General features: G+C 41.9%; 1 protein-coding gene across 2 annotated transcripts; it reads right to left on the bottom strand.

Annotated features, from left to right (window-relative positions):
• Positions 1 to 14666: 14666 nt before the first annotated feature.
• Utp14a (UTP14A small subunit processome component) lies at positions 14667 to 37053 on the bottom strand. 2 transcript variants are annotated; one of them, XM_070039746.1, is made up of 15 exons: positions 36967 to 37053; positions 35887 to 35962; positions 35085 to 35155; positions 34152 to 34216; positions 31849 to 31991; positions 30790 to 30945; positions 23881 to 24000; positions 23688 to 23782; positions 22975 to 23098; positions 22813 to 22890; positions 21334 to 21733; positions 17859 to 18265; positions 16699 to 16892; positions 16479 to 16578; positions 14667 to 15080 (listed from the first exon to the last, which is right to left on the bottom strand). In XM_070039746.1, exons 1-15 carry the CDS (start codon positions 37014 to 37016, stop codon positions 14814 to 14816), a joined length of 2346 nt encoding a protein of 781 aa, XP_069895847.1. In that variant the 5' UTR covers positions 37017 to 37053; the 3' UTR covers positions 14667 to 14813. The 2 variants fall into 2 exon arrangements, with proteins under 2 accessions (XP_069895847.1, XP_069895846.1); XM_070039745.1 differs by having other exon boundaries at positions 17859 to 18283.
• Between the last annotated feature and the right edge of the window lie 31924 nt (positions 37054 to 68977).

Below are 68977 nucleotides of genomic sequence, written 5' to 3' on the forward strand. Positions count from 1 at the left end.
CTCAGTAGTTAGGATTACAGGTGTGAGCCACTGGTGCCCAGCTGTATTTTATTTAACATGGGGGGGAAAAAGATTTTACTTTGTCTTTTGTACTATTTTAGTTTGTATCTTGGTCATGCCTTAATTTTAACTCATGCGTATAATCCTAGCTACTCAGGAGGCTGAGACCTGAAGATCATGGTTCAAAGCCAACCCAGGCAGAAAAGTCCCCATGAGACTCATCTCCAATTAACCACTCAAAAATTGGAAGTGGTGCTGTAGCTCAACTGGTAGAGCACTAGCCTTGAGCACAAGGAGCTCAGGGACAGCACCCAGGCCCTGAGTTCAAGCCCCACAACCAAAAAAATTTTTTTAATTGTTATTGTAAAGGTGATGTACAGAGGGGTTACACTTACATAAGTCAGGTCCATGCCTGTAATCTTAACTACTCAGGAGGCTGAAGTCTGAGGATCATGATGTGAAGCCATCTGGGGCAGGAAAATCCATGAGAATGTTATCTCCAATTAACCACCAAAGAGCCAGAAGTAGAGCTGTGGCTCAAATGGTAGATCACTAGATTTGAGCTAAAATGCTCAGGGACAGCACCCAAGCCCTAAATTTCAGCCCCAGTATATGTGTGTGCACGCATGTGCATGCTTGTATGTGTGCATGCATACACACAAAGCTTTATGTTTAGAAACTTAAAATATAGTTGAGGGTATAACTCAGTGGGATAGTGTGTGTTTAGCATGGATGTGGCCATAGGTTCAACCCTCAGCCCACTCCTCCCAAAAAAATGCCCTATTCCATTGACAGAAGGAAATGAGTGAGAATGTAGGTGAAACAGGATTGGGGTTCATTTAACTGTTTTATATTTGTACATGTTTGAAATTTTCCATCCATGTGTACCTTGATTCTGTGGTTCCTAAAATCAGATACGCACAAAGGATTTTAATAAGAAATTATATTTGTAATACAGGGACAAAGGTAAACAATTTAAATACTCAACAAAAGATTGGGTAAATAAATTATGGCACATTCATTGAATGGAACACAGTGAGTCTTTTTAAAATCATGTTTTCAAAGGATATTAACATTGAAAGTGCAAGGCATTTTATATGAAAAATGCAGGTTATAAAACAGTTGTATGCAGCATGATTCCATTTATATTTAAAGTATATAATAAATACAAGTAAAATATTGGAATGTTAACGGTGGTGAACTATATGTGGTAGGATTACAAGTGATTTTTATGATCTTTATAGTTTCCTGTATTTTCAAATTTTTAACAATGAAAATGATACTTTTTATAACATTTTAAATGAAATAGTCTTTTATTTTATTTTTGATAGTTTTATTTTCTTTTATATTGTTTTATTAATTGGCAGTATTGGGATTTGAACTCAGAGCCTCATACTTACTAGCCAAGCACTGTACCTCTGAGCCACACCTTCTAACAATGGTTTTAGTTTTATTCTACAAATGGTTTTATTTTTCTCTCTTTTTATTTTTTGCCAGTCCTGGGGCTGGAACTCAGTACCTGGGCACTGTCCCTGAGCTCCTTTTGCTTGAGGCTAGCACTCTACCACTTGAGCCACAGCACCACTTCTGACTTTTTCTGTTCATGTGGTACTAAGGAATTGAAACCAGGGCTTCATGCATGCTAGCCAAGCACTCTACCACTAAGCCACATTGCCAGCCTGCCCTTTTGTTTTTATTTTAAATTTTTTGCTTTTAAGATATAAGCTTTTTAACTTTGTACGGACTGCTCTGGAAATTATGATCTTCCTGCCTCTGCCTCTTGGGTAGCTAGAATTACAACTGGTTGCAATCACACCCAGCCAGTTTTTTTTTTATCATATCACATAGTATTAATGTTTCAGAACTAGATAGGATAATAGAGATGACCATTGATTCTCCCATAATTTAGATGAGGATACTGAATATGGGAGAGGGAAAGTGACTTGCTTAAATGCTACACCAAAAAACCCAGTGTCAGAGTCAGAGTTAGAAAATAACCCTCCTCAGGCCAACTCCATATGACTGTGCCATAGTGCAAAGGATCCCAGTTAAAGTTCAACCCAGTTCCTAGCTGGGCACTGGTGGCTGACACCTGTTATCCTAGGTACTCAGGAGACTGAGATCTGGAGGGCTGTGATCCAAGGCCAGCCCAGTCAGAAAAGTTTCCTAGACACTATCTCCAAAATGACCATCAAGATTTGGGGAGAGGAAGGGAAAGCACAGAAATGGTGGGACAAAGGGTGTACGAATTCAGCAGTGATACTCACTAGACACTATATTGGAAATTAACTTTACAATTTGAGGGGGGAGAGTGGAGCCGGTAGGGAAAAACTGGGAAAAAAAGAAGAGGTGACACTGTTCCAAAAGAAATGTACTCAATCCCTGACTTATGTAACTGTAACCCCTCTGTACATCACCTTTACATTAAACAGCAAAATCAATCCAAAACAACAAGCCAAAGCAGGACTGGAGGCATTGCTCAAGTGCTAGTGCGCTAGCCTAATGAGTATGAGGCCCTGAGTTCACACCACAATGTTGCCCCAAACAAATAATAACAATACCTCCCCCTGCCCCCAGTTCCTGACAGGGAACATGACCGAGTTTGATTTTGACACGCTGGGGATGGAATCCCCAGCCTCATTCATGCTAAGCAAGGCTTTGGTACTGAGCCACATCTCCATACACATACACTCCAACTCTTCCATCTGGCCAGATTGTTGCACAATGAACCTCCTTTCTGCCCCCTTACCCCTATCATACAAATCTGCATGGTTGAAAATGAATATGGGTGAATTGATACAAGCTGTTCCCTTTGAAGGTCAAGGGTGGCACTTTCTTACAGCCTTGCCAGGCAGGTATCGGGGTGTGTGTGTGTGTGTGTGTGTGTGTGTGTGTGTGTGTGTGTGTGTGTGTGTGTGTGTGTGTGTGTGTGTATGTGCGTGTGTGTATATGTGCGTGTGTGTATATGTGCGTGTGTGTGTATGTGCGTGTGCGTGCACGCACATGTGGGCCAGCACTGGGGCTTGAACTCAATGCCTGGGTGCTGATACTCTACCACTTGAGTCATCCTACCTGGGCTAACTTTGAGCTGTGATCCTCAGATCTCAGCCTCTTAAGTAGCTTGGCTTACAGGCGCAAACCACTGATACCCAACAAGGCATTTATCTTTTAAATAGAAGGGCAATGGCAAATCCAGAGCTCCAAGGGCCTATTTCAGAGCTTGAATCCGAACATGGGAGTGGAATTTATTTAGAGAAAAATTTCTCCTGTCAACCCATGTGGATATTGAGAGTTGTCAGCCTGCTAGATCAGAAAGGCAGGCCTGGACGACTTTTCCTACATCCCCTAAGTTAGGTGAAGAGAAGGAGTAGCCCAACTCTGGGCAGGTTCTTCAAAGAACCTTTGAGAAGCAGGGGTGGGTCACAAGGGTGGGGACTGTTGCAAGAGCTGCTGGATGGATGCCCAATGAAATCCAGGGAAAAGGTGTAGCCCATGAGAATGTCTGGCTTAAAGGAATTGGAATGATGGAAAGAAATGAGCCATCCTATCTTCACTCTCACTCTGTCAGAGCTCCTCAATGCTGGGAACCCCAGGGGAGGTGACTGGGACTCCCCAGGGATAAAGAGATGCCCCCCAAACTGAAATGGAAGTCCCTTACTGCCTCACTTCCCCCATCTGTACAATGGAGCCACAATCACTTTCCTGTTCTTGAGTCCTGTAGGAGGAAGTGGAATGAGAGTACATGAGACAGAATTGGGCACACATGCTTTAAGTGTATCTAGTTTCAGCCCCAGCAAGGAGGTAAGATAGCACTAAGAGAGTTACAGTATAGTTTTGGCTCCTTTACTAGCAGGTACCGTAAGGCTTAGCATTCCTTCTAGGTCTTTTAAATGGCTAGGAAATTGCTTCCCACTATACCCAGCTTAAACTTCAGGGGTGGTAAGAGGAGAGGGGCTTACCTTTTGCCTCTCTCTTCTGTGGCCTGGTGGTAGTGGTAGGGCCTTATCCCTATTCACTGTTCAGAGATTAAAGAAATTCCTGTATTCCAGAATTTTGTCAAGGAGAAAAGGTGTCTCTATGTCAGAGTCTGTAGGACACTGTCATTCAACATATCTTTATTCAAAGTTCCTACAATCTGGAAAATTGGCTCCATTTTCTAGCTGTCACTGTATATAAGGATGTGGGTAGCTTTTCGGGGGTGGAGAAGGTGTGTGGGGAAAGGGGAGGTGGAGTAGATAAAGGGAAGCAAGTTAGTGGGTAATGTTGCAGGTATTAGCATGTTTCCCCTATCACAAATGCTTACTAAAAGACCCACCCCCAAAAGCCCAACGTAGCTTTAGGGTGAATTTTCTATGATTTTTAAGTTTTTTCCCTAAGCCTCAACCCCTTGTCTACTTGAGAAAATGAAAGACAAGAATGAAAACCGAAGAATGCCAGGTAAACGTAAGAATTTTCTTTTTACCTCATGGTTGCTTGGAGGCTGAGATAGGAGAATCCAGAGTTGGAGGCTAGCCTGTGCTACATGATTGTCTCCAGAAAAACACACAAACTAGATTTAAAAAGTTGAGCAGTGGTCAGACTCAGGGAAGGCTTCTGGAAATTGGAGAGACTTGCACTTTGACTTGGAGATTTAGATATGCAGTAGTAGGTGAATGACACCTCAAACTATTGGAATACCATGAATCCATGGAGGTAAAAGATAGTGGTACGAAAACAAAAAAACAAAAACCAGGGCTTGGAAGGTGGCTCAGTGGTAGAGCGCTTGCCTTGCATGCATGAGGCCCTGAGTTCGATTCCTCAGCACCACATAAGCAGAAAAAAAAGCCGCAAGTGGCACTGTGGCTCAAGTGGTAGAGCGCTAGCCTTGAGCTGAAGAGCTGAGGGACAGTGCCCAGGCCCAGAGTTCAGGCCCCACTACCGGACCCCCCCAAAAAAAAAACAAAACAAAACACAACAAAAACAAAAACAAACGCCACACAAAAAATCCAAAGGCTTCAAAAAGCAAGGCAGAGAATAGTCAGCATGGCTGAAAAGGTGGGTGCTCGTTGCAAGGTAATTATAGAATTTGGAAGAGAATGTACTATATGGTGTCTTTGCATCCCTTTTGAGAACTACAGGCTCCAGGAGACTATTGGGAGGGGTCCCTCTTCAGACCTAGTGCCCAGCCCTCTGTCCCTCTCCACACTTTTTTTGCCAGTCCTGAGGCTTGAACTCAGGGTCTGGGCACTGCCCTTGAGCTTCTTTTGCTTAAGGTTAGCACTCTACCAGTTGAACCACAGCACCACTTCTGGCTTTTTCTGTTTATGTGGTACTGAGGAATGGAACGCAAAGCTTTATGCATGGTAGGCAAACACTCTACCACTAAGCCACATTCCCAGCCCCCTCTCCACACTTTGTAGAGATGACTCAGGTGATGAACCTGCAGGTAATCATACTGGAAAAATGCAGGTCACTGCACAAGTGCACATGCATGTGTATGTATGTAAACTATATTGCCAAGCCCATGCACAAAGTGTGGCTTGTACACTGTAAAATGGGAGCAGAGCAGGCAGCAGTGTATTTGGCACTTTCAGAAACAGGCTGAAGGAAATAGCGAGAACACCACAGAACTTAGATTCACATTCCAGCTTTGCTAGTGCCTTATCTTCTCCTCCCTAGGCCCATTTTCTCATCTATAAAGTGGGTATAATAACACTGCCTATCACATAACTTCTGGTGTGGGGTGGTCAAATGCCAAGCACCTGGCTCATAATATATCCTGGAGTATGTCCTGGAGTATGGACAACTTTTTACATTGGTTTTCCACTCATCCATTCCATGTCACCCCTAGAAGTCTGCCTGACTGCCCTCCACTTCCCCTCCAGTCTTGGCTTCTTTGTTCAAAACAGAGCTAGGCACTGTTTGTGTGGAAGGGAGGACACAAACATGAAGCATAAACAAATGCGGCCAAATCTTCACAGCTGTGGAATCTAGGTGATGGGGGTTCCTGGTACCATCCACTTGTTTGTGTCTGTTTGACATAAACTGCAAAAAGCAGTAGAATCATTCATTGGTCTCAACAAGGTTATATGGAGGGAAGGTTAAAAAATGGTTGAGAGCTCAAGTCATTGCATTTAAATCCTACCGATTCTTTCCTAGCTGTCCATTTTCTCATCTGATAAACAGGTAGAAAAATACTACAGAGTGCTTAGTAGTGGGTGGCTTCTTTGAAGTAACATAGGTACATCTTCTTAGCATGATTCTTGGCCCAGAGGGAGTGGTGTAAAAGCTGATGGTGGTGTACAAGCTCCACAAAGAAATTTCATCATTTTTATACAGTTGTGTAAAGCCAGTTACATTGTTCTGATACTTCCCGATCAAGATTTTTTCCATACCTGGGCATTCAATGCTGAGATGAATGGCTTAACATTACTATCGGCTCATATTCCACAGAGAAATGTTGCATCTTTTGTCACTGTCCTTCAGTATTTGCCATTTCAGTTTGCCCATCAACTGTATGTAATCATTTTTGTACTGCACTCTAAAAAGCAACTGGAGAGACATAGTTCTCTTTTTAAAAAATATTTACATAAACATCTAAATTTTCATGTTTAATCTGTTATCTCACTAAAATCTTTAGAACTCATTTTGTAGAAAACCAAATATCTTCTCTCAGTTGTTAAAAATGAGAAAATTGATCATCTATGACATAAATATAGCATTTTCTTTTATCTTCACTGGAGATGTAGTATAACTATCTTCTGTAACACTCATGTATATTAGGTATCTTCTAGTTCACTTCTGAATCACTTGGTAATAAAATATAATTTTCTGTGCTCATCTTAGGATTTGAACTTAGGGCCTGGGTGCTGTCCCTGAGCTTTTCTGGGCAAGGCTAACACTCTAACACTGGAGCCATAGCTCCACTTCTGGGTTATGTAATTAATTGGAGATAAGACTCTCATTGACTTTGCTTCTGGATATGGCTTCGAACCACAAATCCTCAGCCTCCTGACTAGCTAGGATTACAGGCGTGAGCCACCAGCACCTGGCTAAAATACTAAAATTTTAATTAGAAAAAGTTACATCTACTGCATAAGAAACAATTTTTGTGTTAGGTGGAATGTGCAAGGAGGTGCTGAAAGGGGATACACATGCTGTAAACCCAAAGGGGGTGGGAAGCAGACTTACCTGGAGACTGTTGGCAACCTCCTGAAGACCAGACCAGCTGAGCTGGTCCTTGAAGGAGAAATTGGATTTCAGGCAAGGTGGTGGGTCTAGTTGTCATGGTCCTGGCCTGGAATACATTTGCAACAGTATAAATTCAAACTAAATATGGGCACAAGGAACTGTAGTTCAACTGAATGGGGCAAGAAGAAGCACACACTAACCCCTTGGCTCCTATTGAGGGCCAGGTGAATTTCTGTTGACTAGTTCAGTGAAGAACCCAGGAGGGGGCCTATTTTTGGGCTCGGTTGAGAGGAGGGACAGAAGGAGAATGGAATTTGAAAACTCATCTGATTGCTGGGGTAGCAGTACTCCAGATGTAGAACTGGGGAGGAGAACATTTGTTGGTATTGGTGGGAATCTGCTCAGGACATTAATTCAGGGCAGAATTTACAGGAGGCAAAACTGATCAGAAAAGACAGTGAAGAATGAAACTTCTTTTGCCTTCCTTGTGCCATTTTAACTGGTGAAAAGACCAGAAATCAGTCAGATGCTAGTGGCTCACGTCTGTAATTCTAGCTACTCAGGAGGTTGAGATCTGAGGAAAGCCTTTTGAATTCAGTCCAGGCAGGAAATTCTATTCTCCAATCAACTACCAAAAAAAAAAAGTCATAAGTAGAGAAGTGGCTCAAGTAGTAGAGTGCTAGCCTTGATTTAAAAAAGCTAAGAGACAGTGTCCAGGCTCTGAGTTCAAGTGCCTGGACTGGCACACACACACACGTGCATGTGCATGAAAACACACACACACACACACACACACAAACACACACACAACAACAACAACACCCCAACCCCACCCCAGCAAAACCAAAAGGACAGAAGTAAATCCCTTGAAACCTCTTTGCATTCCTTTCTGGGCACTTTCAGGATTTTTTTTTCAAGTTTAAGTCTTGGGAAGAGGATGGCAGTTTAAGCAACTATCAGCTTAACTCTTTAGCTGCAAAGAACTCCTCCAAAATTTACCAACCTTCCAGGTAGAGAGCAAGCCTCCTAGAACAGAAAGGAACGTAACAGCAATGTGCAGGAAGGAACATAAGAAGTGCTGACAAGGCCGGGCTCAAACCTGTAATCCTAGCTACTCAGGAGGCTGAGATCTGAGGATCGCAGTTCAAAGCCAGCCTGGGCAGGAAAGTCCCTGAGACTCTTATCTCCAATTAACCACCAGAAAACCAGAAGTGGTGCTGTGGCTCAAGTGGTAGAGCACTTGCCTTGAGCTGAAGAGCTGAAGGACAGCGCCCAGGCCCAGAGTTCATGCCCCACAACCACAAAAAAAAAAAAAAGTGCTGGCAAATAAAGAGGGAGAATCTCTTTGGAAGACAGGCCTTTTAAGCAGGGAACTGGGAGGGCAATGAGCATCAAGGGCCAACTATTTCTTCATTTAGGTCACAGTTATTCCTTCTAGGGGTCCTTTCCCCAATATTCTGATCCCTCTCAATACTGTGATCACACACAATAGTAACAAAGTAACCAAGAAGAGTTTGCAAAACTTTGTATAAGGATGGGCCTAGCTGGTTAGGCAAGGATGCTCAGGATGTTGCTCAGCAGGTCCCCATTTGGAGGGCCAGCTTACTCCAAGCTTCTGAGGTGAGAACACCATAGCCCAGCAACCCTGGGTCAGGACAGTGAATCCTTGAGGGATGGACTGAATTCCAGGTCAAAGAAATTACCCTCAGGAGTTGGAATTAATCAGTCAAAAGTATTCCTGTGACAGTTGGATTGGGGTGTGGTCTGGTGACACCAGATAGTCATGCCTGCAGACTGTGCCCACTTTTTTTTTTACCAGTAAAATGTAGCAATCATAAATCAATTCTTTTTAAAAAATACTTTAGGGTGTTTACTATATGTAAAATACCTTATCAATACCTTATATATAAAATATCTTATCAATAATAGGAAAACACAATTTTTTTGGTCGGTTGTGGGGCCTGAACTCTGGGCCTGGGCACTGTCCTTCAGCTCTTCAGATCAAGACTAGCACTCTACCACTAGAACCACAGCACCACTTCTGGCGTCTCATGTATGCAAGGCAAGCACTCTACCACTGAGCCACCTTCCCAGCCCCCATAGAATTTTTATAATATGGAGCTTTACTTGTATTAATCTTACCTCAGCACCATAGCATCCCTAATTTCGGTTCATTATTATCCTCACTTTAAAGCATGAGGAACAGAGGCTCAGAGAAATGAAATACCCTACTCTTTCAGTGAACAACTAGTAGAGGCAGGATTCAAACTCAAGTCTTGCTGGCTCTAAGCCCCACATGGTAAGGGCTTGAATTGTCTACCACACAGCCTACAGCATGCTTTGCTGCCTTGTTCCTCACTATACTATGCCTTATCCCAATTAGTAGATTAGTCATGTGTTAACACTTCTAGTCTCAGTCTAATAGCTTGTTTATTTAACTGATGGATACTGCTCCTCCTTTTGAGGCCATTAGCATTTAAAGAAAACAAAACACAACAAAACTGTTGAGCCTGGAAAAGTGACATTGTATTTACTGTTTTTCTCCCAGTGTTAATTGTGAGCATTTTCCAAATATGTATTTTGATGTGCTAACAGTCCCTAAAGAGAACTGTAGAACAGTTCAGCAATCTTCTCATGTAACTCCAGCCCCATTCCTCTTAATCTCTTTGGTGAGGGAGAGAAGTCTTGATGAGCGTGAGGAAGAGAAATGGTGACAGCCTCAGTCTGAATAATTGGGGTGGTACAGACAAACTGGCCCTAGGCAGGCAACTCTGACCTTGGGGATTAAGTAAGCCCTGAAGTGTCCCCCCTCAAGCTGGTATTTCTATCCAGGACAATAAGAACATCTGTGCCAAGGCAGAGGAGGAGGCTGGGTCCTCAGAGGCATCTCTGCTGGAGTCTCTTGACACTGTCTGATTGTTACTGTTGCAGTTTGTGCTTGGATCAGTGACCATGTCCATTTAGAGCCGGCTGGCTTGAGTGAAGACAGTGTAGGGCTGAAGAAGGACAGAGAAGACTGTCTGGCTGGGGGCGGGGTTAAGAGATGGGCAGGAAGCTGCACTAACCCTAAAGTGACCAGGTTACACATTAGCTGCTTCCAAGTACAGGGTGACTCTTGCATCCATAAATGGGAGGAAGGAGGCCTTTCACCATCCCTCCTCCCCTAGGGTAATTGCTGTTGATGAATTCCAGTTTGCAGCCTCTGTCTTTTGACAGATCGGGGTTCAGCTTGACCTTGGGGCAAAGTAGATGAGGATCTACAGGTTTGATCCTTATATGAGACGTGTTTCACAGTGAGAAAATTCTATTTCCTTTCAGCCCCATTTGCAAACTGGAGTTAAAGTCCAGCATTTATGGCTCCCTGCAAATGCACTCTCAGTACTGGATAGTCAGATCACCCATTGTGTTCTCATGGTGACTGCAGCCATACCTGACATCAGCAAATCAGCGTTCAGTTGGGGATGAGCTTAGGCAGCAACTTAAATTTCTTCCTCAGTCAGGATGTGCAGCCCGGGAAATGAGAATTCTGGGGAGCAAGAGGTAGGCCTCTGCCTCGTGCATAATTACTTACATCACTTTGAAAAAGCATTGATCATCCATCTCTTTGGGCATCATGCTGTGCCTGGCAGGAGTAGTAATCCTTAACTGGTGGTGGCTCTGGAGATTTTACAAATTTTAACTCACACAATAACGACGAGATCCCAAAGGTGGGCACTTAACCAATACATCCGTTTATCAGTCAATCACAAGGGATCCACTGAGTGAGCCAGGGTGACAAACAAGGCCCCCTTCAAAGAGCTTCCAGTCTGGTGAGTAAAAAGTGAGGTTTTGGTAGAAGTGAAGGTGAGGAAACACTATCAAGGTGAGCATCATGCAACAGACCTACTTTTTTTTTTTTATTTAAGTGCTTGTTGTCATGTGACTAGGTTTTCTGTCTACTTTGGCCAAGTCCGATATCTGGGGTCGAGGGTTAATATCCACTCGTCACCTTCAGGGTTGATTTGATTTAATAAGGGTCAGGGAAGCAAGCATTGCTTTGTGCTCATGGTGAGGTGGCGAGAATCAGACAAGGAGGCAGAGGTCGAGGCTTGGGCTGCACTCTGTCCCAGAGTGGCAGTGGCCGTGGAGCGTTACTGGCCCTCATCACTTCACACATGAAAGGTCACAGCTCAGGTACTGCACTTGGTACTGCATTTGGGGACACCGCCCCACTAGACTCAGTTGCGTGCTGCGTGGTGAGTACAGGTTTGGGGCTAACCAGGAGGAGGCTCAATGGTGGTCTACTGGCTGCATCTTCCCTGGGCAATGCCATCCAGGCCCGAGTTTCACTGGGGACCGTGACTGGCCAGACGCCCAAACACTTCCGACGGGTGCCTGAGGCCTGGGAGGCTTCCGAAGGTTGGGCAGTGCGGGAACCGCCCGGTGAAGCCCGATTTTTGTTCTCTGGCCCAGTGAATGCCCATGAGGTGGCCGAGGCCGCGGGAGGCAAAGCTCCCCTCGAGGGCGGGCCATACGCAGCTTGGGGCCCGACCGGGCTGCTGCAGGGCCTGGGCGGCGGGAGAGCGAGGGAGCGAAGCAGGGAGGAGGGAGTGCGCGTGTGGAGAGAACGCGCGGGAGCGAGAGCCGCTGGTCCGGGAAGGGTGGGTCCTGGAGCAGCAGCGGCACCGGAGGGAGGAGCAAGCCGGGAGCGAGGGAGGTCGGCCCGGCTGGCGGGCCCGAGCCGCGCGGGGGAGGGCGGAGCGCTGAGGGCGGAGATGGGGCTGCGGAAGGGAGGGGACCTGCGGGGCGCGGCCAGGGGGCGGAGCGCCGGGACCTGGGGAAGATAAGAGCGTGCTCTTAGGGAGCGAGGGCGGGAGTGAGGGAGGGGCGGGGGACTTAGAGACCAAAGAGGAGACAAAAGGACGGGGTGGGTGGGAGGGGCATAGACTAGCAGGGTAGGGGAGGGGAGCCGGGGGACGCCTCGGAGGGAGGGGTGTGTGTTGGGGGGGGCAAGGGGTGGGAGGGACTTAAGAGAGAGACGTGAAGGGACAACATAAGGGAGCGCAGGGGTATGGCGAAAGGGAGGGTGCGGGAGGGCTCCACCACGCTGGCCAGGAAGGGAACGGAGGCCGCGGGGAAGACTGGCTACACTCGGGCAGTGGGGTCCTGGGGATGGACAGTCCGCTAGAAAGGGGGAAGAGTGAGCAGACATGGGGAAAAGGAGTGCGGCGAGAACCCAAGGGTGGAGGTGGATGGGCGTGTGTGGAGCTCGGAGGGCTGGGATTTAACGTTGTCTTCGGGATGACTAAAAGACAAGTGGGGGCTGCACCGACGGGACGGGGCTATCAGTGCAAGACGGAAACCTCACAGGGGAAAGTGGGACCTATAAGGGCGGTAGAAGGGTGGAGGGGGCGGCCTCGGGCTCAGCAGGAAGGCGCCACCACCGCCCTCTGCCCGTCCCCAGCGTGCCCCGCCCCGTCCGGGGGCCCTAAGGGCAGCGGCCTGGGCCGTGGGGGAGCCGAGCCAGGGCGGTACCATTCTGAACGGAGAGGGGGGCTTAGGGGGAAGGGAGGAGCCAAGGGTCAGAACCCTGTTGGGGGCGGAAGGGGGGGCGCCACACCCTGGGAAAAAGGCTTGGGCACATCCAGAACGGACCAATCAGCGAGCAAGACCAGGGTGGCGTCAAGGGGCAGTTTCGGCCAATGGGAAGGGAGAACACTTCGGAGGTTCAGAGGAAGAAAAGAAAAAAAAAGCCCCACGAAACAACAATCGAATCCATTTGGGGGCTTGGTAGTCTGGGAGTGGGCGTCGTTTGTAGACGTTCAGGTGCCTGATCCCCCCTTTGAAGGATGGGGTCGTTTACATCACTTCTAGGTACTGAGGAGCAAACGGAGCTCAGGAGAGTCCCGGGGAAAGTAGCTGGGGTGGGGTGGGGGGAACTGGCCGTTTAGTAGGGGCAGATTGAGCACTTCAGTTTGGGGGTGGGTTGGACAGAGGTGGCAGCTTTGTATTCAGAGTGAAAGAACATTGAAGTCTCTTAAACAGAGGCAGGAGTAGGCAAGAGCTTCTCCTCGGTCCCCACCACTGGCTACTTGTCATCCAGCAAGCAGATCCTGGATACTCTAAAGTCAGTGGCTAATTTAAAAATGCCTTTTGGGCACTGAACACTGCTCACCATTCACTTCCCTTCACAGCCTGCTCAAGGTACTTCCTGAGGATGATCAGAATAGGGACCCACACAGCTACTATTGAGAAATTTTTGAAAATGTATTGTGTGGCTTTTGGTTTCAGAGTTACCCTAAGGTCCTAGTTACTTACTAATTGGCTGTGTGGTGCAGGATACACTAGCTGCTTTTGAGGTAGAACCTTTTTGGAACTGATTTGAAGAGTTTTGTTTGACAGAGGGCCACAAGGATGGTTTACAAAAAAACATGAAGTGGTGCTTTAAACCCAGGGATTTCAAATATCTTTAAAACTGAAACTATGTAAAGAAGTGTATCCTTGTGTAATTTTTCTGAGGGTTCATAATGTTCAACAGAGTCTCAGAGGAAGAACTGGAGGTATGGCTCAAGTGGTAGAGTGGTGACTTGAAGGGGAAAAAGCCAAGGAAGAGCCAAGAGGCCCATAGTTCAAGTCTCAGTCCTGGGGGAAAAAAAAACACCAGCAACAATAAAAACTGAGGGGCCTTGTCACACAAAAATTAAGCTGGTTTGGTTCAAAAGGGCTGTTTATGTGACCCTTTAAGACAGAAAACAAAGTCCCCTGGGTGTTATGTCCTTTTGGAAGATACTGGAATTTCCTTGTTAGGCATCTTAGCTACATACAGGGGAATCTTTCCATACATTTTTTTTTGTAGTGCTGGGGATGAAACTCCAAATGCTCTACTACTACTGAGCCCTCCATTTGTTTCTTGAGATACAAAGAAAGGCAAGTTCCTCAGAGTTGAGCCCATATTAACCCAACTACTGCTTGAATTAACTATATAGTTTGAATTTGGTGAGGAGTTAGTCTTGAGTTAGGAAGGAAAGGAAACAGGTTTACTTTTGGAACTGCATCTACTGTATATGAAAAGGAAAAATAAAGCCTACCTCATTAGAGGTGAAAGAATGTGAAAACGATATTCCAGACAGCAACTTGAACTCGCTGAAAAGCTCACAAATGCAGAGAGATGACTATAGCTAGTCATGACACTGGAACTTAGGCTTCAGAACCATCGGAATCTTAGGAGCACTCTAGGACAGAACCCCAACTACATGGTTTGTACATCCCATTCTTGTTTCTAGGCTTAGAGTTTGCTTAAAATTCACTTCATCACTATTCCTGACACTTATTTATGGTGGATCATGTATGATGTGTGACATGCATACGAGTAAAATTCCTCCCTTCTAAGGATCTTGGTAAGGAAATGAAATTTCCCTCACAAAATACCAACTAGAAGATTGCAAAGCTGGGGCACCCATAGGTGTCTGTCATGAAGAAAATGACTCAACAGGGATGTAACACAGAGCACAGTCAAATTAAATAGATAAAAATGACTTTATTTTTAAAATGTGGCTTAACTACACCATTGTACTAAGCCTGTTTTGAAATTGATCTTATAGCAAAGACCAACCAAAGATGTCAGGCCTCCCAGTTATGGCCACCAAGATGTCATTCCTGGCAAATCAATCTGAGTTTTTCTTCAGCTTTTTTTGTTGATGTCTAGAGAGTTGTTTTCCATTGTTCTGTATGACAGAAAGATCGGACTTTGAAGAGCAGTAGCCTACATCCTCTGCCTTTATGGGCTTGATGATATGGCCTGGCTTGGTGATAACCTTGGGAGTGGTCAATTTTTGGACTGCCCTCTGTGTGTTCCACGTGGATCCTATGGGGTTCTGGATAGTCCTTTCGAATTGCTGATGGTGGGTGAATGGATATGGAAGTACCCGGACCTGGAAGGTAAAGAGCGACTTGTTGAGAGGTAGGCCTGGGTATAGTTGCTTACTCAAAGAATACCTCTGTGGATACAGGCCACATTTCAGTGCGACAATCCCAAGAAGGTAAACCTTCTGTGCAGCCAAGAAACCCCAATGTTTCCATCAAACCTTAAGAATCCCAATCTACTTAAGATGATTTCGGAGTGGAGGAGCTTTAGTTGGATCAGGATGGCCATCACCCCAGTTTTAGTCAATAGTTTTGGAATTAGAGCACTTGAGACCACTCCTGTCTGGATATAGTTGCTCCAAGACTACTGACCCACAATGAGTATTCCTATAGACTGTGATTATAAAAAGTTCATCTGGAAGCCAGGTGCCAGTGTCTCATGCCTGTAACCCTCGCTACTCAGGAGGCTGAGATCTGAAGACTGTAGTATGAAGCCAGCCCAGGCAAAAAGTCCCATGAACCACCAAGTCTCCAATGAACCACCAAGAAGCCAGAAGTGGGGCTAAAGCTATGGCTCAAATGGTACAGCACCAGCCTTGGGGGCAAAAAAGCTGAGGTACAGTGCACAGGCCCTGAATTCAAGTCCCAGGACTGGCAAAAAAATGTTCACTTGGGGGTATTTGTGGATCCTGGTAGATTTTAATCCTTTTATTCTCTGCTCTGTATTCCTTTTTTTGTTTTGAAATTTTAAATGCTAGTACTGGGGCTTGAAATCTGGGCTCTGTACTCTAGTTTCATATTTCCACTTCTGTCTGATGCTTTACCACTTGAGTCACACCTCTTCTTCTGGCTTTTGCTGGTTACTTGGAGATAAGAATCTCACAGACTTGCTTGTCTGGGCTGCCTTGGAAGCACAATCATCAGGTATCAGCCTCTTGAGTAGCTAGGATTATAGGCCTGAGCTACCAGGGCCCAGCTGCCCTTCAGTATTCTTGCTCAAAGTCTGTCTTGCAGACATCACTATCTTATTAACATATGATACAATTTAAAATCCTTCCACATCTGAAGAGGTACTACTTCATTTTCATTTTTCTTGATGTGGCTCAAACCTCATGGTTTCTGTTTGAGTACAATATTAACTGTAAATAGAAGTCTGTAGAATGCTATTTCTTTGGTGAGGCTCATTTATACTAGAATGAACTGGGGTACCAGTTAAAAACACAGATGTGGTGTCTTCAACATTGCTTGAAAAGATTCTTTTAGTCTAACCCCTCTTCTCAGTTATAAGAACAACATAATCAATCAGGAATTGTTGATTTGATAGCCAGACTTGCAAAAACAAAAGATTTGATTCAATGGTCAAGATCACATATCCCTCTTGATCATAGATCACTAACTAGACTACTCTTCCCAAGCAATAGTGCCAGGCAGTTAAGTGGGCAGCCAGAGAACTCTCTAAGTCTTACCTGATGAGCTGCTGCATGGATGTTGCGCTTCTCATTGATAATTACATTTGGCAAATTCTTGTCTTTTCTTGGAGGACCTTCACGGGCTTTAATAAGAAACCTGAAGACAAAACAGTAGGAGTATTAACTATTCATTCAAACCATTTATTCAGGGGGGATACTTAAGATTGAAGCTAGAAAACTCAGAACCCTTCTGACAGATATTTTTCCTTATTCTTACCTGCGTCTTTTCTTGGCACTAGGTTTCAGACCTACACCACCCCACTCGCCCCAGCCAGGCAGTGTCAGATCCACATCCCTTGGCTTATTTGCCTTGACAGCTTCCCTCTTCTCTTTTAAGAACTCTCTGATGACATCATCTCCAGCAAAAGCTTCTTTTATCATCTGCTTTTGGTCTCTGTCTACTTCATCTTCCTAGAAAGAAACAAGAGTGAGAACCATAGCTTGCCTTTGTGGTTCAAGACAAGTAGGTTTGAAATTTTGGATCATGACATTCTAGCACCCCCTAGGGGCAAGTGCTGAACAGCATCATCTTTCAATACATATCTATCAGTAGTCAATAACATTCTCCTTTCTTTCTCTCTAGGGTAAATATCTTTAGCTCATTATCATATGACACAATTTAAAGCTTTTGGTAGCTGTAGGGTGAGGAAGGCATAGCAGAAAAGCCAAGTGGCCTAGCCTGGGCTTCCTTCCTCAAGCTTGTGTCCTTGAAAAAGCCAGGGTACTTCACCTTAGCAGTTTTAATTCCTTAATTGGGGAGTCCCAGCTCTTCAGTGATCCCACTGAAGAGAACAAAGATACTGGCAATAGCTCAGAAACCCATCTTCTAGTGACCCTGCCTGAAATATAGTAAGAAATTTTTATTGACTGATTCCCTTCTTCCTTGGAAGGAAGTTTTAGTCACCCCCCCCCAAGGAGATTTTGAGGGCTCATGATTTATTTATTTTTCGTCAGTCGTGGGGCTTGAACTCTGGGCTTGGGCGCTGTCCCTGCACTCTTCAGCTCAAGGCGAACGCTCTACCGCTTGAGCCACAGTGCCACTTCCGGTTTTCTAGTAGTTTATTGGAAATAAGAGTCTCACGGACTTGCCTGCCCAGGCTGGCTTTGAACCGTGATCCTCAGATCTCAGCCTCCTGAGTAGCTAGGATTACAGGCGTGAGCCACCGGTGCCCCGCTACATATGGGGGCACGGGGTGTGTTTCAGCTGTACCAACCTATTTGCATCTATTATTAAACTGTCACAGGGACCAGCCCAGACCCATAATATTCTGGATCTCTCAGCTACTGAAATGTGCCCCTAGCAAAACTACTTTCTGTGCGGGACACTTTCTACAGCTCTGATTTCCCACAATGGCTCATGACCCTGGCTCTGCTCACCAACTCCTCTATAGCTGTGGGAACTGCCAAAGACTTCACAGAAGGAGATTTTGTAGTTAGAAGGTTCTGTAGATCAATCATTTGTTCCTTCTTTCTCTTCTCCTTCGGAGCATCAAGCTGATTACGTGGGGTCCTTTCTATCTGCTCCCTTTCTAACACAGGTCTGGTGAGATCCTTATTTTCAGAATATTCTTCTTTGCCCAACTGTTCTAGTTCTTCCATAGTCTGTACTCTCTCTGGCTTCTGCAGCAATAGGGACTCTTCTTCTTCTGGAGCAGGTTCCTCTCTTTGGACCTGGAGAGTAGCCACCACTGAATTCACTTTTTGCTTCTGGGATTGATGGTTTTTCTTGCTGAGTTTCTGAGACAATACCCTTAATTCAGACAATACCTCCTGGCAGTTAGAATCTGGGAGGGAAATGAAAGCTGTTAAAAAAAAAGATTTACAAAGTTTCCTGGTTAATGAGAATTTGCTGCCCACCTTCTAGGTGCTACGTATCACATAAACATTCCAACAAGGACAAACACAGAAGGAAAGATTCTATATGTTGGATTTTCCTGGAGTGTCCATTTACTACTATCTGACAAACAGCAGGCAATGGACTTGCATGCAGGCACCTTGGGTCCTCCTCCTAGGTAACTGCTATGTGACTAGACCTGGGGTTTAATTTCCCTGTCAAATAAATTGTTTGGAAAGACTGTCCTAAATTCCCGTGTGTGGGTGTATATACGTGTATGTGTGTGTGTGTGTGTGTGTGCGTGCGTGAGCACGCGCATGCACACACAAATGCGTGCACGCACATGAGTACATGGTAAACAAGGTGCTGGGTCTAGTGCATGCCAGACAAACTCTTTTTTTTCTTTTTCTTTTTGTCGGTGGTGGGGCTTGAACTCTGGGCTTGGGTGCTGTCCCTCAGCTCTTCAGCTTAAGGATAGCATTCTAGCACTTGAGCCACAGCGCCACTTCTGGTTTTCTGAGTGGTTTATTGGAGAGTCTCATGTACTTTCCTGCATGGGCTGGCTTTGAACCGCAATCCTCAGATCTCAGCCTCCTGAGTAGCTAGGATTACAGGTGTGAGCCACCAGTGCCTGGCCAGACAAACTCTTGACCAAGGTATTCTTTCATCCTAAAGTTCTGAATTTAAAAAATGAAAAGAACTATTTTAACAGGTGGCTTCTGAAAGCAACTTCATTGTAATTTATGCTTCCCTGCCTGTATAAACCTTTTCTAGAAAGGTTTTGTCTTGATTTAAGAATTCCCTTTTCATTTTTTAAAGCAGATTTCATAATCAAGAAGAGACAGAGTAGCTATTTTTATGGTGGATGTTGCTCACATTTTCCAGTCACTGGCAAAATCTGAGCAATGTCTGTAGTCTCAAGAGTCTTGAGGGAAACACGACAGCAATGCACAATACTCCTAAACTGCCCTTTGCAATTACCAAGTTGCCTCCATTCCCAAGTAGAACCTGCTCTCTAGCTTTGGCTTGAAGCCACTGCAGCTCCTTAAATATGGCCTCTGGCCTCAGGACACATGTATGCTTCTTTCTTAAGAATTAAATTTCCTCATTCATTTTGATTGAGGTCCATGACTTCTTGGGAAATTTTTCTTTTCTCTGTATCAAAGGAAATTCAAATCTATCTTTCATACTTCCATACCACATCTAATAGCTCTATAAATCTGGCTAGATGACTTTTTTCTGGTCCTGGGGCTTGAACTCAGGGCCTGGGCATTTTCCCTTAGTTGGTTTGCTCATAGCTAGGGCTCTACTGCTTGTGCCACAGCTCCACTTCTGAATTTTTTTGTTGATTAACTGGAGATGTGTCTTATGGACTTTCCTATCTGGGCTAGCTTTGAACTGCGATCCTCAGGTCTCAGTCTCCTGAGTAGCTAGGATTACAGGCATGAGCCACCAGCTTAATGACCAGTTTGTTTCTCCTCCATTTTTAAGAGATGAATTTTTGCCATATTGCCCAGTCTGGCCTTGAATTCCTGGGCTCGTGATCCTCAAGAAGTGACTACTTGTACATGTAAAGCCTTTTACAATACATTCTAATGACAACTTTTTTTTTTTTTTTGTCGGTCATGGGGCTTGAACTCTGGGCCTGGACGCTGTCCCTCAGCTCTTCAGCTCAAGGCGAGCGCTCTACCACTTGAGCTACAGCGCCACTTCCGGTTTTCTGGTGGTTTTATTGGAGATAGGAGTCTCACGGTCTTTCCTGCCCGGGCTGGCTTTGAACCGCGATCCTCAGATCTCAGCCTCCTGAGTAGCTAGGATTACAGGCGTGAGCCACCAGCGCCCGGCTCTAATGACAACTTTTTACAATGTAATTAAATCAGAGCTGAGAATCTGTCCACAGCTAGGTGATTTCTACTTGGAGGTAGTTTCCTAAGTAGGCATTACAATGTACACGTCATCTCTAACCAGCATCAAGGGCATTAACACTGTTCATATTTCTACTATGCATCAGGCTCTAGTTTCAATCCCCAATACTAAAATAAACAAATAAATTAAATAATTACTCAAGACAAGGGGTAAAAGTAGCCAGGTACCAGTGGCTCACGCCTGAAATCCTAGCTACTCAGGAGGCTGAGATCTGAGGATCTTGGTTCAAAGCCATCCCGGGCAGGAATGCTTACAAAACTCTTATCTCCAATAAACCACTCAGAAAATCAGAAGTGGTGCTCTGGCTCAAATGGTAGAGCTCTAGCCCTGAGCTGAAGAGCTCAAGGACAGCAACCAGGCCCAGAGTTTAAGACCCACAACTGACCCAAAAAAGAGGGGGGGGGTAAAAAGTCAGGCACTGGTGGTTCATGCCTGTAATCCTAGCTACTCAGGAGGCTAAGATCTGAGGATCTAGGTTCAAAGCCAGCCAGAAAAGAAAAGTCCATGAGACTCTTATGTCCACTACAGAAGTAGAATTGTGGCTCAAATGATAGAGTGCAAGCTTTGGGCAGGAAAAAATGGCAAATAAGAGCGCAAGGTTCTAATTTCAAGACCTCGTTCTAGCATGCATGCACACATGCATGTACACATGTACACACACACACACACAATTAGTAGAAAAATCTAACATACACAGACTCTGAGCAGAGTCACAATTCCAAATGCACATATATGAGTCTATTAGTATGGATTTTCTGATTTACCATACTAACAGATGCACCTGTATATAGGTACCAGGAATGTGAAGTCATCCTACCTGAAGGATAGTTAAGTCTTTCTGAAGACTATGAGCACCCAAGAGCAGAAAATTTATCTGAGCACACTGTAAAACCATGCAAATGAATGCTTATAAAATGTCTTTGAAGAAAAATGGTTCTTATGAATTGAATTTCACATCAGAGACCTAGTACGCTCACTCTTGAAATTCCCTAGAGCCTGATCACTATGCAGCATGTGTGGGTGGACCCTTATTTTTCCCTCAGTCCATTTCTAGCAAAATGAAGTTGTCCCTTCCATTTAGTCATAGCTCACCTTTTGTTTCTTGGCTGTCCACTGGCTTAGCATTGTGGTTGAGCTCAGATCTTTTTCTAAAGGATCTCTTTTCCTCAAATTCTTGCAACAAAACTTCTTCCTCTTCCACTGGTCTTTCATCTTCTTCACTTTCAGAAAACTCATGGGCCACAGGCTCAGGCAGCTGTTCAGGGTCCTCAGGGTCTGCCTGGATTTCCCCCTCTTTTGCATCACCATTGCACTTCCTGAACATCCAGGGATTTGTGCCACCCCCATTCATCTGTACTTCATTCACTGTATCAGGGACAAGGGGTTCGTCCTCTTCTGCTTCTCCCTCTTCTCCCTCACTCTCAGATATGACTTGGAGTTTCTGTGTTAGTTCTTTATTCTTAGCCAATTGTTCTTGCATAGCTTGGCGAGCCTGGAGAAGGGAGTCACAACATGAGAGCATTGTCATTAGTTACCACAACACCACCTTTCCTGGTCCATTTCTCAAAGCTGCCATGTTTCCATTCAACTTGATGGAAGTATTTCTTACTGGTTATCTAGTATTTAAACTCCACATATAACACTGTGTTAGTAGCTATGGAATAAAACAGAAGACAAATTCTTTGTCCTCAAGGAATCAATACTGAAACATAATTCATAAGAGCTATTTTCCCCTTCTCTGGATTTGCTTTCAGTGCTCTTTCCCTTTCAACTCTTTTTCCTGATGCCTTTTTATTTTTATTTATTTTATTTTTAAAAAGCTGGTCCTGGACACCGGGTGCTGGTGGCTCACACCTGTAATCCTAGCTACTCAGGAGGCTGAGATTTCAGGATCATGATTTAAAGCCAGCCCCGGGCAGGAAAGTTGTGAGACTCTTATCTCCAATAAACCACTAGAAAACCAGAAGTGGTGCTGTGGCTCAAGTGGTAGAGCACTCCCTTGAGCTGAAGAGCTTAGGGACAGCGCTCAGGCCCAGAGTTCAAGCCCCATGACTGACAAAAAAAAAAAAGAGCTGGTCTTGCGGCTTGAACTTAGGGCCTTGTTGCTGTCCCTGAGCTTCTTTTGCTCAAGACTAGCACTCTACCACATTGAGCCACAGCTCCACTTCTATTTTTCTAGTGGTTAATTGTAGAGAAGAGTCTCTCCTGAGCAAGCTTTGAACCATGATCTTCAGATCCTCAGCCTCCTGAGTAGTTAGCATTACAAGTCTGAGCCACCAGCACTTGGCTATTTTTATTTTTGTAATAATAATAATAATTATTATGTTGTACAAAGAGGTTACAATTCCTAAGTAAGGTTATGAGTACAATGCTTGTTGGTCTATGTCACCCCTTCCTTTGTTCCTAATGTCTTTTAAGATTCTTTGCTTTTCATTCATGCTCTTTGCTCATTCATTCTTTGTTTTTCATTCACTGCTCTTCCTCAACTCTGCTTCCTCTAGCATACTCATAAACTGATTTTCCTTTGTTCCCTCCAATTCCATCTCTTTTTTCACCTTGGTGATCGCTTACCTCTAGGTCATATTTGGCCATAATAGCCTTTGATTTGGCCCATTTCCCACTGTTCTGGTGTTTAAGGCTCATTCGTTCCTGAAAAGGAAGGACAGAATTATATCTTTAGGGCCTTCCAGGGCAAATTGGTTCAAAGGTGTGGTAAATAAGAAGCAACCTTACCATCATCCTGGCCTTTTCAAATTTTTCCAGTTCTTCCAGTGCAGCATTTGGATCTACCTTCTGCAGTTGTTCAAAGTCTTTTAGAGCTTTCTTAGCCTTTCCTTTCTTCACAATTTTGTGATATCTATAGAGTAACAGGAGGAGGAGGGAAGAGCTTAGGGATTTAGCTGAAGCACTGATGTCACATGCAAAGGTGTCCATACTATCCGAGGGTTTTCCTTATGCAGGGGCCAGAATGGATCACAGAGCTAGCTGACGGCAGAAAGCCACTGTGGTACCTGAGAAGGCTGCCAGGAATCTCTCAGATCCTGCATCCATCCAGCCCCCAGGGGCCGACTTCTGCAAAGCAAAGTATTCCCTTTACCTCCACAGCTCAAGGGAGGAATAGAACACATTTCAAAAAGGCAAAAAAGCAGGAAAGAAGCCCTGCTGGCTCCACCAGCTGTAGATTCAGAGCTCATTCTGCAGAACCACTCCATGATGCCTTGGAGGGAAAGAAAGTAGCTGAACAGTCCTTTTTTGTGGCAAAGTCAAGCATGAAAGCAAGAGCTACAGAGGGCATTACTGAAGCAGGCAAAAAAAAAAAGTGTGTGATGTTGGTTTAGGAAAAACAGGCTAGTCATTCCTACTTGGGACCTCTTCCATTCCAAAGACCAAAGAGTTCATGATTAACCACATCATTTTCTTCCATCAGAATCCCAAGGCTTCCTTACTTTTTACTTTTGATTTTCTTCTCTCTTCGAGCCCTGGCCTCATAGTAGGACTGCAGAGCTCGTGCCCTTTGAAGCTCTGCTCGGCGCATCTTAGCCTACAATGAATGACATTTACAGTGACTCCTGGACTTGAGGTCAAATGCAAGGAGAAGCATAGCATGCCTGAGGCTGTCAAAGCACCTATGATACTTACCTCTTCCAGGCTCATGGCTTTGAGGGAAGCTTTTTCCATGGGAGTCAGTAAAGGGTCTGTCACTGGCTGCTTGTTCTTATTGAGGAGGTTAAAAACTTCCTGCTCCAGGGGAGTTGTTGCCTTAAGGAGGTAACAAAACATTCTAAATCTTAATCCACACTCTTTAAGTTCTCTCTCTCTCTCTCTCTCTATATATATGTGTGTGTGTGTGTGTGTGTGTGTGTGTGTGTGTGTGTGTGTGTGTGTGTGTGTGTGTGTGTATATATATACACACACACACATATATGTGTATATATATATATATATATATATATTCCTATAGCTGTCTAATTCATTAAGCCACAATTAAAATCTCTAGCTGCATAGAATTGGTTACTTCACAAAGATAAAGGGGTCCCAGTCTAGCTAGTCAGAGGTGCAGGCAAAACCTTATTTTATGGTGACAAAAAAATTCTGGTCAGGTGCTGGTAGCTCACACCTATAATCCTAGCCATTCAGGAGGCTGAGATCTGCGGATTGTGGTTCAAAGCCAGTCCAGGCAGGAAAGTCTGTGAGACTCTTATCTCCAATTAACCACCAGAAAATCAGAAGTGGTGCTGTGGCTCAAGTGGTAGAGCACTAGCCTTGAGCAGAAAAGCTCCAGTTTCTAGGCCAAGTTCAAGCTCCAAGACTGACAAAAATAATTCTGATTTAAAATAACTTCAAGCCGAGTGCTGGTGGCTCACGCCTGTAATTCTAACTACTCAGGGGGCTGAGATCTGAGGATTGTGGTTCAAAGCCAGCCTGGTCAGAAAAGTCCATGAGACTCTTATCTCCAATTAACCACCAGAAAACCGGAAGTGTTGCTGTGGCTTAAGTAGTAGATTGCTAGTCTTGAGCTGAAGAGCTGAGGGGACAGCGTCCATGCCCAGAGTTCAAGCCCCATGACCGACCAACCAACAGACAGACCGACAGACCGACAGACAGACAGACAGACAGACACACACACAGACACACACACAGACACACACACAGACACACACACACACACACACACACACGAGATAACTTCAGCTGGAAAGCTCAGGCCAGTTTCCAATATTACTGAGGGGGAAATGACTGTGTTCACGTTATCAATGTATATACAATAGAATTGAATTCTCTTTAAGAACCTAAGCAGGATGATCTTCAGATAAAAACAGGAGTCGGGCACTGGTGGCTCATGCCTGTAATCCTAGCTACTCAGGAGGCTGAGATCTGAGGATTGTGGTTCAAAGCCAGCCTGGGCAGGAAAGTCCATGAAACTCTTATCTCCAATTAACCACAAGAAAACAGTAAGAGGCGCTGCGGCTCAAGTGGTAGAGCACTTGTTTTGAGCTGAAGAGCTCAGGGACAGTGCCCAGGACCAGAGGTCAAGTCCCATAACTAAAAAAATACAAAAAACAAAAAACAAAAAAAAGATAAAAGCTGGCAGGACAGAGAAACAGTAATACAAGATTGTCAGAGTTTTAAAGTCCAAATATTCTCTACTTAATGTGTGTGTGTGTGTATGTATGTATCTCCAATTAAAAAAGTTGGAAGTGGCTCAAGGGGTAGAGTGCTAGCCTTGAGCGAAAAAACTAAAGGACAGCACCCAGATTCTGAGTTCAAGCCTCAGTATTGGCACAAAAAAGTAAATGAAAGAATATTTCTAGTTGGGAGTGATGACTCATGTTTTGAATCCTAGCTATTCAAGAGGTTGAGACTTGGGCTGGGAAGATGGCTCAATGGTAGAGCGCTTACCTTGCATGCCTGAGGCCCTGGGTTCCATTCCTCAGCACCACATAAGCAAAATGAAAAAAGCCAGAAGTGGCGCTGTGGCTCAAGTGGTAGAGCTCTAGCCTTGAGCTGAAGAGCTGAGGGACAGCACCCAGGCCCAGAGTTCAGGCCCCACGACTGGACCAAAAAAAAAAAAAAAAAGAGATTGAGACTTGGGTATTGTGGTTCAAAGCAGACTGAACAGACAAGTGCATAAGACACTTATCACCAATTAACTGGCAAAAAGCCAGAAATACAGGCATGGGGCAACAGTCATGAGTGAAAAAGCTGAGTGTGAGGCCCTGAGTTCAAGTCCCAGTACCAGCACACAAAAGAAGAATATTACTAAAGGGCAGGGCAGTTAGTTCTTAAAAACATTATTTACTGGGGCTGGGAGTGTGGCTTAGTGGTAGACTGCTTGCCTAGCATGCATGAAGTCCTGGGTTTGATTCCTCAGTACCACATAAACAGAAAAGGTCAGAAGTGGTGCTGTAGCTCAAGTGATAGAGTGCTGGCCTTGAGCAAAAGAAGGTTAGGGACAGTGCATAGGCCCTGAGTTAAAACTGCAAGACTGGCAATAAAACAAAAAACAAAAAAAACAAAAAACAAAAAAAAAACCCAAAAACCCAAAAACAACCCACTATTTACCAATGATGAACTTGGGAACTGATCTGCAGTGATGTCTCAGAGAGAAATCCCAACGTTTTATTTACTTCTTATTGAGACAGGATTTTACTACATCACCTAGGCTGGTCTTGATGCTTCCTGCTTTAGCCTCACAAGTGCTAAGATAACAGGTATGTATCCAGCTCCCAACCATTTAAAACCAGAGGTAACTGTTATGAACTATGTATAGGTGTTGATATTATTAATTACTGATGAAAAGAAACAAGAAAAACACATGTCATTTTTAGATGCATCCCACTAGTTATTTACTTCATGGCAGGGTATGTGTTTTACCTTAACAAATATGACCTTCATATATAATCAGACTGCTTCCCAACAGTTCAACTATAACTATTCATTTTCTAAGTTTGGATGCAATTCCTCCATTTCCACTCAATTTTGCATGCTAGGTGGTATTTATATGTATGAAATGAATGAACTGTGGACCAGTTATTTCACATGTCAACAAAAAGCCCCATTTGCTGCTTGATTGACATTGTGAAGATGGCTAAAATAATCAGGCCAATTATACCATTGTCCACCCTGACAAGGTACAAAGACAGCCCTAGGCAACCGAGCCACTTTCAAACCTCACACACACATTATGTGTGGTTTTCTTCAATAGCCATATATATCACGATCAGTATTAAACTTACAAATATCTGGAAAATGCGTAAGCACACATCATCACATGTTACACAGTACTATTGATTTAACCATAAACCTATTTTATTGAATTTAAAGGTACATGTTCTTCCATTTTTAGTATTTGCAGTAGTGATCAATCACAGGCTACAAAATGATTTATATTACCATGTTGTAATCCCCCTTCAATTCAGTTCAATTTACCAACACTTATTGATTGCAGTTACATTCCAAGCACTTGTGTGGGGTGCAAGGAATACACAATTAATTAACATAGTTCCTGTCCTCAGAGCTCATAGTTTTTCATAGTGAAGAGACATACATGCTACCACATTAAATGGGCTAAATATTATTTTATAGGGGTAAGCACAAAAGAACCATTCTGATTAGAAGGAAGGTGGGTTAGATGGGTAAGAGAACTGACCTTTTGAATTAGGCATTGAGGTTTAAGTACAATTCTTTCAGGTGGGGGAAAAGTGCATAGGTAAGCATAATAAAAAACATAGGTATTCAGGAAATGAGTGGTATAACTGTGTATTGTCCTCTAAGTGGACCATCTTTGATAGAGTTTTTTTTTTTTTTTTTTTTGTCGGTCCTGGGGCCTGAACTCAGGACCTGGGCACTGTCCCTCAGCTCTTCAGCTCAAGGCTAGCGCTCTACCATTTGAGCTACAGTGCCACTTCTGGACTTTTCTGCTTATGTGGTGCTAAATAATCGAACCCAGGGCCTCACACATGCAAGGCAAGTAGTCTACCACTGAGCCACCTGACCATCCCACAGTTTTTAATGGATTTTAAGTAGGAGAGTGATAATCAGTTTTGGGTTTCAGAAAAAAAAATCCTGACTACTGTCAAAAAAGAAAAACACAGGAAAGGCTAGGGCCTCAGCTGGGGTAGGGAAAATGAAAATATAGAGAGGAAACAGGCATCTAGGAGCCATAATGGAATTTACAAGAGTAGGCCACTGTGTGGGCTAAGCAGGGGGCAATGAACAGAACATGTAGAAACCAGAGAGCTGACATCTTCAACTGAAGTGGCCTGAGTAGAGAGTTAAGCTATTAACTGAGTTATAGACTGAAGGTGATGATAAAAGCTGGAGGAGTCTGGGGAAAGGAAATATGAAGCTCAGTTTGAACTGTGCAAAGTGTAAGGTGCACATGGGAGACCCAGGTGACACCTGTTAGTTACATGGACTATGAAACTGAAGCTCAGAGGGGATTAAGAGAAGCAGCCAACTCATGAAGTTTACGGAGCAGGAGAGATGACAAGTAGCACTGGAGACTAGCTCTTCCCAAAGTACAATCCTCATTAGATTAAAAAAGAGATTTACTTTATTTTGTAAAAGCTTAAATTTTAACATGTTTTTGAGGCAGAATCTTGCTCTATGTCTTATTCTGGTCTTGAATTTGAGATACTCTGGCCTTACCTCCTTAGGGGTAGGATTACAGGCATGCACTATATGATGCCCAACTCATTTTTTTTGGTGGCAGTCTGGGGCCCGTGCACTGACCCTGAGCACTTTTATTTCTTTTGCTCACCACTTGAGCCAAAACTCCAATTCCAGACTTTTTGATGGTTAACTAGAGATAAGAGTCTCACATACTTTCCTGCCTGGGCTAGCTTTTAACCACAATCCTCAGATCTGAGCCTCCTGAGTAGCTGGGATTACAGGCATAAGCCACCAGTGCTCAGCCATGTTTTATTTTGTTTTATTTTTTGCTGTGGGGCTTGAATTCTGGGCCTGGGTGCTGTCCCTCAGCTCTTCAACTCAAGGCTAGCACTCTACCACTTGAGCCACAGCACCACTTCCAGCTTTTTCTGCTTATGTGGTGCTGAGGAATCGAACCCAGGGCCTCATGCATTCAAGGCAAGCACTCTACCACTGAGCCACCTTCCCAGCCCCCACGTTTTATTTTTGAATCCTGAAAATTATATTACCTCTTAAATTTTTTTCTCCTAATGTCTCCCTTCATCCTGCAGCCATACTATATACCTGATCTTTGTTTCATGTGGGAAAGGAAGCATCCTAGAAAGAGAATTGAGGTGACTTCAAAAACAACATCAGAGCCTGGTACCTGTGGCTCATGACTGTAATCCTACCTAATCAGGAGGCTGAGATCTGAGGATCATGGTTTGAAGCCAGCTGGGGAAGGAAACCCATGAGACTCTTATCTCCAATCACCAGAAAACCAGAAGTGGCTTGTGGCTCCAAGTGTTAGAGCTTTACCCTTGAGCGAAAAAACCCAGGGACAGCACCCAGGCCCTGAGTTCAAGCCCCATGACTGACAAAACAAAAAAACCCCACCAGAATACAGAACTTATTCCCTTGTAAACAACTTATTTGCGCAAACTTTAGTAGCAAGTAACTTTAGTTAACTCAATGATGTAACATAAAAAGACTATCATTCCTGGATTTTTTGAAAGAGATTTTTTTGAAGGAGAAAGAGATGTATTCATTCATGTTTTAGGCATTGTTGTATTTGACTATTTCTCTTTAAGACAAATCATCCCGGGTAAGGATACTAGTGGTATACTTGAAAATTAGCCTAGAAATTGTAAGCAGTTGTTCATAGACTCAGTAATGGTGAATTTAGGATTACTAACTTTTAATTGTGTCAAGAGCTTAACTACTATTCCACCCCCAAACCATCATTTGCAACCACCATAATTTATTTTAATAAAGATATTTCAACACCATCACAGTGGAAAGAATAATAAGGAAGATTTGGCAACATCATACTCACCAGACTAAAAGACTTGCAATTATCCTTTTTTCTAAAAGGATAAAAACTTTATCAAGAGCCAGTGTTAGAGAGACTGGGAATGTGACGTAGTGGTAGTGTGCTTGCCTAGTATGCATGAAGTCCTGGGTTTGATTCCTAAGTACCCCATAAACAGAAAAAGCTGGAAGTGGTGCTGTGGCTCAAGTGGTAGAGCGCTAGCTTTGAACAAAAAAAAAGCTCAGAGACAGTGCCCAGGCCCTGAGTTCAAGCCCCATGACTGGCAAAAAAATAGAGTCAGTGTTTGAGAAACCTAGTTCTAAAATAGTACTTTTGCACCTTAAAGCTTAGATGAGTCACTTGCTAAAGTTGTAGCCTTTACCATCAATGTTATATTTTGGTGTTGGATTCTTTTATAAGCCAACGGTGGGTTCTCTTGTTCATTTATCCTCACTGGGGCATCATCAATGCTACTAAGTTTCTGATTTTCTAAGGATGAAAAATGTGAGTAAACGATTTTTTAAAAAAGTAACGGAAGCGCCGGTGTCTCATACCTATAATCCTAGCTACTCAGGAGATTGAGATATGAGTTCAAGCCCCACAACTGACAAAGTAAGGGAGGCATAGCTCAAGAGGTAGAATGCTAGTTGGGCAAGATGAGTAAGAGTTGAGGTAGCAAAACAAAAACAAAAGAACTAGAGAAGGGCTGGAGGGATGGATTAAATGGTAGTGCTTATTCAGTAAAAACAAGACTGAGTTCCACCCATAGTACTGCCAAAAACAAAACAAAACACCAAAAAACAAAAGCCTAGGGGCCTACAAGAAAAGAAGGCTGGGGGTATAGCTCCATAGGTAGAGTACCCGTGTAGCATGTGTAAGTTGCTGAGCACAATCCCCAGCACCACAACAAAACAAATCAAGTGTATAAGAAAGAATTTACAACGAATCATAAACACCTTGCTACACCCTTTCTTCTCTCTCTGACTACAAGATTGACTGTAACTGGCATTTAGGTTTAACCTGTTTATTCAAATGACATGAAAGTTCAGACAACTCTGAATTGTGTGATCTTACCCTGGAATGTTACATTTTGTTGTACTTACCTTCCAGCCATGGAATGCATGCTCAATTGGAACATAGGCTGGTGGCTCCTTCTCCATTGGAAAAACTAGCTGTTCCGCTTGTCGGTTGTTCAGAACGATGGGATCCCATTTGGAGAGGATTTGTGAGGTTTTATTGAATGCTACTTCTCTGTGGATCTAAAGCAGGCAAGGTACATAAAAGGGCCAGGATTATGATCAAAATAAAAGGATTAATAAAAAATTAAGAGACAATGTTTGTTAAAGGGTCAGGATGCTAGAGATAGACACTTACTTATTTCAAGACTGCAACTACCCCTATAGAGTATTTTTTGATTTTGCTCATGGTAGGAGACCACCATTCCTCCTCTTTCCATTTGTTTTTGTTAGGGGAGTCCGGGGGGGGGGGTCCGGTCATGGGGCCTGAACTCTGGGCCTGGGCGCTGTCCCTCAGCTCTTCAGCTCAAGGCTAGCACTCTACCACTTGAGCCACAGGGCCACTTCTGGCTTTTTTTCTATTTGCTTATGTGGTGCTGAGGAATTGAACCCAGGGCCTCAGGCATGCAAGGCAAGCGTTCTGCCACTGAGCCACCTTCCCAGCCCCTCCTCTTTCCATTTTTATAACCTTCCCTAAACTCATGTGTGCATGTGTGTGCAAAAAGGTTCTCACTATGTAGCTCAAGATGGCCTGGAACTCTCTATGACCTGAATTAGCCTTCTCAGTGCTGGGATTGTAGCGGCCCCCTCCCTCTTTTCCTCTCCCTCCCCCTTCCTCTCCCTCTCCCTCTCTTCTACCCTCTCTCTTTCCCTCTCTCCCTTCCCCCCTCTCATCCTGGGGCTTGAACTCAATGTCTGGGTGCTAGCTGCTTTTGCTCAAGGTTAGCATTCTACCACTTGAGTCATAGGTCTGCTTCCAGCTTCTTTGGAGCAATTTATTGGAGATAAGAGTCATGGATTTTCCAACCCAGGCTGGCTTTGAACTGTGATCCTCACATTGCAGCCTCCTGAGTGGCTAGGATTACAGGTGTGAGCCACTGTGCCCAACGAATTTCCTTTTATTGGACCACTTTTTCCATAACTTACCCGTTCAGCCTCTTCTTTGTTAAGGGGTAATTCTAGAGTCTTCTTTGATTTGACTCTATTCAGTTGCTTTTTTACAGTATCCAATGAGGATGAAGCCTTAGCAGGACCAAGCAGATCTGAAATGGCCAGCTTTTCTCCTGATCCTGTGGGAAGGCCAAACCTTATGATCAGGTTCAGAAGACTAGCTCTCAATATAACATAGGGATTAGCCTTAGTAGAAAATGCTGGCAGACTGGCAAATGTGCATAGAATGATTCTCTTATTTCAATCTCCAATTCATAATTATAGCAATACCATAATACTCATATGTACCCAAATGTGTTAGGGAAATAGAAGAGAGGAGAAAAATATTTACTCCAAATATAGTAATTCCCCCCCCCCCCCAGTCCTGGGGCTTGAGCTCAAGGCATAGGCACTGTCCCTGAGCTGCTTTTGTTCAAGGCTAGTGCTCTATCACTTGAGCCACAGCAACACTTCTGAATTTTTCTGTTCATGTGATGCTGAGGAATCGAACCCAGGGCTTCATGCCTGCTAGGCAAGCACTCTACACTAGCCATATTCCTAGCCACTTTCTTTTTGTTTGTCATTCATGGGGCTTGAACTCTGGGCCTGGTACTCTTTTGCTCAAGGCTAGCACTCCACCATTTTGAGCCATAGTGCCATTTCCAGTTTTCTGGTGGTGAATTGGAGAGAAGATTCTCACAGACTTGCCAGGTGCCGGTGGTTCATGCCTGTAATCCTAGCTACTCAGGAGGCTGAGATCTGAGGATCATGGTTCAAAGATAGCCCAGGCAGAAAAGTCAGTGAGACTCTGATCTTCAATAAACCACTAGAAAACTGGAAGTGGCGCTGTGGCTCAAGAGATAGAATACTCGCCTTGAGCTGAAGAGTGCGGGGACAGTGCCCAGGCCCAGAGTTCAAGCCCCATGACCAACTAAAAGAAAAATAATAATAAAGATAAATAAAAATAAAATAAGATTCTCACAGACTTTCCTACCTAGGCTGGCTTTGAACCATGACCCTCAGATCTCAGCCTTCTGAGTAGCTAGGATTGCAGGTATGAGCCACCGGTGCCCAGCAGTAATGTAATTCCCCTGATTTTTTTTGCTTCTATTCTTGCCCCACTGTAATTCATTGTGTAGTCAAAATAATCTTTGGAAAATGTATCATGGCATGTCGTGATTCTGCTGAAAATCCTTCAATGGCTCCCCATTATGCTTGGAATCTCATCAATGTAAAAGACATAGCTTTGTGAGATTCTGTTCCCATTCACCTCTAGTCATTGCACTGTACTATTGGCATACTTGCCTATTCCCAGTCTTCCAATATGTTTCTTCTTTAAAATGCTTCTAGCAGGTGTTGCTTTGTGTGGAATGCTCCCTCCATCTTTACAAGATTATATTTTGTTTTTTAGAAAAAAAAACAGTCTAAAGAAGCTAATTCAGCAAGTGATTGTATCATTGTTACAATTTTCAATTCTGTCCCTCCTCCACTAGAATGTAAGGTGGATGGTAATAATGTATTTTTTTCACCAGCTACATTGGTACATATAGAAGAACAAATAAAAAAGAAACAGAATGATCAGCTTGTAATACATTGTTACCTACTCTGGAAGGTTACTACAAATTCATTCCAAGGTGTTGATGTTGTGAATAAGATGGAGATGTTTGGCATCTAGACTCAATATCAGTTTAAAATGCCAATCCTGCCACTTACTAGAGCATGTATTTTCAGCAGGCATCATATTGTCTCTTTACCCAAGAGATAGAAAAGTAGCTGTTTAGACACATAGACACTACAAAATTTTGTGTACTTCCTAGGTTCAGCTTGTGTTCAACATGATCTTTCTCCTTAGGTAGAGATTTTCTGGAGGGGAAGACAACAAAGTTAAAATGTCTAATAAGGCTCCCCAAAGGAACAGTAAAGAGTGGAGAAACACCATACTATGTAAATAACTTTGAATATGCAATCTTACTTCTCTGAGAACTAGCTGAAGAGAATATCTGCCTGTCCTAACTTAGTATTATTATACCTGAAATAAATGAATGAAACTGTGAACACTGAAGAGCTAAGCAAATGAGTAAGCTAGTAAGAGGCAGCTATTTCCAGTCATGTCCCTCGATCCCATATGTATCTCATGAAGCTTCTTAGGGGACTTTGAGCAAACCTTTTAAGCTTTCCTCTAGAAACAGAGGAAACTGAATGGTGTCTGACCACCCTTCCTAATCCACTCTCACAGGCAAGCATTTATGGTATAATACAGAATTATACAAACGTCATGTACAGATCTTTGTTCAACTTACCTTTGGAAGTGACATTGAACTCTGACACCTTCAAACTAGCTTCAGATCTCTCAGTCAACTTCCACCTGAATTAGGCAAAATAATATAATAGAAATGGACAACTCTTACAGGGAAACCAAATAGCAGCCTCACTCTGCAGTGTTGGGGATGGAATACAGGGCCTTGTGCATGCTACCCAGGTACTGAGATACAACACTGATCCAATCTTTCTTTTTTCAAAACCAGCATTAGTTTTTATATGTAATTTTCTTCAAGGGTCAATTTTTATCATAAAGCAACGAATACATCTGTTCATAACATGTACTTGATAGTGTAACCCACATCTTATTTTTTGAGGCAGACTCAGCCCCTCAAAAGCACAAGGTAATAAAAGGTAAGCTTAATGGAAGATGCATTGGACTTGAAATCTAGCACACCCGAATTTTTTTTTTTTTGGGGGGGGGTCAGTCATGGGGCTTGAACTCTAGGCCCGGGCACTGTCCCTGAGCTCTTCAGCTCAAAGCTAGCACTTTACCACTTGAGCTACAGCGCCACTTCTGGTTTTCTGGTGGTTAATTGGAGATAAGTCTCACAGACTTTCCTGCCTGCACTGGCTTTGAATCGTGATGCTTAGATCTCAGCTTCCAGAGTAGCTAGGATTACAGGCATGAGCCACTGGCACCCAGCTTATACACCTGAATTTGAATCTGGTTTTGCCACTTAAGATCTGGATGGCCATAGGGATACTTCAATTAGTTTCTCTAATGAGGATAAGTAGTGCCTACTCAATCCTTCAAAATAGGATAACAGCTAGTAACAATTATATATAATGCTTACTATATGCTGGGCACTAGTGTTAGGGTCTTTACACTAGGGACTGGATAAATGTTAATTGAAGAGAAGCCTCATGGAATCAGCCAGTTATAAACCTGTGCAAATGAATGGGAGTGTTACCTATTAGTTCCATTAAGAGAACTGATTGTTTCCAGAAGCTTTTGATGCTTTCTCTCTCCATCACCATCCTCCTAGACACAGAAAAGAAAAACCAGCAGAATGAAGAGGATGGGGAAAAGACAACTTTTCCACTTAAATTCTTTTTTTGTCATTGGAGAACTGGGGAATCAGAGTTCCCATTTATAAACACTCTAACCCAAGCTAAAGAACTGCTTCAAAATTCCAACATTCTTACTATAGAGAACATAGATCTTGCTAAGCTTGTGAATTAATGTGCCTCTCCCTTGTTTGAGGGAAAAGGGCTATAAAAATGTTTCTAAATAGAATGAATAATGTGACTTGAAAAAGAAACCCTGCTACATCACATAAATCATAGCCATGAATATATAAATGGCTTTTTCTAAGAGGAAAACATCTATCATAGGGGAAAAAGACGAACAACAAAAATACTACTAGGCAAGCATTAAAATATCTAGCTTTTCCTTGTTATCAAATAGGTGCTATGTGTCCTCCCACACACAATTTAGTTTTGTCAGCAGAATACATTTTACATTCTGAAGCACCTCACCTAATATCTATCTATCTATCTATCTATCTATCTATCTATCTATCTATCTATCTATCTATCTATCTATCTATCTCAGTAACTCTATCTCATAACTTTCTACAGAAATACAGACTTGAGAAATCATAAAATGAGGATCATGTATTATAGTATTATAAACTATACCTAAGTAACTCAATACAGTGTGATTGTAACTGTTTATATAGTCCCCAGATTCCCAAGGCACTCATCACTTACCTCATCTTCACTGGCACTCAAAGGGTGGTTGCTTGGCAAATCCACCAATTCTTCCTGCTGACTCAAAGCAAGAAGGCTGTTTTAAAAAGGTAACAGTGTGATTATTAGCATTTGAAATAACTCTTATCCTATTTAAACAATTACATCTTCGGTTCTCTGCACAGAATAGCTCTATCCCCAGGAAAGCTAACACCTTTAGAAATTTGTCAAGCTGTAAACTTAGATAGAAGTCAGGCATCACCTTCATGTTAAATAGTAATTGGTAGTCGCCATACAAAAGATAATGAAAACGAAGTTAACACTCCTAAGTGATTCTCAGTGCATTTCCCATAGATCTCTAGGAGGCTGTAAAAAAATGGCCTTAGGCAAAGTAGAAGACAGTATTGCTGGCCCTGAGACAAGGTAGTGTCACGATTAGTATTTCTATTTCTGTACCTACTATACCCCTTAAACACTTAGATTAGGTGCAGCCTACCTGAAATGGTCATTTCATCACCTGTTCCCAGAAATAGGGGAATGGTTAAAAGTAGCGGAGTGAACCATCTTCCCTGGGGCTTGGCTGTTAAAAGTAGATGGTGAAGCAAGGAGATTGGTGGCCAGAAAAAATTCCCGAGTCTACCAAGACTCCACAGCATAAACAGCTATTTACAGAACAAACATGACCAAACTGATTACATTTACTTTCCCTATTGAAGAGAACATAGGAAACATTACAGGAGAAAAATTGGGATGTATTGTGACTCCAATACAGCTCCTGCGCGACCAGTGCTGGTGGCTCAAGCTGGTCTGGCAGAGGCAGAAAAAGGGGTCACGTGACTTAGAAAGTGAAACATTTTTAACTTCACTTCGGTAGCAGAGCCATCACCAGGACCAAAAAGGATGCGACTAAAAGGCTGAAGAGTAGAGGGAGCAGAATAAACAACATTAAAGGGCTTTAAATGCTGGATAGCAGCAATAATACATAGTGGCCAGATCGTGGGAAGGGAACGATTGCTGTTTCCTAAGAGGGACTTCTACTTCTCAAAAGCCAGGGAATTCGGCCGCCGGGACCCTGAATCACCCTGCCCTTTTTGCCCTTACCCCTCGGCAGCCTGGGTCACGTTCATCGCAGTAGCCTGCTTCTCACACATGGGCAAAGGGCGGAAGCCAAAAGGAAACCAGTTTCTGGGCAGGCCGCAAAGCAATTTCTGGTTCCGCCAATCGTGTACGACAAACGCGTCATTTCCGCTTCACACAAGGCAAGTAGCAGACTGGAGTCACTTCGGGAGGGGCCTGCTGTAAACCGTGTAGGCTTAGCTTAGGGCTGAAGTTGTCAGGCCTGTCAGCAGGCGGGACTTGCTGTCCCCACCCACCTCGCCACTGTAGCGCGCTCGCTTCCTGGCTGCCAACCTCCTGGTCCCTGCTTTCCGTGTGGCCCAGGGTGGGTGAGTGGGTGCTCTCACGGATCGAGCTTGATCCTTCACCGTGTCTGCCAAATCTAAAAGCAAAGAGCTACAGTCCTTGTTCAACGGTATCACTGAAGCCCATCACTAGCCACTCCAAAGCCCGATTGAATTGTCGCCAAAGCTCAGGCGACTTGACAGGGAACAAAGCAAGTTTCCTCCCATTTTAAGGAAAAATTTCTTTTGATGCTATTTCACTTTTAATTGTAACTCGCTGTTCGTTTTTCTCCTATAACGAAGTGTCATCCAAGAATGGGCAGTGTCTATTGCTACACTTCCACACTCCCTGTAAACTTAAAAAAAAAAAAGTTGATTTTGATACTTCTTTCAACTTTTTGAGCGCGGGGGCTCACAATTTACATCTGTGGACCACCGTGCCTGGTTTCCTATAAACTTTTTTTTTTTTTTTCCGGTCACGGGCTGAACTCTGGGCCTGTGCGCTGGCCCTGCGTTCTTCAGCTCAAGGCTAGTGCTCTACCACTTGAGCCACAATGCCACTTCTGGTTTTTTAGTGGTTTATTGGAGATAAGCATCTCATGGACTCTCCTGCCCCTGCTGGCTTTGAGCTGCAATTCTCAGATCTCAGCCTCCTGAGTAGCTAGGATTACAATTTTATGTGATGCTGAGGAATCGAGTCCAGGGCCTCATGCTAGTGAGGCAAGCACTCTATCACTGAGCCACCTTCCCAGCCCCAGTAATTCATTCTTTTTTTGGGGGGGGGGGGCGGGTCCTGTCGTGGGCCTGAACTCTGGGCCTGGGTGCTGTCCCTCAGCTCTTCAGCTCAAGGCAAGAGCTCTACCACTTGAGCCACAGCGCCACTTCCGGCTTTTGTCTGCTTATGTGGTACTGAGGAATCGAACCCAGGGCCTCATGCATGTGAGGCAAGCATTCTACCACTGAGCCAACTTCCCAGCCCCTCCCATAAACTTTTAAGCATCCCCCCCCCAAGCTGGAGATGGTATCCAGAGCCTCACACATGCTCCGCAGTCGTTCTCCCAGTGAGAACACCTACAAGCCCAAGAAATTTTATTTGTTGCTTTGAAACAAGGTCTTATCATGTAGTCCAGGCTACGCTCAAATTTAGCATTTCGCCTTCCTCAGCCTTCTAGGTGCTGAGATCACACCTAATCCAAGAATGCTTGTAAATATAAAAGTAGAAAAGCCATGCATGAAAACATTGTCATTTCTCTCAAGTCATTTTCATTTCATTTTATCTTGCCATTCCACCAAATTGCTCTGGGCAAGTTGATCAATGACATCTCACATTGTTAAGTACAGTGGATGCTTCTTAGTTTTTGTGTTCTAATAATTTTATGTTTTTTAAAAATAGTTGGCTTTATTATTTACTCGGGATATGCTTTTTTCATGTATAAATTTTTTAAATTTAATTTTATTTTATTTGTGAACATACTGTACAGAGGGGTTACAATTACATGGGCAGGATAATGCATACATTTCTCAGGATATGTTTTTGAGTATTTATTAGCCAGGTCTCCCAGCACTAGAGATGCACAGGTGAACAAAGCAACTCTATGAAGCTAGAGTTTCCTTTCCAGTGGGATTAGAGAAAATTTTGACTTTGTTAATGCTCCAATCTGGGGTTTCATGACCATTCTTTCCTGGTATCTTAGCTTCATGAACATCTTTCTTGATCTTCTCTGCTAGTTATTTTTGATGTACTTAACACTAAATGATGATGCTCCTTAGCATTTTGGTCTCAGCCTTTTTAATTTATCCCACATGGTCTTCTTAAGTGAATTTGCCTTTTTTTTTTGTCAGTTGTGGAGGCCTGAACTCTGGGCCTGGGCTCTGTTCCTCACCTATTCAGCTCAAGGCTAGCACTCTACCACTTGAGTTACAGAGCCACTTCTGGTTTCTGGTGGTTAATTGGAGATGAGTCTCATGAATTTTCCTGCTTAGGCTGGCTTTGAATCTAGATCCTCTGATCTCAGCCTCCTGAGTAGCTAGGATTACAGGCGTGAGCAATTGGCACCCAGCTTGGTCTTTATTTTTTAGAATCTCCTCATCCAAATCTGTAATTGAACTATATCATGGCCCTATTAAAAATGCCAGTAGACTCTTAGCACCAAGATAAAATGTAAAACTCTTAAGTCATTATCTCCATCTTCTTCCAATCACCACATTCCTCAAGGTACTCCAAATTATATTTTTATGGATAGATGATGTTTTCTTAATCTTATATAAAGTATGAATAAGAGCATTTTAGACAACATTGATTTTTTATTGATCTATAATTTAAGTAAAAGCAGTGTGTTCGGTATGTAAATACATCTTGAGGGAGATTCTCTAGGAACCTTCACATCTTTGACTACAGTGCTGCTCCCTTTCTCTCTTAAGTAAAATTATAGGTCAATCAATGCAGTACTTTAGCTGAGACCTGGGAGAGTTGAGAAAGAGCCAGCTTTGCAAAGAACTGGGGAAGAATGAACAGGGCAAAGGAAACAATGTCCATCTAGGTTGGAAAGAACTTGCCATATTTCAAAAACTGAAAGGTCAGTGTGGTTGGATCACTTAGAACAAGAAGGTAATTACAAGCCACTTGCCAGTGGCTCATGCCTGTAATCCTACCTACTCAGGAGGCTAAGATCTGAGGGTTGCCATTTGAAGACAGTCCAGGCAGGAAAGTCTATGAGACTCATTTCCAATCAACTACTCAGATAAAAACCTGAACCTGGGAAGGTAGCTCAGTGTTAGAGTGCTTGCCTTGCATGCATGAGGCCTTCGGTTCGATTCCTCAGCACCACATAAGCAGAAAAAGCCGGAAGTGGGGCTGAGGCTCAAGTGGTAGAGCGCTAGTCTACAGCTGAAGAGCTGAGGGACAGTGCCCAGGCTCAGAGTTCAGGCCCCACAACCAACAAAAAAAAAAAGAAACCACAAAAACCTGAAGTGGTGATGTAGCTCAAGTGGTAGAGCACTAGCCTTGAGCACAAAGAGGCTCAGGGACAGCACCCACGCTCTGAGTTTAAGCCCCAGGACTTGCACACACACACACACACACACACACACACACACACACACACACACACACACACACACACACACACACACACACAAACAAAAAACAAAAACAAAAAAGAAGGTAATAACAGACAAGGGTAGAGGCTCTCACAAGCTAAGGCAGGATTTGAATTTTACTCTAGTTAAAATGGACCACAAATATGGTTATATAGGAGAATGACATTCTGAAGTTTACAAATATTTTGGCTGTTTAGGGGAGAATGCATTGGAGAGGAGCAAGACAGGAAGTAGGGGGGATGGTCAGTAGAGCAAGAGGCAAGAGGTGGTGTTAGCTTGAAGGAGGGAAGTGGCCTGTCAGACCTAACTGGGAGGTAAAGGAAAGAGAAATATTATGCTTACATTACTGGCTTGAACAAAAGATCAGGTGATAGACTATTTATGAAGATGTAGAAGACTAGTAAAGCAGGGAGCATACTTTGGGGAGTGAGACCAAAAGTTCAGTTTGTAGTTTGGAGAATTGGGCATAAAATATTCAACTGCAGAGATCAACTATATAGTCAGCAATAGGAATCGTAAAAGGTACTTGAGAACCCTTGATGTTAGTATATTCTTTTTTTCTTTTTCTTTCTTTTTTTTTTGGTCAGTCATAGGGCTTTAACTCTGGACCTGGGCACTATCCCTGAGCTCTTTTTGCTCAAGGCTAGCACTCTACCACTTTGAGCCACAGGTCTATTTCCAGTTTTTGAGTGGTTAATTGGAGATAAGAGTCTAACCAGGACTTTCCTGCCAAGGCTGTCTTCAAACCATGATCCTTATATCTCAAGCCTCTTGAGTAGCTAGGATTGCACCAGGTCTATTTCCTCCCTCCCTCCCTCCCTCCCTCTCTCTCTCCTCTTCCTTCCTTCCTTCCTTCCTTCCTTCCTTCCTTCCTTCCTTCCTTCCTTCCTTCCTTCCTTCCTTCCTTCCTTTTCTTTCCTTTTCTTTCCTTTTCTTTCCTTTTCTTTTTTCTGTGCTGGTACCGGGACTTGAACTCCGAGTCTGAGCACTGTACCTTTTGCTCAAAGGTAGTGTGCTGCCACTTGAGCCACCACACCACTTCTGGCTTTTTATTTGCTTATTGGAGGTAAGAATCTTTCCCACCCTGGCTGGCTTTGAACTGCAACCCTCTGATCTCAGCCTCCTGAGTAGCTAGGATTACAAGTATGAGCCACTGGTGCTCAACTGTTTGTTAATGTCTTAAAGAAAACACTAGTGGACTAGGAATGTGGCTTAGTGGTAGAGTGCTAGTCTTAAGCAAAAGAAGCTAAGGAACAGTGTCCAGAGCCAGAGTTCAAGCCTCAGGATTGGCAAGAACAACCCACTAGTTTTATCATACTATGTTTCTTGAGGTCCAATATAATCTTTATTTTTTGTTAATTTCTTGAAAAAGCACTAATTTATCATATTACATTTCTTGAGATTAGAAGTCCTAACATGAAGCCGGGTGCTGGTGGCTCACGCCTATAATCCTAGCTACTTAGTTCAAAGCCAGCCTGGGCAGGAAAGTCCATGAGACTCTTATGTCCAAAAAAAATACTTGAAAACTGGAAGTGGCCAGTTCAAAGCCAGCCTGGGCAGGAAAGTCCATGAGACTCTTATGTCCAAAAAAAATACTTGAAAACTGGAAGTGGCACTGTGGCTCAAGTGGTAGAGCGCTCGCCTTGAGCTGAAGAGCACAGGGACAGCGCTCAATCCCAGAGTTCAAGACCCATGACTGGGAAATAAAAAAAAAAAAAAAAAAAAGAAGTCCCAACATGATCTCACTGGACTAAAAGCAAGGTATAGGCCAGGATTTTTTTCCCCCTTAAAATTTGTGGGAAGCTTCCCCTCCCCCCCACCCTTTTTTACTTTGATATCTTCTGGAGGCCACCCACACTCCCCAGCTTCTGAGCTACTTAAATTTAAATTTAAATTTTTTAGATAGGGTCTTGAACCTGAAATCTTCCGGTCTCAGCCTCCAAAGTCAAGTGTTAGAATTATAGGCATGCACCGTTATATTCAACTCCTTCTTAAACATTTTCATTTAAGATACTTTAAATTCAAATGAAACTTTTAAGAAATAATTCAGAGATCCTATTTGTCCTTTTCTCCAGTTTTCAATAATGATACCATCTTACAAAATTCTACTAGAACAATATAAATAGACTGTTAATATTGATACAGTCAATGTACAGGACAATTCAGTCACCACAAGGATTTTTGTTGCCCTTTTGTACCAATTTCACCACCAAACCTAGTTTTTCTTGTGATGGCACTGGGGATTTGAACTCAGGTCCTCTTAGCTTGAACTTACTTGACTTAGGGGTTAGCTTGCTTGACTGACACTGTGCCACTTGAATCACACCTGGAGCTCTGTGGACACCAAGCTTTCTTGTTGAGATGGGAAAGCAATAACCATTTGCATCAAAGTGGCCTTGAATTCCATCCACCCTATGTCCAAGTAGCTGGAGTTATAGGCATGAGCCAAAGGGCCTGGCAGTCTTAATTTTTTTAATGCTCTATTGATGATGAATTCTCATAAATTTTGTTGATCTGAAAATATTTTCACTTTGCCTTTATTTTTTAAAAAAAAGTACAGGTTGAAGTGGGCATTAGTGGCTCACACCTGTAATCTTAGCTGCTAAGGAGGTTAAGATCTGAAGATTGTGGTTTGAGGCCAGTCCTGGTAGGAAAGTCCATGAGACTCTGATCTCCAACATACCAACAAAAAGCCAGAAGTGGAGATGTGCTCAAGTGGAAAAGTGCTAGGCTTGAGCAAAAATGCTCAGGAGCAGTGCTCAGGCCCTGAGTACAAGCCCCAGGACCCACACACATATACACATGCACAAATACAGGTTGATATATGATTCAAATACCATACAACTTAGTTATTTGTATTGTACAATTAAGCTGGGTTTGGTGGTATACATCTAGTAATCCAAACACTTGGGAGACTGAGGCAGCAGAATCTGGAGTTTGAAGCCAAACTGAACTACTTAGCAAAACTCTATTTTTATGTGGTACCAAGGAATTAAAACCATGGCCTCATGCATGCTAGACAAGCTCTCTACCACTAAGCTACATTTAAAAAAAATTTATTTAAAAAAATACAAAACTCGAGGGTAGGGATGTGAGGGGGAAATGTGGGAGAACAAAGGAAAGGGTGACATCAACCAAGAAGTATTGTATTCATAACCGGCTTATGGAATTATTACCCTTTTGTAAAACATACAATTTAAGAGTTTTGATATAATCACAAATATGTGTGGTCATTATCAATTTTAGAACATTTTCATCACCTTGACATGAAACTGTGCATACTTTAACTGTTCTTCCATTTCTCCGCTCCCCTTTTACTGCATTTGCTAGGCTTAAGCAGACTCTCATTTGCTTTGTCTCTGTATGTTTCCCTATTCTGATTGTCACATGAATGGAATTATATAATATGTAATTTTTGCGACTGGTTTCTTTAACCTAGTGGTTATACACTCAAGGTTTATCTATGTGTCAATCTGTCTGATCCCATTCCTTATTGAATGGTTAAGCCATAGTTTGTCCATTGTTTACATCTTTAGGTATAATAGCATTATGAATGCTCTTTTGAACATTCATGTGCAAGCACCTTTTTAGACTGTTTTTAATTCTTGTGAGTATTGCTGGGCAATATAATCATGACTTTGTTTAATCACTCGAGGAACTGCCAATCTGTTTTGCAAAGCAGCTGCACCACTTTCCAGCAGAGTTGGAGTGTTCTGATTAACTGCATTCATGCAGGATGCTTTTTCTAGATACCAAATTCCAGATTGATCTTTCTTTTCTTATCTATTCCAGTACTTTAAAGGTTTTGTTCCCACTGTCATTTGACTTCTATAGCTACTTGCTTTTCATTATAGGAAAATATTTTTTAAACCCCAAAATTTGCTATTTTAGCTTTAAAAAATTCATTTGATAGCTGGATGCCAGTGGCTCACACTTATAATCCTTGCTACTCAGGAGGCTGAGATCTGGGGATTGTAGTTTGAAACCAACCCTATCAGAAAGTCCATGAGACTGTTATCTCCAAGTAACCACCACAAAGCTGGAAGTGGAACTATGGTTCAAGTGGTAGAGCACTAGCCATGAAGCAAACACACCCAGAACTCTCAGGCCCCAAGTTAAAGCCCCAAGCCTGGTTCACATACAAAAAAAAATTATTGTATATTTGTAGGAGTTATGTTCTTGCCCTTGAAAAATGATTGTCTTTTAATAAAGGTACATTGAAATATATTTGAAATTAAGCGATTGAGCCAGGTGCCAGGGGCTCACTCCTGTAATCGAAGCTGCTCAGGAGGCTGGGATCTTAGGATAGCAGTTCAAAGCCAGCCTGGGCAGAAAAGTCCTGTTGAGACTCTTATCTCCAATAAACTACTCAAAAAAGCTGGAAATGGCACTATGGCTTAAGTGGTAGAGTGCTAGCCTTGAGCACAAAGAGGCTCAGGGACAACACCCAGGACTGGCAAAAAGTGATTGATTTTGTGTGTTTGTGTGTTATACGTGTGTGTACACATACACACACACACACATAGTACTATGGCTTGAACTCAGGGCCTCACATCCTTTTTTTTTTGTCGGTCATGGGGCTTGAATTCTGGGCCTGGGCAGTGTCCCTCAGCTCTTCAGCTCAAGGCTAGCACTCTACCACTTGAGCCCAGCGCCACTTCCGGCTTTTTTCTTTTTGCTTATGTGGTGCTAAGGAATCGAACCCAGGGCCTCATGCATGCAAGGCAAGCGCTCTACCACTGAGCCATCTTCCCAGCCCCTATTTCTGTTTATGTGGTGCTAAGAAATCAAACCAGGGACTCATGCATGTGAGGCCACCTTCCCAGCCCCTTCACATTCTTTTTTTTAATTCTTTTTTTTAAAAAAAATTTTATTGTAAAGATACTATACAGAAGGTTACAGTTACATGAGTAAGGTAATGAGTACACTTCTTATTGAGCATTGTTACCTCCTCCATTGTTTTCCCCCTACCATCCCTTCCCTCCCTACCTTCCCCGAGTTTCTTTTTTTTAAAAATTATGATTAAGTGATTACATAATTTCCCAAATTTCACAGTATTGTGGAATAATGATGCTCATTTAAAGTCACAAGTTCATTCTAACTTTCCTGGAGCAAATTGTCTATCACAGTCTATAACATATAACGGTGTACACATATACACCATACATGTGATCAGCAGCATGGGGATATTTAGTAGTGGTCTGACCAGATGAGTGGGAGTTCTTTGTTTCTTAAGTCCTGTTAGTTTTGTCGTATCACCTAACATTTTGGATTTAGCATCCACTTATCAGGGAGACCATGTACCGTTTGTCTCTTTGCTCTTGGCTTACCTCACTCAACATGATTCCTTCTAGCTCCATCCATTTCCCTGCAAATGCCATTATTGTGTCATTTCTAATGGCTACATAATATTCCATCATGTATAGATACCACAATTTTTGGATCCATTCATCTGCCTTCACATTCTTTTTTAGAAAATATAATTTTATTGTTATTAAGGTGTTGTACAGTGGAGTTACCATTACACAAGTTAGGTAATGTGCACATTTCATTTTTTTTTTGGATAATGTCTCCCCTTCCTCTAATTTCCCCATTTCCCACTCCCATCTATGACCACAAATTGCATAGAACATTTTCCACATAGTGTATACTATGATTGCATTTGTTCACTCTTCCTCCCTCTCTTTCTGTGCCCCAATTTTGGTCTCTCTGAAAAGAAAAAAACAAAAGCAAAAACACCACCACTACCAACAATAAGAAGGGGGAAAAAAACCCATGTTTCCATTTCAATAGTGTTTAAAATGTTCAGAGAAGTTACACCTTAAGATTTCACATTCTTGCTTAGCTTTTCCACTAAATGTAGGTGCTCTGCCACTTGAGCCATGCCTCCAGCTTGAACTGCTTTTTTGTGCTGGTACTGGGGCTTGAACTCCGGACTTGGGTTTTATTCCTGAGTTATTTTTGTTTAAGGCTAGCATTCTACCATTTGAGCCACAGCTTCATTTCCAGCCTTTTGCTAATTAATTGGAGATAAGAGTCTAAAGGAGGTATAACCCCTGTTTTCACTGTACTTGATGTCAGTGCCCTGCATCTTGTATATACATTTTTCTAATTTGGGGAGGGGAGGGAAATAACAAAATGCTGAAACAAGGATACAGGTTGACCCATTGTAACAATGAGATATACAAGACACTATGTTGAAAATGAACTTTACAACTTGGAAGGGGGAGGGGAGAGTTGGGGAGGGTGGGGAAGGGAGGGATGGTAGGGGGAAAACAAAGGAAGAGGTAACAATGCTCAATTGGAAATGTATTCATTACCTTACTCATGTAATTGTAACTCTTCTGTACACTAATTTTACAATTAAAAAACATAAAGAGTCTAAAGGTCTTTCCTGTCTGGGCTGGTTTTGAACTGAGATCCTCAGATCTCAGCCTCCCCAGAAGCCATGGTTACAGGTGTGAGCCACTGATGCCCGGTAAATTTATTGATTTTTGAAAAACCTAAGACAAAATGTTTTCACAGTTTAGGGCAGAATATATATATATATATATATATATATATATATATATATATATATATATATATTTTTTTTTTTTTTTGTCAGTCGTGGGGCTTGAACTCTGGGCCTGGGCATTGTCCCTCAGCTCTTCAGCTCAAAGTGAGCACTCTACCACTTGAGCTACAGCGCCACTTCCGGTTTTCTGGTGGTTTTATTGGAGACAGGAGTCTCACGGTCTCTCCTGCTCGGGCTGGCTTTGAACCGTGATCCTCAGATCTCAGCCTCCTGAGTAGCTAGGATTACAGGTGTGAGCCACCAGCGCCCGGCTATATTTTTGTTTTTAAAAATTTAGGGGCTAGGTTTTCCTCTCTAGCCTCAGAGGGAAGTGAGCATGAATCCTAAAACCCTGTGTTACAAAAATAATTATTCTGGGCTATATTTTTTTCCATTTAAAAAATTGTTATTTTTGTCCTGGGAAGGTGGCTCAGTGGTAGAGCGCTTGCCTTGCATGCTCGAGGCCCTGGGTTCGATTCCTCAGCACCACATAAGCAGAAAAGGCCAGAAGTGGTGCTGTGGCTTAAGTGGTAGAGCACTAGCCTTGAGCTGAAGAGCTGAGGGACAGCGCCCAGGCCCAGAGTTCAGGCCCCGTGACCAGATCCCCACAAAAAAAATTGTTATTTTTAATCATTCATGATTTTCTTTTTTAAATATATTTTTATTGTTATAAAGGTAACGTACAGAGGCGTTCCAGTTACACAAATCAGGTAATGAGTACATTTCTTTTTGGACAATGTCACCCCTTCCTTTGTTCTCTCCCAGTTCTTTTCATTTTTAAAAATTATCTTCAACTAGTTCAATTTAACATGTCCATTTATGTGTGCAATGAATCTTGATCAGAGTCACCTCTTCTATCATCCTCCCTGCCAATCTATCTCATTTTCTTTCATACCCTCATTTACTAGTTCCATTTCCAGGTAAATACATTGAGTCTCACGACTATATTCACCTACTGTTACTCTTTCCATGTATCCCTCTCCCCTTAGTTGTCATCCCAAATTTGTTGTTTTTATAGTAACTTTCTTTAAACATCCATTTAAGCCTCCAAACTGTATTTCTTGATCACATTCAATTTCTGATTTCCTACTTGCTGCTGCTTGTCCTTTGGGGTTGGGTAGGAGCTAGGTCTGTGCCCTTTGGCAGCATTCCTCTAAAGGTCTGGCAATGTGGGAAGAAGGTGAAATGCAAACCTGAACCTTTGCCCCAGGCCTGACCTTGCCCAAAGCCTTTCCAGGTTCTTTGCTACTCCTGGCTGCTTCATCTGGGCAGGAAGCTTAGTTTAGTCCCCATTTCCAGGTGAATGGCTCAGTAGGAAGTTGGTCCTGTGGGCTTGGTACCAAGAGCATCTGTGTCACCTATCCCCACCTTCTCTTCCCTCTGCCATCCTGTGACTGACTGCCCCGCTTATTCTCAGGGCCTAAACTGTCCTAAAGCTTCCTAAAGCTGTCCCTCTCCATTTCTTTGTAGGATCTAGCAGGCAAAGGCAGTGCGGGCTCCCCAGAGTCCCCTGCTGCCCTTCCTTCCAGTGGGAGTGTGTCCTTGGCTAGAGGATCTGGCAGCAGATGGGTCCTGCTGAGGCACTGCCCAGGCTGACTCCACCTCTTTCTTCCTCTGATCTCCCTGTGTATTTGTCATGCCCAGTCGCACTTATTAGGCTACTGGCCATCTGTCTTGCTGGGTCTGCTCTTGCAGCCACTGGTTCTCCTGGGGGTGAGTGTGATAACTTGCCCAGTAGTAAAATGTGACATGAGAGGTCATGTTGCATATACCATTTGTTGTGTTCAGTGAGATGGATGAGTCAAATTGGGATTGTGGCCTTGGTGGGTCCTCTTTTGCTTTCTGAAATAGCTGTATTAGCAACAGAGACTACAAAGCCCAGCCCAATGGGGAGCTGCCAGGACCTGGTGGTTTACCTTCCCTGGTGCTCTTGCTTTCCCTCTGGCAAGACTGTTTGTTGACTCTGTTCTGGTTATGTGGCAGGAGTTTCCCTTTCGCAACTGTATCCACTGCTTTACTTCCTTATTATCTTTTCATGTTCAATGACTGTGGACATATTGAGCAATTTTCTTTTCACTAATAAAGTCAACAGAAATTATAGTTTAAAAAATGGTCCATTTTCTGAATCGGCTCATTGGTTATTGAGAATAATAAAAACACTTCTGATTACTTCCATTTCTAAGGGAGCAGATTTACACTCTAGTCCTTATCTTGTGTTTAGAGATTAGTCTTCCGGCCAGCTTGAACTTGAGCCCCGTTGTGTATGCAGAGGGACTTTCTTCTGACCAAGCCTGTTGTAGCCTGAGCCAGAGCCTTCCTGTTCTGGCTGTGTGCTGGGATGGGGCACAGGATACCCCATGTTAACTTTAAAAAGAGTATTTGTGTAGGTGGTCTCCTGCAATCTAACTACTCAGAAGGCTGAGATCTGAGGATCATGATGCAAAGCCATCCTGGGCAGGAATGTCCATGAGACTCTTATGTCCAACAAACCACCAAAAAGCCAGAAGTAGAGTTGTGGCTCAAGTGGTAGAACGCCAATCCTTATGCAAAAAATGTTCAGGGACAGCAGTCAGGCACTGAGTTCAAGTCCTAGGCCTGGCACAAAAATATTATTTGTTCAAAGAGTAGTTTATTCTGCTATCTCCATATATGCACGTAATGTACTTTGATGAAATTCACCCTCATTTTCACCAATTTTTTCAGGCTCTTTCAGTTTACTTGGCAAGTGTTCTACCACTTGAGCTATGCTTCCAGCCATTCACTTTCAGCCCTTTTCACATGTGCATTTCTGTGCCTGTAAGAACATTTACCTTGTTGTGCAGCCATCAGCACCATTCCTCTCCAGAACTCTTTCAGTTTATGAATGACTTATATAGTTTCTTGTGAGAAGTCAACAGTTACACAAATTTCCATCCCCTTGTATGCAGTACTGTATGCTGTTTCTCTCTCAGCATTTTAAAGATTTTCTTTCATTGTTGATATTCACTGGTTTGACTACCATGCACCTAAGCATTTAAAAATCCTTTCTGAGCTTTGTTACTGCTTCACCAGATTTGAGGAATTGTTTACCATAAATTTTCAAGCTGCATTTGTTCCTTTACTCCTCATTAAATTACCTTTGCATCTTTGTTGAATACACAATGAGCATAAATGTGTAGGTCTGTTTCTGATCACTTCCATTGATCTATTTGTGTATTACTACACTATAACCACGTTAGACATTTTTTGTTAGAAGTTTTACAGCTATGCTGTTTTTTGTTTGTTTGTTTTTTGTCGGTCCTGGGGCTTGAACTCTTCAGCTCAAGGCAAGCACTGTACCACTTGAGCCACACACCACTTCTGGTTTTCTGGTGGCTAACTGGAGATAAAAGTCTCATGGGCTTTCCTGCCCAGGCCAGCTTTGAACCTCAATCCTCAGATCTCTTTAGTAGGTAGGATTACAGGTGGGAGTCAGCAGCGGCCAGCTGGTGGTTATTTTTGTTTGTTTGGGACAGAGTCTCAATGTGTAGCCCAAGCTGGCCTCTAACTTATTATCTTCCTACCTTAGCCTCTTGAATATTGGGATTGAAAGTATGGACTGTCATGCTTGAATATGATGTTTCGGTATCTATGTATTTGTAGCCTTGTAGTAGGACTTAAAGTTAGGTAGCATGTTTTTGTAGCCTTGTTCTTATTTTTCAAAAAGTGTTCTGGTTATTGCAGTAATTTTTCTGTTCTATATAACTTTTAGAACCAGGTTGTCAATTTGTATGAAAGAAAATCTCCAGCTGAGACTTCAATTGGAATTAACTGTATAAATAAATTTGAAGACAATTGACATCTTCCGATCCATAAATATGATATAGTGCTATATATATTTAAATCTTCTACAGTCTTTCTCTGCAGTGTTTTATAGATTCAACATGGAAGTAATGCATACCTTTATTTTCTTTATTCTTAAGGATTTTTTGATGCTGTTATAAATGATATTTTATAAAAGTACATTTCCATATTTTTGTTGTCAGTACATTGAAATACATTCACTTTTTGTAATATTGACCTTCTATCTTGTGATGTCACCATATTTGCTAATTATTTCTAGTATTTGGTGTTTGAAGTCTCCTGAAGCTTTAAGTAAACAATCATGCCATCTATAAGTAAACACAGTTTTATTTCTTCCTTTCTAATCTGAATAGCTTCCATTTGTGTTCTTTGCTTTATTGTACTTGTTAGAACTTCTGGAACAATGGTGAACTGAGTGAAAACAACATGCTTTCCTTCCTTCCATCTTTTAGGGAAATGACTCAATATTTCACCATTAGATATGTTAGCTGTGTAAGGTTTTCATAGATTTTTATTATCAGGTTCAGGAATTTTTCTATTCCCAGTTTATTGAAAAAAAATTAAATATCATGAATGGATATGGATTGTTTCAAATGCTATTTTGCATCTAGTGAAATGAATATATAATTTTTAGCTTTATTCTGCTAAAGTGCTAAATGACATTGACTGCCTTTTTATTTTTACTTTTTCTTGGTGCTGAGTGTGGAACCCAAGCCTTCATGCATGTCAGTTAGGGGCTTTACCACTGATGTTACCATCACCCCCACTGCCTGACTTTTTTCAATGTCCCACTAACTGGGCATTCCAGGATAAACCTTATGTGATAAGGATAAACTATCCTTTTTAGTATATATTTAGATCTGGTTTCCTAGTATCATAATAATATTTGGATGCACTATTATTAACAAAAGATTGCTTTATTCAAGTTTTTTTTTAAACTTTTACCTATTCTTTTCCTATTCTGTGTTCCCATCCCATATGTGTGTGTGTGTGTGTGTGTGTGTGTGTGTGTGTGTGTGTGTGTATGTATGTGTTTGTGTATAGTGTGTGTGAACTCAAAGCCTTGCACTTGGCTTTTTTGATTAAGGCTAGAGCTCTGCCACTTGAGCCATTCCTCTACATCCCTCTGCTGGTTAATTGGAGATAAAGATTCTTGGATTTGTCTGTTTGGGCTGGCTTCGAAACTTAATTTTTAGATCTCAGCCTCTTGAATAGGTAGGATTGCAGATCATCAAGCACTTAGCTCTATTCAAAATATTAAATTGCATTTTATTATCGTGTCTTCTTGCTTGTGACAGTTTCTCAGAGTTTCCTTGTTTTCGATGACCTTTACAGTTTTCAGGGGTAGGGTCAAGCATTTTGTGGGATACCCCTATACTAATATTTATCTATTGTTTTCCTCACAAATAGATTTAGATTAAGGGAGGAAGGCCACAGAGGCAGCATGCTATTTCATCATGTTATATTGAGTAAAAGCGAACAACATCACTTTTCACTGTCAATAGGGCCCTTGGTGCCTGGCTGAGGGAGTATTTGTCAGGTTTTCCCCATTTAAGTGTCTCTCTCCTCTTGTTCTCTCTCTCTCTCTCTCTCTCTCTCTCTCTCTCTCTCTCTCTCACACACACACACACACACACACACACACACACACAAACACACACACACACACACACACACACACACACACACACACACACACACACACACACACACACACACACACAGAGTCTTGTGGACATTCCTGTCCAGGCTGGCTTTAAATGTGAATCCTCAGATCTTAGCCACCATCATCTGGCTTCCATATTTTTCTTTTTGGAGACAAGTGAATATGTACAGCTCACATTCAAGAACTGGAGAGTTATACTAGATTATAGTTAGACTAACAGTCTACATAGATTATTTGGGATTCTTCTGCATGTGAGATTTGTCTCTTCTACCTTATCTGTTAGCTTATTTGATCATTTATTAACAACAGTACGGACTCATGGGCACTTATTTTGTGTTTTAGACTAACTCAGTACAACTTTATTTTGTTGCTGAAATCATTACAGCTTTGATATTTGGGAACTCTCTGTTGGTTCCTGTGTCCCTTTCAACACAGGAACCTTCATCAAAGTGGTTTTGTTTTGTTTTGAGTTAGCACTTCCTTACTCTTTGGCAGTACCAGATTCTGTACCCTCTTCTTGTATATTTCTTGCCCCATTCCTAGAATTTAGTCATTTTAAAAATCATAGTTTTATTGTTATCATCCAGGTGTTGTACCATTGTATAAGTCAGGTAATATGTACAATTCTGTTTCCCCTTCCTGTCCCCACCCACAAGTTGCTAAGAGGTCCAAATCTAAGGATTCAATTTGCAAAGAGGTCCAAATCTAAGGATTTCTGCCTTCTTTTTTTGGGGGGGGGAAATCTGGTTGTGGGGCCTGAACTCTGGGCCTGGGCACTGTCCCTCAGCTCTTCAGCTCAAGGCTAGCACTCTACCACTTGAGCCACAGTGCCACTTCCGGCTTTTTTCTTTTTGCTTATGTGGTGCTGAGGAATCAAACACAGGGCTTCATGCATGCAAGGCAAGTGCTCTACCACTGAGCCACCTTCCCAGCCCTCTGCCTTCCTTTATTACAGAATGGTCTTAAAAGTTGGTAAATGTGCTACTTTTGTTATTTAAAAAGTTAGTTATTAAGGTTTTTCACTTGAAAAGTATTTTTCTTATTTTAAATAAATGTGTTGGGATTTTGATTAAGATTCTGTTGAGAGCCAGGCACTGGTGGCTCACGCCTGTAATCCTAGCTACTCAGGAGGCTGAGATCTGAGGATCGCGGTTCAAAGCCAGCCCGGGCAAGAAAGACTGTGAGACTCCTATCTCCAATAAACCACCAGAAAACTGGAAGTGGCGCTGTAGCTCAAGTGGTAGAGCGCTCGCCTTGAGCTGAAGAGCTGAGGGACAATGCCCAGGCCCAGAGTTCAAGCCCCACGACTGACAAAAAAAAAAGATTCTGTTGAATCTCTTGATGGATGTCAGACACAATTGCCACCTGACAGTATTTTTTCATTAAGGTAAATTAGTTGTAATGAGGAGTTTCATTTTAATATTATTTATGTATACAACGCATTTTGATCATGATAACCCTATCTATAATTCTTCTTCCTCTCCTCTTCCTAAACCAGTCTCATCAACTTTCCTTGTTCCATTTTCATATGTGTACATAAAGCATTTTGGCTATGTTTATTTTCCTTCTCCCTCTCTGTTCATTTGCTTCTTCTCCCATCAGTGTCTACACCCCAGGCAAGACATTCATCAACATCCTAATATTCTTTTTTGTTAAGGTGCATGTTAATTACTCACATAGGTATATGTACTTCAATCAGATTGATCACATGTTTATATATATGTGTATGTATATATGTTTATATTTTAGTTATAATGTGAGAGAAATAAATAATAAATTAATAATAAATAAAAATAATAAATAAATAATGAGAGAAAACATGGAGCCTGGATTATTTCAATTAATATAATAGTGTCCAGGTCCATCCATTTTCCTGAAAGTGACATGATTTTATTCTTCTTTATGGCTGAATAATATTCATATGTATTTCTTTTTTTTTTTTTTGTCAGTCCTGAGGCTTGAACTCAGGGCCTGGGCACTGTCCCTGAACCTCTCTGTGCTCAAGGCTAGCACTCTACCACTACAGCCACAGCACCACTTCTTTTTGTTTTTTTTCTGTTTATGTGGTACAGAGGAATTGAACCCAGGGCTTCATGCATGCAAGGCAAGCACTTTACCACTAAGCCACCTTTCTAGCCCATGTATTTCATTTTGTTGATCCACTTATCAGTTAGTTGTATAGCATCTGGACTGTTTCCATAACTTGGGTATTGTGAATAGTGTTGCAATGAACATGGGTATACAGGTGACTTTATTATAACCTGACATATTACTTCAGATAAGTGCCCAAAAATGGCATTGCTGGATCATAGAGTAGTTCTAATGATAGTTTTTGAGGAATCTTCAAACTGCCTTACATAGTGGTTGTACTAGTTTGCAGTCCTACCAACAGTGTATGAAGGTTCCTTTCTTCCCATATCCTCACCAGCATTTGCTGTTGTTTGTGCTTTTGATAGTGGCCATTCTTACTGAGGGAGAATGGATTCTCAGGGTTATTTTGATTTACATTTCATGTTTGTGTGTGTGTGTGTGTGTGTGTGTGTGTGTGTGCGTGTGCATACACACACGTGTGTGCCAGCATTGGGGCTTGAACTTGGTGCCTGTGTGCTGTCCCTGAGACATTTTGCTCAAGGTAGCACTCTATCACTTGAACCACAGCTCCACTTCTGGTGTTTTGCGGTTAATTGGAGATAAGAGTCTCTCAGACTTCCCCTACCTGAGCTGCCTTCAAACCTCGGTCCTCAGATCTCAGCCTCCTGAGTATTTAGGATTACAAATGTAAACCACTGGCGCCTGCTTACAATTTTTATTTTTTTAGGGACAGAGATGTTGAGTATTCTTTACATATTTATTGACCTTCCTTCAAGAAATGTTTGCCTCTGGACAATATGAAATCTTATAAATCATAGTAGGTATGTCTTTCTATTTATTTAGGTACTATTTTTAAAATTTAAATTTCCATTTGTTCAATATTAGTGTATAGTGAAATGAATTGCTATCTGCATACTGATTCTTTTTTTCCCGATCCTGGGGCTTGAACTCCGGGCCTGAGCTGAGTTTCTTTTGCTAAAGCTAGCTTCCTACTGCTTGATCCACAGTTCCACTTCCGGCCTTTTGGTAGTTTATTAGGGATAAGAATCTTCTGAACTTACTTGCCGGTTGGCTTCAAACCTCGATCCTCAGATCTCAGCCTCCTAAGTAGCTAGGATTACAGGCATGAGCCACTGGTGCCCAGGTTGCATGCTGATTTATTTTCTTTCTTTTTTTGTCCAAGACCGGGGCTAGAACTCATAACCTGACACTTGCAGTCATTGGCTAGCACCAACTGAGCCATACCTTCAACTCCATACTAATTTCTTTTTTCCTCCCATACTATTTTCTTATCTTGAAATCTTTTAAAGATTGCTTATTAGGGTTAGTAGCTTTTTAAAACTTTTTGTAGATTCCATCTAGTTTCTACATAAAAATGTAATCTGCCAAAAAAGTAAGTTTACTTTTTCCTTTCCTTCTAATTTGTATGTGTGTGTGTGTGTGTGTGTGTGTGTGTGTGTGTGTGTGTGTGTGTGTGTGTGTGTGTGCTGAACCTAAGGATTCACACATGCCAGGCAAGTGCTTACCTGTAAGTTACATCCCCAGCCCTACTTGTTCCTTTTCAGTCTTTATGGTGTTATTTCTTTCTCCTTAACTTACAGGAAAAGGACCTGTACTGAACAGAGAGGTGGACATCCCATTGTTTCTAACTTTAGGGGAAGCATTTAGTCTTTCAATGTATAGTAACATTTTCATCATAAGGTTTCTTTTTTGTTACAGTTCCTTTATCAGTTTGAGGAACATTCCTTTCTGTTTGTAGTTTACTGAGAGTTATTATTAGGAATGAATTTGGATGCATTTACTTGTGTAAATGAGATTATTACATTTTTTTCTGTTTCAGTTTGTTAATATGGTAATTTATACCGATTTTTTTTTCTTTTTGTCTGTCATGGGGCTTGAATTCAGGGCCTGGACGCTGTCCCTGAGCAATTTTTGCTCAAGGCTAGCTCTCTAGCACTTTGAACCACAGCTCTGCTTCCTGTTTCCTGGTGATTAATTGGAGATAAAAAAAAATCTCTGACTTCCTGCTGGCCTGGTTTTGAACCATTATCCTTAGATCTGAGCCTCCTGTTTAGCTAGGATTATGGTCCTGAGCCACAGCTTGGGTTAAACTAAGTTTCCATTCCTGGGAGAAACCTCAAATGATCATGTATATTGTTTAACTTGATTTGGTTATGTTTGGAATTTTTAACCACTTTGTCAAGATACAATTCACATATTATACAATTTATTTCAAATACATAAAGCACTGGTTTTCTTTTATATATTCATGTGATTGTGACATCATTACCACAATCAATTTTAGAACATCTTGTATCCCCTAAGAGAAGCTCAGTATCCATTAACCATAACTTCCCATATCCTTAACCCTAGCCAATATGCAGCCACTAATATACTTCTTACATATCTAAAGATTTACCTATTATGGACATTTCATATGAGTGGAATCACAATAAGTGGTGTTCTGTTACAGGCTTCTTTCAGTTAGCATAATGTTTTCCAGATTTATCTATAATTATATAAGTAGTTTGGATCTTTTTTTTTTTTGGCCAGTACCAGGGTCTGAACTCAGGGCCTCTCACTTACATGGTTGCCTCTCTACCTCTTGAACCATGCTTCCCTGGCTTTGTGGATTTACCTGGAGTCTTGTGGACTTACCTCCTCTGGCTGGCTTTGAATCATGATCCTCCTAATTTCAGCCTCCTGAGTACTAGGATGACAGGCATGAGCCACCAGTGTTCAGGTAAGTGCTTTATATGTTTTAATTTCAGAATAATGTTCTATATAGATAAACACATTTTATTTACCCATTTATCACTTGATGGGTATTTGGACTTTTTCTACTTTTTGACTATTTGATGTATTATGATGGCATTACTTTGTTATGTACATGATAAACACTTGTGTACAAGTTGTTTATGTGGCCTTATGTTTCTATTTCTCTTGGATATATACACAGGCATGAATTGTTAGATTATATGATAATGAAATACCAAACTGTTTTCTGATGTGGTGTACCAATTTACATTCCAATTTCTCTGCCATTGTGTCAAAACTTCTTATTGTCTATCATTTTGATTATGTCTACTCTACTGGATATGACTTATTTTTTCAGTAAATATTTATTACAATTCACTAGGAAAGGCATTTGAGTTTTTTGTGGGATGATAAAAAAAAAACAAATTACATTTCTCAGTATGTAGCCTTTGTTGGCCTTAAATGCTTGATCCTCTTGCCTGTCTCAGCCTCTTGCTCACAACTAGTGCTATAGGACTTTAGTCACACCTCTAGTTGCAGCCTCAGCCTCTTGATTGCTGAGATTACATGTGGATCACCATGCCCCACTCCAACTATTAATTTTTTTGCCAGGCCTGAGGCCTGAACTCAGGGCCTAGGCACTGCCCCTGAGCTTCTTTTGCTCAAGGCTAACACTCTATCACTTGAGCACACATTACTTCCATCCTTTTCTGTTTATGTGGTACTGAGGAATTGAACCTAGGCTTCATGTATGCTAGGCAAGCACTCTACCACAAAGCCACATTCCCAGCCCTTAATTTGTTTAAAAAATTTTATTGCTATCATACTGGTCATGTACAGGGCAGTTACAGTTACATAAGTCAGGTAATGAGTACATTTCTTTTTGGACTATGTCACCCCTCCCCTTGCTCTCTCTCAGATTTTTCCCTCCTATCCCCAACCACAAGTTGTATAGTTCATTAAAACCATAGTGTCCAGTGAGTACCACTGATGCATTTCTTCACCCTTTGTCCCTCCATTTCTGTGCCCCCTCACCCTCCCAAGGACAGATAAATGAGCAAACAAGACAAAAGGAAAAGAAAACAAAAACAATGAAGAAAAAACTTGTTTTTATTTCCTGCAGCTAATTTAGATAAATATCATTTTATATGATCAGATGCACATAAGCATTACACCTTTGTGTTCCTTTCCTAAGAATATCCTTTGGTCTTACTGTGTGTGAATGCCTAAAGACCTGTATAATTTATCATGACCAGAGGTTTTTTAGATCTAGCTTCCACATGTCAGAGAAAACATGGCTGTTTGTCCCTCTGAGTTTGACTTACCTTACTAACATAATTTGTTCTAGGTCCATCCATTTCTCTGCAAATTAGATAATATTACTCTTTCTAATGGCTGTGTAAAATTCCATTGTGCGTAAGTGCTACATTTTGGGGGGATCCACTCAGCCTATTGTTGGGCAATTGGGCTGTTTCCATAGTTTAGCTTTTGTGAATGGTGCAGCAATGTTGCTTTGGTTATTTTTGAAGTAGGGCTTTGATTTATGGCCAGACTGACCTGGGCTATGATTCTCCGAATTGTGCTTCTCCTGTAGAGGGGAATGACAGGCACATGCTACTGTGCCCAGAAACTGTGCTTTCCAGTCATTGAGTTAGATGGAGTATGGAGTACTTTTTTTTCATCACTGTGACCAAAATGCCTAATATAAACAACTTAAAGGAGGAAAAATGTATTTGTCTCATGGTTTCTTAGTGGAGTACTTTTTAATGTGTGGACTGGCCTTGAACCATAACTCCCCGATGTCTGCTTCTCAAATTGTTGGATTATAGACTTGAGCCATTGCACCCAATGAATACTTGATTTTGATTGCAGTATTTAGACCATTTTCTTCTTTGTCTTTCTTTCTTTCTTTCTTTCTTTCTTTCTTTCTTTCTTTCTTTCTTTCTTTCTTTCTTTCTTTCTTTCTTTCTTTCTTTCTTTCTTTCTTTTTTTTTTTGATTATAGAGCTTGACCTCAAGACCTGGGCACTATCCCTGAGCTTCTTTGTGCTCAAGGCTAGTGCTCTACTACTTGAGCCACAGAGCCACTTCTGGTTTTTGAGTGATTAATTAGGGATAAGAATCTCAAGGGGACTTTCCTGTCCTGACTGGCTTTTGAACTGCAGGCCTCAGATCTCAGCCTCTTAAGTAGCTAGGATTACAGGTGTGAGCCACTGGCACCTGTCTAGACCATTTTCATTTAAGATGATTATTTATTTATATGTTTTAGTGTAAATCTATTACTTTTTTTTTCTATATGCCATGTATTAAAATCTATTTCTTTTCTTTTCTTTTCTTTTTTTGTCAGTAGTGGGGCCCGAACTCTGGGCCTGGGCACTTTCCCTAAGCTCTTCAGCTCAAGGCTAGCGCTCCACCACTTGAGCCGCAGTGCTACTTCTGGCTTTTTCTGCTTATGTGGTGCTGAGGAATCAAACAGAGGGCCTCATGCATGCAAGGCAAGCACTCTACCACTGAGCCACCTTCCCAGCCCTAAAATCTATTTCTTTTTATATTTTCTACTTTTCCATCAGTTCTGTTCCATTTATATTCTCATTTCCTGTCTTCTTTTGGGTTGTATTTATAGTCATCATAGTCAAGGTAATTTGATATTGACATAAAGAAATACAGATACACCAGAATGGACAGTCCTAAATAAATCATTCTATTATTTTTGATTGATTTCTGACACACATACTGAGACAATTCAATGTGGAAATAATAATCTTTTCAACAATTATGCTCTCATTACAAATAAATAATAAGTGAGGTAATATACATTGTAATTACTTTTATTTACTTATTCTACAATGTGTATTTATATGAAAAGATTACATTCTGTAACATAAATATGTATAAATTATGTCAATTAAAAGTTAATTAATTAAAAATAATAACCCGAGTACTATTATAAAGGGATTTATTTACTATATATAATTAAAGTCCCCAGTCAGTCTTATTATGTGAAGGCTACCAGCCAAGCCTGACTCAATCAGGTAAACATTTCAATGAAGTGCCACACAAGGCTATCACAGCTTCACAGCACAAAAAGTATTTGCTGAGATATTGTTTACTTGATAATAGTGAGTACCATGTATCACGTATCAAGGAAGTGGGGAGCTTAGTTTTACAGCTGTGAGGATCTGAATTCTGTCAACAAAACTTGAATAAACTTGGAAGCAGTTTCTTTTGTTTGGAAGTGGATTATTCTCTAGGGTTTCCAGGTAAGAGCTCAGCATGGCTACACCTTAGAGACATTAAAGTAGAGAACCTGCCTGCCTTGTCTTTATTTTTATTTTTTGTTTTTAGTGAGTATCACTGCTGCATTGGTTCACCCTTTGTCCAAACATTTCTGGGCTCTCCCTTGCCTTCCACCCAACAGATAAACTTATATACAACACAAAGGGTACAGAAATAAAAAAACAGCAACAAAGGAGAGAAAAAAAAGCAAAATGACAAAAACACTCTTGTTTCCATTTCTTGGAGTTCATTTCAATAAACATTATAGCTATTGAGCCTTTGTGATCATCTCTTTTGGTCTCACTGTGTGAATGTTTAGAGTCCCATATAATTTATCATGTCCAGTGTGTTTACTTGTAGATTGATATTGCCTTTTCTTTAGACTTATACAACTGTGAGCTTATAAATAAATAATGTTTTATTATTTACAGTTGCTGGTCACACCCCAGTCTTCACCTTTTTCCTTTCTTTCTTTGTTTTTCTTTTGGTGGGGTGTTTATCAGATAGGATCTCACTATTTTTGCCCAAGTCTGGTCTTAAACCATGATCTTCCTAACCTCCATCTTTGAGTAACTGAAATTAGATATATTTTTAGCCCAGTCTTATGATTTCTTAATTTTTGACTATGCTTATTGCATTTACTTTTAATACAATATTGACTGTAATGTAAATAGTTTAGTTATAACTAATATTTTGCTATTTTTCTTTGTGTTTCATGTAATTTTCTTCTGTATTTCACCTTTACTATATATGCAATTTTGCATTAAATAGATTTTTTATATTCGGTCTTGGGGCTTGAACACTGGTCCTGGGTGCTGTCCCTGAGCTCTTCAGCTCAAGGCTAGCACTCTACCAATTTGAGCCACAGTGCCACTTTCAGTTTTCTGGTGGTTTATTCGAGATAGGAGTCTCACGGAGTTTTCTGCCCAGGCTGGCTTTGAACCATGATCCTCAGATCTCAGCCTCCTGAGTAGCTAGGATTATAGGTGTGAGCCACTGGCACCTGGCTGCTGCTGCTGCCACCTCCTCCTCCTCCTCCTCTCTTCTCTTCTCTTCTCTTTCTTTCTTTCTTCTTTCTATCTTTCCTCCTCCTCCCCATCCCCTCCCCCTCCTCCTCCTCCTCCTCCTCCTCCTCCTCCTCCTCCTCCTCCTCCTCCTCCTCCTCCTTCTCCTTCTTCCAGTGCTGGGGCTTGAACTCAGGGCTTGGGCACTGTTCTTGAGCTTCTTTTGCTCAAGGCTAGCACTCTACCACTTGAACCACAGCACCACTTCCAGCTTTTTCTGTGTATGTGTACTGAAGAATCAAACCCAGGGCTTCATGCATGCTAGACAAGCATTCTATCACTTAGCCACATTCCCAGCCAAAATGATGATTTTCTTTCATTTTCATACCTTGAATATCTATTTTCCACCCCCCCAGCAATCCAAGTATTAAATTATTTTGAATTCTTGTAGAGGTTTTTTTTATTTATTTATTTTTTTTGCCAGTCATGGGGCCTGAACTCTGGGCCTGGGCGCTGTCCCTCAGCTGTTCAGCTCAAGGCTAGCACTCTACCACTTGAGCCACAGCGCCACTTCTGGCTTTTTCTGTTTATGTGGTGCTGAGGAATCAAACCCAGGGCTTCATGCATGCAAGAGAAGCACTCTACCACTGAGCCACCTTCCCAGCCCTCTTGTAGAGGTTTTTAATGACTTAATGATAACATGCCAAGCCCCCTTTTCTTTTCCTTGCTTTAAAAGATTAAATAATATAACTTAAGATTATTCTGTATCAATACCTCAGGAACATCTTTCCTGTTCCTGATGTCCTATTCTACAAAAATATAATGATTATTTAACATTATTCTATTTTACTAGAATTGTATTTAACTATAAATGAGCCTTAAATTACTCTACTGCATAAATGTACTATAATTTATTTATTGCCAGGTATGTTGGAGTTTTTAGAACTTTGTTTCTGGTTGTGGTATATGAGATAATATGGACCAAATTCCTGTAGAACAACCCAAAATTCTGACTACTATTTTAAAACAAACAGAAAAACGAATCTCTGGGCCAGGTTCTGGTGGCTGGTCACTGGTGGGTTATACCTGTAATCCTAGCTGCTACAGAAGCTGAGACCTGAGGATCACAGTTCGAGTCCAGCTCAGGCAGTAAAGTCAGTGAGATTTTTTTTGGTCGGTCGTGCGACTTGAACTCTGGGCTTGGGCTCTATCCCTCAGCTCTTCAGCCCAAGGCGAGTGCTCTACCGCTTTAGCCACAGCACCACTTCTGGTTTTCTAGTGGTTTATTGGAGATAAGAGTCTCATGAACTTTTCTGCCCCAGCTGGTTTTGAACCGTGATCCTCAGATCTCAGCCTCCTGAGTAGCTAGGATTACAAGTGTGAGCCAGAGGCACCTGGCTCAGTGAGATTCTTATCTCCAACTAGCCACCCAAAATCTGGATGTGGAGCTGTGGCTCACAGTAGTAGAGCAGTAACTTTGAGAAAAACAAAAACAAAAATGCTCACGGACAGCATCCAGACCATAAATTCAAGTACTAGTACCTACACACACACACACACACACACACACACACACACACACACACACACACACACACACACACACACACACACACACACACACACACACACACACACACACACACACACACAATCTTTGACTAGTGGCTATGTTCAGTACTGCATCCTCATCCTCATCCTTAGGTAGTTGTGAATCTGGCCTTTCCTCATTGCCCTAGAGATTGCTATCAATCATGGAAGATTTTTGCAGAGCTTCAAATTACAGCAACCAACTTCAGCTACAGTGAGGCCACGAGTTGTCTAACACCAAAGCCATAGCACTGTATAGAGCCTACAGCACAGAAACAGCTCGAATTTAGACCTTTCTGCTCTGGCTGAAGTTCAATAGCCTCTCTTGTATAAACACTCCAGGGTTCTTGCTTGCTTTTTCCCTCCAGGCTGGTCCTTTATCACTTGAGCCACACCGTCACTTTTTGCTGGGTAATTGAATATTACAGTCTCAGATTTGTCTGCCTGGGCTGGCTTTGAATTCTTAAATCTCAGCCTCTTGAGTAGCTAGGATTATAGCGTGAGCCACCAGAGACTGGCTACAAAAACTTAATGTTCTGAATGCTTTTGACTAATTTCCTGGGTTTTAAATAGTTTGATAGTTTTCTGAAAATCTCACTGTGCCCAATTATTATGTTTTTGTACTGGTTCTGGGGCTTGATCTCAGGGCCTAGGCACTGTCCCTGAGGTGTTTAGTTTTTGTTTTTTTTAAATTCAAGGCTAATGCTCTACCACTTGAGCCACAGCTCCACTTCTGTCCTTTTTTGGTGGTTAATTGGACTTTTCTGCCAGGGCTAGCTTTGAACTCTGATCCTCAGGTCTCAGCCTCCTCAGTAGCTAAGATTACAGGTGTGAGCAACAGGCATTGGCTTCAGTGTAGTTCTGATTTGTATTTCCTTCATGGATAAGAACATTAAGCAGGTTTTTATGTATTTCTGGACCAGTTTTAGTTCTTCTTTTTAGAACTATCTGTTCATATCATTTGTACATTTATTAATTAGATTGCTTGGGTTTGGGGCATTTAATTAATGATGCATATTTTGGTTAGTAAGCCCCTGTCAGATTAATAGTTGACCAGGATGTTCTCCCATCCTGTAAACAGTCTCTTTACTCTAGTTACTGTTTCTTTTTTCTTTTTTTTTTTTCTTTTTGGGTCCAGTCATGGGGCTTGAACTCTGGGCCTGGGCGCTGTCCCTCAGCTATTCAGCTCAAGCTAGCACTCTACCACTTGAGCCACAGTGCCACTTCTGGCTTTTTTTTCTGGTTATGTGGTGCTGAGGAATCGAACCCAGGGCCTCATGCATGCAAGACAAGCACTCTACCACTGAGCCACCTTCCCAGCCCCCACTGTTTCTTTTCTATGCAGATTGTTTTTACTAATAAATGATGCATTCAGTTTTAATCATATGTGAAACATGTATAGTACACACAAGTGTGGGTATCTTTCACATATCATAGTAGCTGAAATCTCAAGTGTGGTTAAACTCTTCTGGCATTCTGATTTAATTTTTTTGTTGTTGTTAGTAATGGAGATTGAACTCATGGCTTCATGCTTGCTAAACAAAGCCTGTATCACTTAAACCATGCCCCAGCCCTTTTCATTTTTGTTTGTTTTTGTTTTTGTAGGTCCTGAGGCTTGAACTCAGGGCCTGGGCACTATCCCTGAGCTCTTTCACTCAAGGCTAGTGCCACTTTGAGCCACAGTTCCACTTCAGTTTTCTGGTGGTTAATTGGAGATAAGAATCTCATGGCCTGGGCTGTATTTGAACCGTGATCTTTAGCTCTCAGCCTCCTGAGTAGCTAAGATTACAGGTATGTGCCACCAGCGCCCAGCTATTTTAATTATTTTTCAGATAGAGTCTGTTTTATTTTTATTTTATTTATTTATTTTCTTTTTTTATTGTGAAAATACTGTACAGAGGGGTTACAATTACATGGGCAAGATAATGAGTACATTTCTTATCAAGCATTGTAGCCTCCTCCTTTGTTTCCCCTTCCCATCCCTTCCTCTCCTCCCCCCCCCCCCGTTTGTTTTTTTAAATTAGGGCTTGCCTCAAGCCATCATCCTTCTACCTATATCTCCCACACAACTAAATTAGCAGACATGTACTATAGCAGATATGTACTATTATATCTAGCTTGTATGATGCTGGGTCTTGAACTTAAGATTTTGTAACTTGCTCAACTTTCTTGTTCACAGCTGGCACACTACAATTTGTGCCACATTTCTAGTCCTGCCTTTTGCAGGTTAATTGGAAATGGATGGTTTTTTTTGGCCTGGGTTGACTTTGAACTGCAATCTTACAGGTTTTACCTTCTAAGTAGGTGGGTTCACAGGTATAAGCCATTGGCATCTGGACCAGTTTGTTTTTTGAGATAGGGTCTTGCTAATATTTTTTGTTCAGGCTGGCCTTGAACTGTGATCTTCCAAATCTTTGCCTACCAAGCAGCTGGGAATATGGGTGTCAGTCACCTTGCCCAGCCTCTGGTGTATTGCAATGGGAGGAAAGACAGAAAGAATACATACAGATATATGCAGATTGGTTAATTTGATGATTGAAATGTGATCTTCATTGTTGATAGGTATTTTATGTGTATATGTTTTCTTTTTCTTTCTTTTTTTGCCAGTCCTGGAGCTTGAACTCAGGGTGTGAGCACTTTCCCTGAGCTTCTTTTGCTCAAGACTGGCTCTCTACCACTTGCGCCACAGTGCCACTTCTGGCCTTTTGTGTTTATGAGGTACTAAGGAATCAAACACAGGGCTACATGCATGCCAGGCAAGCACCCTACCACTAAGCCACATTCCCATCCCCTTATGTGTGTATGTGTATCTTATATTTGTTCATAATAAAGTCAATTGTTCTGTAATATACAATTCCATAGTTCTGTAATATACAATTCCATAGTGTGAATATGATTAATTCTTGAATAATTTTTAAAACTATTACTCTGAAGTTCTGAGTTGATATGAATAAATGTATTTACTTATAAATAAATGTATTTACTTGGGAGACTTCACTGATAATAGGATCTTGGTGCACAGAATAAAGTAGGTGAGATGACCTTTAACTCTTCTCTGGTTCTTTCTAAATAGGGCCTATGTTTGTCTGGCAGCATTATGCATTTCTTTGTCTTGCATTCATTTGTAAACCTCAGCAACAACTCCCTCCCCCTACGTTGATATAAATTGCTTTCATACTCTAATAGAACTTGGGGATGTTGATATGTTCAAACTACGGTATCTTGATGTTTCCATAGTAACTAATGCACACCAAGGGGGAAAGATGAAGAATAAATGAGAATAACATTTTAACAAAATAAGTGAGGGGCAAAGACACTTTAGACATGTGATTACCTCTTGTTTAGGAATATGAAGATATTCATCTCCTTAATAATGGGGTTATAAAAGTTGTTACAATGAAATTTGTCAGCAGCCATTTATAATCCATTTTGCTCTATAATCATCACTATCAAAAGCATTTAAATGCTTTTCTGCCCAAGAATACTGGAGAGAGTAAGTTAAATGGACATAGCTGCCATTTTCCCGTGAGCCTGCAATCAGGTTGGGACAGGCTAGGCTATGTTCTTATTCCAGCCAGCTAGGCAGAGCTTTGACCCAGTGGATATCATGAGGAGTGAGAATGCAAAGAAACATACTCAGTCCAGTGCAATTTATTTACTTTTTATGTACTTTGGCACAAGTCTTTGCTAGCATTTCACCACTGCCCAGTTAGAATCTGTGAGTTCAAGATGTTGATGTTTCCTCTGCTACCACATGATTTCACCTATTCCTCCTAACATCCTTCTTCCTCTTTCCCTAAAATGCATTCTATACATCATTCCCCCTGATTACTACAAAACAATCTGCTTGCTTCTCTCCTTGGCCAAATTTAAATGTGTGTAAGATACATATGTAAGATACACATTCCCACATATATCTCAGATAACATAATTATTTATTAAACAATGAAAAATTCTGCTTTGCTATTGAACTAGCTGTGATGGACTGAATTGGGCCCTTCCCCCCTCATATGTTTAAGTACTAACCTCCCAATGTGACTGTATCTGAACAGGGCTCATGAGCAGGTAATAAAGTTTATGTGAGATAATAGAGGTAGGATCCTAATTGGACAGCACTCTAAAAAGAAAAGAGACATGAGAGAATTTTGTCTTTCAGAGCACCACAAAAGGAAGGCCATGTGAGAAACTTAGCAAGTTGGTGGCCATCTGCAAGCCAGGAAGAGAGCTCTTACCAGAAATGAAAATGGCCAGTACCTTGATCTGGGACTTTTAGCTTCTAGAAGTTGGTTAAGCCACCCAGTTTATGGTATTCTATTATGGCTGCCTGAGTTGACTAATATGCTACTGTACATACACAACCAATTAGGGAATAAACCTGGTAAGAGTAAAGAGTTTAAGAGCTTAAATTTCTGCAGAAAATTGTGATAGATACCAGAATAGCTATGCAACTCAAAAATAGTAACACTTTTAAGCAGAGGGACAGAAAGGCTGCTGAATAGCAACATATGTAGATAGCCTGACTAGGATTCAGTTTTACCTGATTCCTTCCCCATTTAGAGAAGAGGGTTTAAGAAATATACACTTTTTGGGCTGGGAATGTGGCTTAGTGGTAGAATGCTTGCCTAGCATGCATGAGGCCCTGGGTTTGATTCCTTAACATCAGAGAAATAGAAAATGCCAGAAATGGCTCTGTGGCTCAAGGGGTAGAGTGCTACCCTTGAGCAAAAGAAGCTCAGGGACAGTGCTCAAATGCTGAGTTCAAAACCTCAGGAATGTTCACAAAAAGAAATATATACTTTTTCTTTTTTATGCTAGAACTAGGTCTTGAAGTTAGGGCTTGGGTGTTGTCCTTGAGCTTTTTTTTTTAAAAATAAGTTTTTTATTGTGAAAATACTGAACAGAGGAGTTACAGTTATGTGAGCAAGGTAATGAGTACATTTCTTATCAAGCATTGTAGCCTCCTCCTTTGTTTTCCCCCTACCATCCCTTCCCTCCCACCTCCTCAACTACACTGCCGCCCCTTCCTCCCCACCCCCCTGCCTAAATTGTAAAGTTCATTTTTCAACATAGCATCTTGTATATCTCATTGTTGCATTGGGTCCACCTGTATCCCTATTTAAACAATTTGTTTTTACCCTTCCCCTCCACAAATTATACCAACATCAAATACAGTGAAAACAGGGGTTATACCATGGGGGAGAGACATACAATGCAACAAAGAAATCATTTTATAAATATGTTAGAAACAATAGCAAGAAAGAAAAAAACATTTGAATCCTTATCTTGGGGTTCATTTCACCTAACATCAACTTATCTGACCGTTTCTGCTTGTCTTAGACATATACTAGTTATTGCAAATAAGGAAAACCATGGGACCTATGTTTCTTTGGACCTGGCTTACTTCACTTAATATAATTTTTTCCAAGTCTTTCCATTTCCTAACAAATGTGGCAATGTCATTCTTTCTGATGGAGGCACAGAATTCCATTGTGTATATATACTACACTTCCTTGATCCATTCATCTACTTAGGGGCAAATAATGCTGCAATAAACATAGTTGAGCTGGTAGCTTTAGTGTGGTCTTGTTTGTGATCATTTGGGTAAATGTCCAAAAGTGGGATTGCTGGGTCATACGGGAGCTCTATATAGAGTTTTTTGAGGAACCTCCATACTGCTTTCCAAAGTGGTTGAAGAACTTCACTGAAGAGGAAATAAGAATGGCCAATAGACACACGAAGAAATGCTCAACCTCTCTAGCCATAAAAGAAATGCAAATCAAAACAACATTGAGATTCCACCTCACCCCAGTTAGAATGGCTATAGCCAAGAACTCTAATAACAATAGATGCTG

Source organism: Dipodomys merriami, unplaced genomic scaffold, assembly GCF_024711535.1.
Source record: "Dipodomys merriami isolate MVZ:Mamm:240054 unplaced genomic scaffold, mDipMer1.0.p SCAF_3, whole genome shotgun sequence".
NCBI lineage: Eukaryota > Metazoa > Chordata > Mammalia > Rodentia > Heteromyidae > Dipodomys > Dipodomys merriami.

Excerpts from the sequence above, each read along its gene's own strand:
- Utp14a (XM_070039745.1), bottom strand. The coding sequence starts at position 37,016 with ATGTGTGAGAAGCAGGCTACTGCGATGAACGTGACCCAGGCTGCCGAG. Across the intron at positions 23,783-23,880 it reads AAGCCATGAGCCTGGAAGAG|GCTAAGATGCGCCGAGCAGA; the intron begins GTAAGTATCATA and ends CATTCATTGTAG. Across the intron at positions 18,284-21,333 it reads GGACAGCCAAGAAACAAAAG|CTTTCATTTCCCTCCCAGAT; the intron begins GTGAGCTATGAC and ends TTTTTTTAACAG.